The 72089-nt window shown below is 35.1% G+C and overlaps 3 protein-coding genes across 7 annotated transcripts; 1 reads left to right on the top strand and 2 right to left on the bottom strand.

Annotated features, from left to right (window-relative positions):
- Positions 1–20206: 20206 nt before the first annotated feature.
- apip (APAF1 interacting protein) lies at positions 20207–25551 on the bottom strand. Of its 3 annotated transcripts, none has more exon segments than NM_001004679.3 (7): positions 20207–20995; positions 21082–21249; positions 21873–22008; positions 22077–22194; positions 22278–22326; positions 25102–25196; positions 25383–25551. In NM_001004679.3, coding segments are annotated over 7 exon segments (720 nt in total). In that variant the 5' UTR covers positions 25437–25551; the 3' UTR covers positions 20207–20895.
- Positions 25552–34744: 9193 nt separating this feature from the next.
- cd44a (CD44 molecule (IN blood group) a) lies at positions 34745–44802 on the top strand. Its single transcript, XM_087261843.1, has 8 exons — positions 34745–34922; positions 37234–37399; positions 37542–37681; positions 39151–39225; positions 39673–40047; positions 43812–43889; positions 43976–44057; positions 44154–44802. The coding sequence occupies exons 1-8, from the start codon at positions 34853–34855 to the stop codon at positions 44344–44346; spliced, it is 1179 nt and encodes a 392-aa protein (XP_087117969.1). The 5' UTR covers positions 34745–34852; the 3' UTR covers positions 44347–44802.
- A 999-nt stretch (positions 44803–45801) lies between these two features.
- On the bottom strand, positions 45802–65438 carry slc1a2a (solute carrier family 1 member 2a). 3 transcript variants are annotated; one of them, XM_087259624.1, is made up of 12 exons: positions 65360–65438; positions 63298–63437; positions 60576–60728; positions 57664–57914; positions 57397–57532; positions 57188–57314; positions 54577–54810; positions 54263–54457; positions 51408–51542; positions 50262–50475; positions 47815–47868; positions 45802–47652 (listed from the first exon to the last, which is right to left on the bottom strand). In XM_087259624.1, the coding sequence occupies exons 2-11, from the start codon at positions 63425–63427 to the stop codon at positions 47851–47853; spliced, it is 1593 nt and encodes a 530-aa protein (XP_087115750.1). In that variant the 5' UTR covers positions 63428–63437; positions 65360–65438; the 3' UTR covers positions 45802–47652; positions 47815–47850.
- Between the last annotated feature and the right edge of the window lie 6651 nt (positions 65439–72089).

Genomic DNA, 72089 nt, shown 5'->3' with positions numbered 1-72089 from the left:
TGTTTCTAGAAAGCCTACAGTAGTACAGTAAGAGCTTGATAAGCTAGCCCAGGTGTGTGTGATTGGGGTTGGAACTAAACTTTGCAGGACACCGGCCCTCCAGGACTGAGTGTGGACACCCTTGTTAGAGTATGAGCACATTTTGAGCTTACATCACATTGACATACAGTGTGGTTGATACCTTGATGAAAGCAGCAATCACACAGAAATATTCGATATGCACAGAAAGCTATGTATTTCTTCATTTATAAGGGTTTTGGCTTAGGAAAGTCAACTTTAGGTGCCCCAGTGGACTTCTCTCTGAAAAGCAATGACCACTTCTAGCTTAGCATTGAAGTCTGTGTTGTATATAATGTTTCATTAATACACTGTAGCACAAAACCTACACACAGAAAAATTCCCCTAAGGACTTCTGCGTTTTCATACAGAGGGGATCTTCTCATTAATAGTATCAAATTGAATTTCCGTCAAGGCACCTGCGTCCTTGTTAAGAAGCGAATAGCAAAACTAACAGAACATCATGAACAACAAATTGGAAGGCAGGCACAGACTGAGAGACTGCAAGAGTTATTTGTCTGATGTTATGTAACACAGGGTTTATTTCAATCCTGGTTTATTTTTGTGTCTGGAGAAAGTCTCTGCAAAATGAGAGTGGTGTTTCTAAGCACCAGCAACTCGCTAGTGCTGTGAATACAATTCCCTGCAGTTATGTATGATGCAACGACAATTTATTGAATAAAACTAAATATAATGAAGTACTTTCACTGGATTTTTGAAATACAGAGCTGTGCAGTTAAAAAAAGCCCATCAATTTCATAGTTTAAAGACGTTATCTTTTTCATACCAAATTGAAACATCTGAGACTCCTGAATGTTACTCATTGCCTCTTCTCTGATTGACTAACCTTTCCGTGGCCTTTATTAATAGCTTCACAATCAAAAGACTAATATTCATGCTGACATATGCTAAAGACAGCCATGGCCGCCCAATTCCTAGGGACTCTTTCAATAAGTTAATATTAGAGCCGGAGCCTTGGCCTCATTGTTATTCTACAAGTGCTCTGTGTCTCCCCTCAGTTCAAAACCTGTTCTGATAGGAATCTCCCAGCAATAGCCAGCAATTTCAAAGAAATACAAAGGGAGCTGAGAGAGGAGCGGTGGGCAGGCAAAAGATAGGAGGATGGAAAAAAAGAGGGAGTGAGGAGAGAGAAAATGGCCATCATAGCACCTAGTTTACTTGTCAAATCATACAGCAGATTTAGTTTCATGTGGTTTACAGAAGTTCATAAAAAGGTTGAATAATAGCAGACATGCATGTATGACTGCATCGTCTTTTCAGATTTAGCATGTTAAAGGAGCTACAGTGGAGATCAGGAGGAAAGATAATGAGCCATATTTCAAGGTCACTGCTTAGTCTTATTTGAAGCTATCCTGACTACAGTAAATGGGCCCCTTATTGAAGCATATATCAGGAGTTAGGTTGCATATATTGCCAGCAGAAAATAACTAACAAACTAGAGCATAATGAAAATTTTAGAACACTTTCAGATTACTCTCGGTTATTTGCTTAAATCCCACCCACAACCGATTCCCACCGATACTGTTTTTAAAGGCAATCTAGAAGTTGCAGCTGTGTGATATCACCACATTGTAAAAAATCCAACTTAAAAAAAGTTTAAATTGTTAATATTATTATTATTATTATTATTAATCTTTTTTTTTTTGTCGTTTTGGCAAAAATCAGTAAAAGAGTCTGTACAACTACATTCAACACGTTTACTGAACCACAAATCTTTGCAAGTTAATCAAAAAAAAGTTTCTGCCAACTTTTAACTTTGAGTTAATCTAAGACCTCCTCGCTGGTAAATAAAGATTGCAGCATTTCTAACCCTAACAACGACAAAACAATAGTAACATCAATAATAGCATTAATGTCTTTATATTAACAACAACAACAAAATACTACTGCAATAAAGCTAACGCACTTTGAAATTATTATTCATTTGTAATTGATCTTTTTTAGGGGGAAGCAGCTGCAGAAAGACTTTTAATGTGAATTTCATCTTGTATTTACCTAGTTTGCTCTACAAAAAAAATGCTTAGTGCATGAGGACTGCTCATTTTTATTTAACTGTTTTATTTATATGAATCTTTTTTCTTAACAAAATTCTAAGGAAAACTTAAACGCCTAAAAGGATCAAATAATAAATTGAACTTTCAAAAAACTCAAATGATAAATCAAACACTCAAACGATCAAATAATAAATCTATATGCATTCTCAAATGAGAAATCAAACATATTTGATATTTAATTTTCTTGAACAACTCAGTAAAACCCTGTAATAATTAAATGACAAATCAAATGCCTAAACTACCATTCAAATGGAGGATTCAGATTCTGGTTCACACACACAGCTGGAAGCTCATGATGGACTGATTACTAGGACTATAAAGATGCATCATTCACACATTCTTTGCTGAGTCTTGTTTTTCCCTGTGAACCATTACAAAGCATTACCACTGTTTGTCCTGCCATGTTTTGATCCTTGTCTTGTTTACCATTATTGTTGTTTTGCCTCCTGTCCTGTTTCTAATTCTGTGTCTAAGTGCTTTGTTAACATTTATCTCTGTTTTTGCTTAGTTTATTTTTTTCAAATGAACTATGTTTGTTTGTTTTTATAATGTGTTATTTCTTAGTAACAATTTCCAAAAGAGTTTTTTGTTCACTCAACTTCAGACATTTTAGGTCAGTGCAGCGGGTTTTCAAAAGTTGAGTACATGAGATAAAACGAAAAGAAATAAGGTTTTTGTTTGTTTGTTTTTTTTCACCCAACTTCAGGCATACCAGTTCTGCAGAATTTTTTTATAGTTGGCACAACTTAAAAAGTTTTGTTACAGAGTAGTTAATTCAGTTACTAAAAACAAGGGGTTTAAATTCTAGTTCATTTAAAACTGAAAATACATCATGCTTAAACAAAATACATTTTGTAGAGTGTTGATGTCCAGGATGTGTTGTTATTTGGAACAACATGTGAGGAAGTAAATGATTGTAATGAATAGGTAAGTATAGGGCTATAGGACAATAGTTGAAGTGAAAATTATTAGTCCTCTTGTGCAATTTCAATTCTTTTATACATATTTTCCAATAGTTGTTTAATAGGGATTTTTTTTCGCCTACACAATTATAAACATAATAATTTTAATAATTCGAATAACAGATTTATTCTTAGCCATTGAGGCAGTGCATATTATCATTTTAATTATTTTGCAAGATTTTAGTATTCAGCTTAAAGTGCAATTTAAAAACTGAACTTGGCAAGTTGAGTTAATTAGGCAGGTCATTGGACGACGGTGGTTTGTTCTGTAGACAATAAAGCAATTATTTTATTAAGAGGGCTAGTATTATTGAAAAAAAAAAGTTTTTATTTTAGTCAAACTAAAAAAAAAAAAAAAACTTTCCCCAGAATACAATACACTACAGGAAATACAATGAAAAATCCTCACTCTGTTAAATATCACAGGGGAAATATAAAAAAAAAAAAAATTTCACAGGAGGACTGATAATTTTGATGTTAACTGTATATTGTATAAATGACATGAAAAGTCTTACATTTCAAATTTTACTGTACTATTTATTTCCTGGTGTTGTAAAATACATAATTAAGTGTAATGTTGTACTCTTCCATTGTGTGCAGACAGAAACATGAATAACAGAATAAGAAAGTAGCTAGCTTGATAATAAGTTTACATTTAGCATTTTATTTAGCAGTATGTTTCTTAACCAAGCCTAAAATCATTAAGTTTTGAAAAGTGTTTAATTAAGATTGTGGTAAAAAGCGGTATTAATTAAATAAAAGCTCCAAATAAAGAGGAAAAAAAAAAACCTGAATAAGCACATTTTTAAACATACATATAATACAAACATACAAAATATACTTTGTTTGGCATTGACAATGATTAACACGACTGAAACGTTTGCCTTATTTTGTGGTAAGCTGCTTGTTGCTCAGTCTTGCTCTTGTCTTTTTGATGTTTGTGAGTGTGCTGACTTTTTTCAGTCATTTCATTCTTTTGCTTTAACATTTAAAATGTGATCAATATGGTATTATTAATTGAGGGAATAGAAAAGGAACTCCATCATTATAAATATCAATATCGGAATATGAGATGACTTTCATTCATTCATTCATTCATTCATTCATTCATTTATTCATTCCTTTTTCTTCAACTTAGTTGCTTCTTTATCAGGGGTCGCCAAACAACGGACAGGGGTACCACCAACTTATCCAGCATATGTTTTACATAGTGCATGCCCTTCCAGCTGCAACCCAGTACTGGCAAACACCCATACACCATCATACATACACTGCAGACAATTTAATTCATCCAATTCACCTAAAGTGCATGTCATTGGACTTGTGGTGCAACATAGAGGCGAAGCACCTGGAGGAAACTAATGCAAACAAGGGGAGAACGTGCAAACTCCACACATAAATGCCTTCTGGCCCAGCCTGGAGTCGAACCAGCTGCCTTCTTGCTGTGATGCGACAATGCTGACCGAGCTACTGTGCCACCCCAGGAGATGACATATATAATCAAATGAGATTTTCATAAAATCGTTGAAATATGTTCACATATTCCAGCCCATATTATTTTGGAACTATGCATTAAAAACTGAATATCTGAGCCATTTGACTTGATGGAACCGATTCGGATCATCTTGACATAAGGCAAAGCATCAGATGTTGCATGGTTTCATGCAGTGACTCATCAGAAATAGAGGAGATCAAATTTGGATTAAAGAGAGAGAAATAAACCCTCTCAAAGCATTAGCAGCAAAGCTTGAAGTAATATTAAGATGACTCATATGTCTGTTGTGCCTCCTCCTGGCACCATGCAAAATTGTTGTGTTTGTAATAAACACTTCATCAGATGTGCTAAACTGATGGAAAAGACTTGATGTTTTCAGTTACTGCACAGAGCCACAGACCAGATCAAATCTCACACTGGTAAAAAATAAACAAATAAATAAATAAATAAACCCTTAAGTGCGTATTAATGTACATTCTCAGGATCTTCTGTTTGCTCAATGTTTTTTTTTTTTTTTTTTACGCAACACACTCAACGACTGCAGGTTTGCTCACGTAGCGGAAAGGGCAGAGCTATCGGGCGCACATGTTGGATAGCTTTATTTATTTTGGATGGTGAATGCAAAATTCTCCTACGAGTGTGATTATAGAGCCTCCCGATGATGAATGTGGTTATACTCATGGCAGGTATTATTTGATAGTTTGGTCATTTATTTCACTGATTTGGCAACCGTCAAACGTCATCAGGAAAACAGGTTTGAAATTCCGCTTAGTAAAAAAACATTAGTGCTCCATTTTGGACGACGCTACATACATATACTATACTGTTGAGTGTGTAAGTGCATAGTGTGCCATTTGGGACGCAGCTATTGTCATTGTCATGTAACTTACGGAATCAGTTACATCCCTCCACAAACTTTTCATACATTGATTCCTCTCCCATGGCCTGATGCACTCTTCAGATTTATTTGTATTATGAATACTATAACTTAATCATATTGCTCATTATACATAATACTCCACCTATATACATGTACTTTTTTTTTTGTCTTGAATGAAACAAACTTTATGTACAGTTATAAAAAGTCTGGCTGCATGCAGTATGTACATGTACACATAGCTGTAGTGTATAGCTACAAAACAAAGTACTTTGAGCTTCAGACCACTGAAGCATACCAGCCTTAGAAATTACCATACTAACAACAACCAAAAGCAGTGCATAATGGAGCATAGCAGAGCAGCATCAAGAATACCAAATGTTAGGGCTAACAATTTAGCCATATATCTGAGTATTAGGGGCGACTTGTCACCCTTTGCGTTTATGATGGTTACAGCCATGTATTAGGCACTGTTTACTATGTATTTTAGGATTATTAAACTGCAGTATTGTGACGCAGCTCTGTCATTGTTCACCCAGCTGCATATCTCTGTTGATATGGCTGGCTGCCTCTATAAAATAATGTGAGCATTGTTACCTACAATTTGACCGCTCTGAGACACAACTGACTCTTGAAGTCTCTCTAAAATATAGAGGACAGATTTTCCCTCAAGAACTTGCTGTGCTTTTTTTTAAATATCACACAGCTCTAATAGCTGTTTGCTCAAATAAAATAAATAAAAACATGAATCACAAGAAGGCAAATAATTTCATACTGCTAATTCACACATGCCCACTTGTCTCACAGCTTTAATCATCGGTGCTTTAGCGTATGTTTTACTTCAGTGATGGCGAGGGATAAAAGATGTCACTCTTGTAATTGTGAGGACATAGCTGGTTGATTCAAGGCTTAGAATCGATGAGGCCTGAATCAATCTGCAAATGAGCATGTGTGCAAAACAAGCAAAGCCTATGGAAGGGACCTGGGATGATCGATGTCTCCAGAGACGCAGCTCAGCGAGAGCTGAATACCCTGATTTTCCACTGCTAGGCATTGACGAAGCGTAGCTGAAAATGCATTGTGATTACCCCCTTAATGTATCCCGGCGCCTGGCCCATTCCCTTAGATTCCTTTCTTTTAGCCAAGCAGGAGATGACCGCCATCAGACCTTCATTACAAACACACACAAAAAATCCAGCAGTATTTTCATTGCTAACCTTGTGTGACTCATTTCAAAACTTTTCACTGTGGCTCAAATGTAGTTTTACAGAAAGTGCTGATGCAAAATTGGAAAAAAATAATGTTCCTCCAGTACACTGTGACTGAGTCACAGAATTACCTCAAATTTACATTAAAACGACACGGGAAACACTTTAGTTTAAATAACAATTTTACACCGCTAGGTTATTGCATGCATATATTAATAAGATATTAACTATTTATAACTACTTATTAAGTATGATCTTGTTCTACATCTCTAATCAATTACTACCGTAACTATTATTAGTTTTCTACTCCCACCATGCCACACAGCAACCTCAAACCATTATACAATTCTGAATGTGCCTTACACAGGTGAGTGAGCTTAACAAACCACCTGTAGAAAACCCATTTCCGTCAATAGGATGAGATGATAAACTGAGGTCCTGACTCTCTGTGGTCATTAAAAATCTTGTTAAGAGATATCCTGGCCTTGTGTGTGTCTTGGTGCCGGGGGTGTCTGAATAAGACAGCTGAGAACTGGGTAAATACTATGCTCTGGGTTTTGGGTGGCCATTACGATCGGACACTATACCAAAGTCTGGTATAGGGATTTACTGGTGGTGGTGTGGACACACCCCCTCATGATTGTGAAGCGCTTTGGGTATATGGCCATACACGATAAATGCGACATACAAATACACAGTACATTACATTAGCTGTGTCTTAAATGACATACTATACACTATGCACTTATGCACTGTGTACTAATGCACTTACACACTCAACAGCATAGTAAATGAATATAGTATATAGCAATATAGTAATATTTTTTTTACTAAGTGGAAATTCAAACCGTTTCCGTGATTACGTTTGACGGTTGCCAAATTAGTGAAATAAATGACCAAACTACCACATAATACCTCCGTAACCGCATTCACCATCGGGAGGCGCTATAATCACTCTCGTAGCAGAATTTTGCTTTCACAATGTAATATTAATAAAGTAATCCAACATGAGTGTCCGAAAGCTCTTCCCTTTCTGCTACGTGAGCAAAGCAATGGCCGTTGAGTGTGTTAAGTTTCCATCCTTACACACTTCATTTTACCGGCTGAATAAGTGCATCATCCGGGTATTTAAAGCACACTTATTATTTTTAGAGTTTTCAGTGTGAACGAACTACTTACACTATTTATACGACAAAATGGCATAGAATAGTGCATAAATTTGAGATTTGGGACGCACCTACTCTTTCATCTCTCTGACACTTTAACAGACACTTGCACCAGTGTTGCACAAGTGAACCAGACATACTCTTACAATCCCTCCATATCTAAAAAAAAAAAAAAAAACACTGTTCATTCATGAAGTGTGCTTCAAACAGGTGAGTGGGCTTGACAAACCACCTGTAAAAACTCTTCTCTCTCTTAAAAAAAAAAAGAATACATTCCCCCCTCCTAACTCAAGCACTTGATTCTCTGAGCACTAACAGTTCCATTGTATAATTAGCACATTCTGTGTGTCTATTGCCTCTTCCTGCTGAATTGCTGAATGCCTTCTAAAGAGTCTGCTAAATGACTAAATATATTAATTTAATACAAACCAAGGGTAAAAAAATCATACATTGTAGCATTTTTCTGCCGCCCTTTTCACACTACACTGATTTTTTTGGTCAGAATCAGTTGAAAAGAAGCGAAATGTAGTCATGTGACAAAATCCACATCACTCATTGGCCAGATGTTATTAAACGTATTTGCTAAACTGTTTATTGATTGGCAGAATTAACGCGCGAGACGATGCCAATGGAGCTCCCGCAAGTAAACAAACCGGCAGACACAAAATGTTGCTTTTTACTATGGAGGGACGACTACACTGGCTGACTGTATCCCTGGTCATAGTATCCCATGGTCACACAAAGGTGTATCACAAGTCACATCAGGAGGAGGCATGAATTAATTTAGCTAAATTGCGACATGGTCATCTTACGGAAATATTACAATCCGTCAGGTAATGTTTTTCCCTCTCTCTCTCTCTCTCTGTTTAATATTGTTGTTAAAGCAATGTCAACAAATATTTTCTCTCCACACAACATAAGATTGGACAGCGCATCGGACTACGGCAGCTGGATAGGTGCAAAAAGGCGCAGTAGTTGCTGTTGAGTCTATTTTAGTTCGAAACATGTTCTCACCACAAACAAACAGCTCCAGGGTTCATTTAAAAGCGTACTGAAACCACTTCTTCAAGGACGCCTTGGTACGCTTTTTTAATCTGCTTTTGGTGCGCACTTGAGTGTGATTGCTACATTCACACCTCCCCAAAGAACTGCACCAAGAGGGAAAATGAACTCTAGTGCGATTCAACCAAATTAAATCTGGCAGGTGTGAAAAATGTCTGAGCAAACTGTTTCATATTTGAAAATACTGTTGGTTTCTTCAACTCCCAGCATGTATTGTTTTCTTATTTGTTAATGTTAATACTGTTTTGCTGTTTGCTAATGTTTGTTATAGTTTTTCATTTTAACCCTTTGTTATTGTGATGTGTTGATGTTCACAGCTCATCATTTTACTTCATGATTTCGGATTGTCTCAGTGATTGATGGCTATGTGTTCAGCAATGAACTCTATGTGCTTATACAGTATATAAAAACAATTGCATATGATGACTGCTAGATTTTCTTTTCAGATTCGTTATAAAGAATCATATAAAATCATGCAGGACAAAATGGCTATTGTCAAACAATCAGATCGATTGTTAAACGAAGTAAATTATTCAAAGATAATTAAAGTGGTTCTTTATTAACCCTTAGAGCAGTACAGTCCCAGATCTGGGCTTGTTATTCCTTTTATTTATTGTTACGGCACTACATGGAGTGGAATGTACAGAATTTAGCCACACGCTACCCAATTGAAGCTTGATAAGTTGCCATGGAAACTAAAATTGAATACAGTGTACATTTCTAAGGGTCTATTCACACAGAATGTGTGTTTGCCCTGTTAATGTCAAATAAAACAGTCAGTGATGTTGACAACTTGCTATTGCTAACAGATGCTTGCAACGCTTGCCCTGCCTCCAAGTTCTTCCGATTGGTCTACTGATTTGGAACCAACATTGATGATTTGTGCTGCATGTAGAAGTTGAAATTATCTTAACTTGACTCGCTATCTTGAAAATGTGTGAGGTGCTGCAAAAGATGTGAGACGTGCACCCGGAGAAAACCCACCTGAATGCAGGGAGAACATGCAAACTCCTCACAGAAACGCGAACTGAGCCGAGGTTTGAACCAGCGACTCAGTGACCTTCATGTGAGGCGACAGCACTACCTACTGTGTGTGTGTGTGTGTGTGTGTGTGTGTGTGTGTGTGTGTGTTTGTTCAATCCAAAGCAACATACATGACTATAACAGAAGCTGAGTAATATGCAGCCAGTAATGGGTTCTATTTTAAACATTGCTCAGACACATTTAATGATGTTCTGCTCTTTAGTCATTACTATTAACATAAAACACAGCCTTCGCAGAACAGGACAGGACAGGACACGACACAAAGAGTCCGACTACTGTCAGCACCATTGTTACCTCACTCTTCATATGCGCCCACTTCAAATCCTCTAAAATCTGCCAGAGAAGGTTATGTGCTTGAAATCAATAAGAGCAACTTATGCTCCAAAGTACCTGCATACACATTGTCAATTTAGGTGGCTTTGGTTCACTGCGCTTCTGCTCACCACTAACAGATTTCCCTGTTTCATTTCAGCCCACGGCAGACACTTTCAGCCTTTTGATAAACAGGTTTTGTGGTCTCATAACGTCCTCACCAGGATATTCAGGTCATTAGCCACATTCCTCTCTCTTGGATTCATTCAACGGTGCAATTTTCCCTTAGAGAACAAGAGAGAGAGAATTAGTCGTCCATCTTGATAGATGGTGCTCGGCTGGAGCTACGCACAAAGACAGCAAATTACGATTGACCCCTGATTGCCTATAATACGGCCCTGCTGTTTTCAACAAGTGTCCAACATTTTCTCTCATCTGTGCAGTTTGGGGCCCCTATGCAGCCAAAATCAAACTGTTTTTAGCTTAGATCAATACAGAATACAAAGACATATCTGGAGTAAGTTGTCTAAAATGTCTGCTATATATTGGGCCGAGTATTGATACAGAATTCAGCATAATGCTGTAAGAAATGCTTTAGGTATAGAGTAAACCATCTTACTCTGTAGTAGAGCTGCACAATATATCATTTCAGCATCTATATCGCAATGTGCAAATCCATAATAGTCACATCACAGGATCTGCAATGTGATCTGCAATCTGCAAATTAAGATCTTCATCGGTTTGACAGCTGAAAATTCTCACAACGTAAACAAAAAATGCTATTAAAATACATGCGAATAGCATAAAACACAATGAAAATATTGCAAGGAGACCCAAAAATATGACTAACCTGGCTGGGATTTGCTCACTACTTCTCAGTGTAGTTGTAGGTGATCCTTGAAAGGTGAGTTTTCTGTTTATTTTAACATCCTGATTACATGATTCACTTGTCTTTTGTATATTATTAGCCTTTATAACCATAACCTTAATAGCCAGGTATGTAAAATTTTTGCAACACAGGCTCATTGTGGATATGCACCCCTGTCTACATTTCTGGAGAGCACAAATTATGTAGCTAGAGGTACGTATGACTGCATTTCATCTTTAAAATTAAGGATATGCGGCAGTATGATGCAGCCTACGGCTTCTTTTCCTTTTAGCGCTACCAACTGACTGCATACCTCTGTATGGATGGCTTTTCTGATGTTTCCAGTTTGCCCAGTAGCTCACCGAATAAGCCGATGGACTTGAGACATGACGCTGAGTTGATCGCCACAACTGGATTTGAGCCTGGTGAACAACGGTTCCAGAGACCAGGAAGAACTTAAGCAAAAAAATTTAAAATAAATGAAAAATAAACAAACAATAGACTGAAAATGTAGTGAAATCTACTTTTTTCTAGATCCCTAGATTGAAAACATTTTCAGTCGGGTTTAAAAATGGGGGTGGGTGGGTCAGTCGGTCAGTCATTCAGTTGACAACAATCTGACCAGGGGTGGCATGTCCCAAATCCGTCGTTCCTATGCCCTATTCATGTAGAAAATTTCAACATTTAAACTTGGAATGATTAAAGAAAAAAGCATTAAGGTCATCTCTCTTCTGTGAAATTGTAAAAGTAGACTTAAGTAGATATATATATATATTTTTTTTTTTTTTTACCTAAGAATAATAATAATGATGATAAATTAATAATAGTTATTATTATGAAGTAGGATTTTTTTCTTTTCTGAATAAATTGCCTACTGTAAAATATAACCATTAGCCTAACAATTGATATGGTTTATATATGAGATTAAAATATGTGTTAGCTAAGTAGTTTTATGTTTTAGAATAGAATATGGAATATTCTCAATAATATTTGTAAAGAATACATTGGCCCTATATGTGTCATTTACATAGTTCAATTAATATGCGAAACAAGTGCATGCTTTTCTCAAAATATTGGATTTTTTTTAATTGTGTGTGTGTGTGTGTGTGAGAGAGAGAGAGAGAGAGAGAGAGGAACAATATAATTTGCACAAAATGTTATGAGTTTTTTTTTTCTAAAGAAGTAGTCACTCCACCCTGTTTAAAGCATCATTAAGGACGTTTTACGTTATAACTAATGTGGTTAAACAATGAATCTGCAACAAAGCAGCTACGGTTTTGGGAAACACTCGTCACTACATTTTCTTTTCTAAAACGATACATATATATACCCAATGCCTGCTCTGTAGCCCTCACTGGTTGCTTTACTCCTTGCTCCTACCAGGTTTTACCCTTCAAACTGCATTTATGGCATAATTTCAACAAGGTACATTAAAGATTTTGCTCCATATTGACATTACGGCATCATGCAGCTCCAGCAGATTTGACTGCTGCTCATCCATGATGCAAATATCCCATTTCAGCACATCCCAAATGTGCTCTGCTGGATTGAAATCTGGTGACTGTGCAGACAATTTTAGTATGTTGAGTGTACTGTCACATTCAAGAAACCTGTTTGAGATGATTTGAGCCTCTGAGAGTAATCCTACTCGAAGAAGCCATCATAAGATGGGTACCCTGGTCATTAAGGGATGGACATGGGCAACAACAAACTGTGGCTGTGGTATCTAAAGGACGCTCAAATGGTACAAAGGTGTCTAAAATGTGCAAAGAAAAGATAGCCCACACCACAACACTTTTCAGGCTGGATGAATCATGCTTTCATATTGTTCACACCAAATTCTGGCCCTACCATTCGAATGATGCAGCAATTGAGACTCATCAGAGCAGGCAATCTCTTTCCAGTTTTCTCTTTCACAATTTTGAGTGAGCCTCTGAAACAGAAACTGGGCTACAATTTACAAAGCATAGACCTCAGATACTGGCCAACTGGAAAGAGACTGGAAACTTTTAGCTTTCATATATAGTTCATATAGTTCATATATAGTTCCACTTTAGACCAAACCTTGTGCTTTTACAAATTTTACACAATCCAAATGAATTGAATCTGACTGCAGATCTGTTGTACTCTAATCATTGTAATCACGTTCAAATATGTTCTCTACATTCTTTTTGTGTTTACATTTTTATTGATTTTACATGTGAGTGTTAACAGCATCTTTATAATTATCTTGCCAATAAACAAAACAAGATCCACTCCTCAACCCCCCTCATCCCACCCAGAAAAACAACGGAGAGATTTTTTCAACACATTTCTAAACATAATAGTTTTAATAACTCAGTTCTAAAAACTGATTTCTTTTATCTTTGCCATGATGACAGTAAATAATATTTGACTAGATATTTTTCAAGACACTTCTATACAGCTTAAAGTGACATTTAAAGGCTTAACTAGGTTAATTAGGTTAACTAGGCAGGTTAGAGTCATTAGGTAAGTTATTGTATTGACCTTATTCTCTGCAGACGAGTGGGCGCTGCCATTTCAATCTTTTTGGCACAAGACTTCCGGTCTCATTCACTTCCATTCATTTTTAGACATTAAAAACTGCTCATTTCGCTGTTTGATGTTGCAAACTGATATTTCCTTGTTGTATTATTCTACTTGGTCTGTATAGTCATGCAAACATTTGTTTGTAGAGCAAGTAGTTTGACCGTTTTTTGCCGTTTATTATTCCTTGTCATTTCTCCCATAGGCGACTGAAACGGAAGTTCTAAGACAATCGCGAAAACAGCCGCACTTCCGCATTTTAGAATAAGGTCAATAACGATGGTTTGTTCTGTAGATTATCGACAAAATGTAGTTTAAAGGAGCAAATAATTTTGACATTAGAAAGGTCTTAAAAAATAAAAACTACTTTTATTCTAGCCAAAATAAAACAAATAAGACTTTCTCCAGAAAAAAATAATAAAATCAGACATATTGTGAAAATTCTCTTGCTCTGTTAAACATCATTTGAGAAACATTTAAAAAAAAAGAAGAAGAAGAAAATGAAAGGGGGGCTAATAATTGTGACTTCAACTGTACATCCATACAGACATAGTAACACACTAACACAAGAAGAAATCCACATTATTATCAGATTTAAAGATTCTGATAGTTGCACATTAATTTCTATTATCCACCATTCTTTCTGCCATTTTGTCTGCAGCCATTTTCCACACAATAAGAGTTGAGGCTCTAGCTTTACTTATTCTGGCTGTTAAAAGCTCTATCAATCCTATATCATTAAAGTGAAATAGCTACTGCTGGATAAATAAAGAGTGCGGAGCCATCTTTGCGCAATTACGTTCTATACATTCTGATTAAAACTTCTGCTCTTGTGCTCTGCAAGTGTACACAAATATGTTTTCTAAATGCTGTATAAATATAAATACTGCAGAAGTCATACAAATAGGCTATGTGTGCAACAAGGTGAACTGCATCATGATAGGTTTTTTGCATATATAAAAAATATGCGCCGGCTAATGCATGCAAAGCATACACTGCACATGTGCCCCAGAGATTTCCGTGTACCACTGAAGCAGTGAAATTCAAGCGTTTAAGAGTTTAATTTAATTATTATTTAGCTCAATCAGTTCAAACTCTATCAGATCGTGTTTACATGATCATATTTAAAACCGTCTGAACTGTCAATCTGATTACAAACAGATTATTTGAGTGCATGTAAATGTAGCCAAAGTGCCATGAGAGGATGCAGTGGAGAAGGCCTACAAACAAAAGAGCTGAGCCAGCATGCTGAACTGGCAGCCGAGGTTGAACTACATGGGTGGAAAACAAAAAAAATCCCATTGTCCAATGTCTATCAAGGCTTTGTAGATTTGCCATCAATATTTCTAGAAACTCAAGGTTACGCCCAACAGAGAACTCTCAAGACCCTCTCCAGTCGTCTTCTGCTACACTGAAAAAAGTGTTGCATGCAGAACTGTTGCAAACAATCTATTTGTGTTGAATTTAAACAAACAAATTAAGTTTATTAATGTTCAACTTAATTTGTTTGTTTAAATTCGACACAGATAAATTGTTTACAACCACTTTACATAAAAAATTGAGTAAATCCAAGGAGTCATCTCTGAATAATTTTTTTCAGTGTACAGCCCATCCTGTATGCTTCAAGCTTTGACATTTTGAGTGTTCAGATGAGCTTGAACCAATGTGGCTATTCTACTCTGACCTCTGGAATCAACAGGGCATTTCTGCCACACAGAACTGACACTCACAGGAAATTTTCTTTTTTAGAGCATTCTCTGTAAACCCTAGTGATGGATGTGTGTAGAAACCCCAGTAGATCAGCAGTTTCTGAAATATTTAGACCAGCCGGTCTGGCAACAACAACCATGCCAGCTTCAAAGTCATTGCAATCACCTTTCTTCCCTGATCTGATGCTCTGTTTGGACTCCAGTGAATCACATCGACCAAGTTTAAATGTACTGAACTCTCTAAGCATATATAAAATGTTTTTTTAACAGTGGCTTAGTGGTCAGCAATGTAGCCTCACAACAGAAAGGTGGCTGGTTCGTGTCCCAGCTGGGCCAGTTGGCATTTCTGTGTGGAGTTTGCATGTTCTCCCATGTTGGCGTTTTTTTCCTCCAGGGTGCTACAGGTTTCCCCACAGTCCAAATACATGCACTATAAGTAAGTTGAATAAACTAAATTGGCCATAGTGTATGAGTGTGTGTGAATGAGTTTGGGGGTTTTCCCAGTACTTGGTTGCAGCTAGAAGGGCATCTGCTTTGTAAAACATATGCAATCTATCTATCTGTCTGTCTATCTGTCTGTGTGTTGGTGTAAGATTGCAAATACGATCTATACTTCTGAATCAGTGAGACTATTCATTTATTGGTACTTTAGTATAGGAAACCATTCTTACTATTGACTAGATGCTTATTAGCATGAATATTATTAACATATTGTCTGTTTAGTAGTACTTATAAAGTACATTTTCTGCAAGCTATTAATCTACATCCTTAATCTTACCCAAACCACACTCCTACGTCACGTTGCGGTCGGCCTTAAAATGGGAGGGATTTGCATTCTGTTTTTAAAGTCATAATATTTTTGTAAAAGAGACCTATTGTGTTTCTATCACTCCAGTATAACTATGGACACACTATATCAACACACAGTTCTGTCCAAACAGCTTACAAAAGTTTGATTTTCATCATATGCGCCCTTTAATATGGAGTCAGTGGAATTACCAACCTGTGTCACACATGATGGCACACGGGTTCCCGGTTGCAAAAAGAGACTGGTTGCAATAGGTTAAATACGGTGAATTAAACTGCGGACACTGAATGCTTAGAATGAAATGTAAAAATGTACGTTCACATATCCTGCCGTACAGATGCAATTTGCTGTCAGAATGCAGTCGATTTGCTTGTTAATGATTACCCAGGCCTTGTATAGCTTCGTATTCTTTGCTTGTCTTGGGCTAGGCAGATCCTCGGTTTTTTGCACTATAAAGTTTTGAATCTGGTAATCATGGAACATTATTTCTGTTCAATATTATATCCAATATTCATTAAGAGGGTGCAATTGCAAATGGTCCTGTCAGACAAACGCTGCTCACTTAAACGTTAATTTTTGCTGAATATCACTGGGCGACAAGTTGTTATAATACGCTTAAAGCATTATGTACTGTAAATAATATATATAATATGTAATCAAGATAACTTATTTCTAAGACAACAACAAACTCTGTACTGCATCGAATGTCATTCCCTCACTGTAAATGCTAGTGCTCCTGGTTTTTTCTGCAACCTTGCTGCGCGCATCCTGAATGTTTACAAACCGGCAATTCGCCTATAGAGTAAAACAGCAGATGCTAGTGTGTGTGTGCGTGTGTGCAAAAACTCACTTAATATGTTTACTATGTTCTGAGAGCTGCTTATTTTTATTATCTCAAACATATAGGGCCCTATCATGCACCCGGTGCAATGCGGCACAAGGCGCGATGCAATTGTTGTTTGCTAGTTTCAGCTTAGCGCAAGAGTTGTTTTGACGTTTTGCGCCACGCTGTTAAATAGTCTGTTCAATAGACCAGATCAAAGCAGGTCTATTGTCCAGGGCAGAGCGCGTTAGTTGTGTGCCTCGCTTACACATTGCTTAATACACACACTGGGCTCTATTTTGACGATCCATGTGCAAAGTGCAGGGCGCAAATGCATTAGGGCATGCCAGAATCCACTTTTGCTGTTTTAAGGCCAGAAAAATCTGCTTTGCGCCATGGTGCGTGCTCTTACGGGGTTGAGCTGTACAAAAAATATTATTTTCTAGCCTACATAAATATAAAAAAAAAACATACTTTCATCTCAGGGGGCTTCTTCAGTTTTTTCATAACAATTTGCTTTTGTATAATGTTATTATTGTTAGCAGTGTTATCTATTATATGCATATTCATATTTGTTTTATTAAAAACAAGCTTAGATTTGCCCACCTGTCAGGTTTTGGACCATATGGGGCACAGCATGTGATTTGAATATAACGCAGTTTTTTGACCAAACTTCGTTATTATTGTTCATTTATTTGTTTGCTGGAAATTAGATCTAATTTTAAAAAGAGTTTAAAACAAATCTTTGAGCTTAATAAACAAAATTAATTACGTATCGGCTAATTGATATCTGTGCGTACAACACCTTTGCCTATCCACGAGAGTGAAAGTGAAAGCAAATAATGAGGAGGCTCATCTCTCATCCTGGCGCTGTAGATGCTCTGTTTAACTGTTTTATTGCTAGTGAAGCGCTCAGTCCGCCATGTAAATTGCAAATGCACCATGGCGCTATGCAACTGACTCTTAAAGGGAATGGGAGATGAGACTCTGATTGGTTTGTTCTCAAAACACACCTATATTAAGAGAATAAGCTCAACCCTGTTAGACCATGTGCCACGGCGCAAATCGGATTTTTTCATCCTTAAAATAGCAAAAGTGGATTCAGACACTTCGTTAATGTGTTTGCGCCCTGCACATGGATCGTCAAAATAGAGCCCATAGTGTGCAAAGGTCTCTCTCTCTCTCACTACTCCAAAAGCCAGAAACTAGCCATTTTTTGCACTGTACTTGATTATCAACAGTAAAAAAAATACTAATTTTACGTCATCCCAACAGGGAAAAACAACAACAATCAAGGTGTCATGGCTTTGCAACCAAAAATGGCATTATAATGGAAGTCAATGGGACAAAGACAGCCACTAACATTTTTTGATTTTTGATTAATTCCAAAGCATTTTTGGCAAAATATGTGTTAAAATAAGATTTGCCACCTTAAAATCATTCCATCCACTCCACACAGAGAAAGTTATGGCCAAACGAAGACTCAAAATCAGCCCAGAGTGTATGAACACATCCACAACAATACACGGGGGTTAAGGCACTTACTGCATGGCAACTTCAAAGGACATTACAAAATTTGACTGTCATACTGATCATGGAGAATATTCAACATTTTGTTATTTACATTTTTGCCAGTACGTTAATGGTCTACGGCAGTTTTAAAGGACATGCGTCAGAGATTTGATAAAACGTGTACTGCACTGGGTAAGCTCATACAGTAGGAGCCTGCTCAATATTTAGAAGCATTTCCCTCAGAGGTGTTTACTGGAGCAGCAGCATATGGAGGGATGATGAGAGCAGCCACTGAGGAGGTCTGAATCACCCGAGCTCTACTCAGACCAGCCCGTGGCTTCAAGCAGCTTGTGAATTACAGGACCTCCGAGAATAACGGTCATTCAAAGGGACAGACAGGCAGAAGCAGAACAAAATGGATGGGAGCAAAATATAGCTACATGGATTCCCTCAGATAACGGAGAGTTTCTGTAAGTCCCGACTCTGGCGCAGTGCACTTGTTTTCATATTCCACTGACTCCCAAGCTGTTAAATGCAGACTTACTAAAAATGGCAAATGCAAACATGTTTGAAGTTGCAGAGGGCACTTCCGCAAGATATCTTGTCAAGGCCGATGAGACAACACTGCCATCTCATGGTTATGCTGCATGACAACGCATAATGCTAGATTTACAAACATAATGTGAGGCTCAAACATCTGGCTAGTGCAAACAGTTCCATATGATTCTTTTCTTGAGAAGCTAATCAAAATAGGAAGACTAAATTAGCAGCTGCTGAAAAATTGCAGTTTGGCATTAGAGGATAAAATAATTGTTGAATATATTACAAAGGTACTACAATGGTTATTGTAATATTATTTCAAAATTGCATTTTTTAAAAATTATTTTTGTAATCCAAGTGCAGCTTTAGTAATCTATAATTGCAAATATATTACACAAATAATCTTGCTAACCCAACCTCTGAGGTGAAGTGCATATCAATATGAAAAAAAGGCACCAAATGTAAATTAAAACCACTTTCTATTTAAACATATGCTTATTAACAGGATATAAAAACTGAAGTCAATACCTATACTAATTTAACTGTATATTTAAACCAATCATAGCAATTTGTATTAAAATCAAGTAGCTGCAATTAATGCTAATTATGACATTATGATGCCATTGTTCCTAAGCATCAAAACACCCAAACAAAAACATGACATTCATTAGCATCAGAATGATGACCTTTCTAATCTGCGTTCTTACATTTAATTCTGACATAATACTGACATTTAACTTGGCTTGCGAAATTAAAGGAATATTGTTGTTAAGGTAATTAAATTCAAATTTGATGACTTTGAAAGTGTTTTATCTTAAGGACACCTATGATGAAATACTTTTGGGTGCTGTTTGAACAGAACTGTGTAGGTATAGTGTGTCCACAGTCATATAAAGACAATATAAGTCTCTTTTTAAAGTTTCCTGATGTCAAAAAATAGGATCCAAATCCCTCCCATTTTGAGGCCAATCGCAACGTGACGTAAGAGTGCAGTTGCCCACTGAATTGATTGACAGTCCTGTATTAACATGTCTTCGCAGTAACGCGTATAATCATATCAACAAGACAGGACGTGTGCAAAACAACTGGGATTTAAAGATCTGTTCAGCTCCCTGTGATCATCAATCATCATCAAATGTGATCAAGAATAAATTGTACAAGTTTAATACGTTTTTAAAACAGGGCATGTAAATGAATTACAGCAATTTTAACGTCTTTATGTCCACAGCCCCATATTTGTACAGTAACATAACGGATATCCATGCAGCAGTGAATATTAATGTGTATCCTGTCACACTTGCGTGCAAAAGCAGTGCAAAGTTAAACACACAGTGTGTGTCTCCGCTATATGTGTGCACATGTGTAACCTTGTGTGACTCATCGTTGCAACTCCACAACAAATACATCAAATAATCATTGGTAAATTTCTTACAGTAGTATTTCTCACAACTGTTAAATCTGAGATCTGCTTCCTTCATGTCTGTCACTGTGCTGTTTATCTGATGTGGCTGAGGCGGAGTTTGAGGCACACTGAGAGGCGTGTGGGAACGGTGGGCAGAGAGAATTCACATTAAATGCACAGGCAACAAAAACAGCTACATTGTGTTCAGAGCTGAAAATTCCAGTATTTCTAAAGCTATAATCAGTAATATGATGGGTGTTTTGAGCTGAAACTTCTGGAGACACAAAAGATTTATCTTAGATCTTGAAAAAAGGGTAAAATAGGTGCCGTTTAAATGACAAACACAAAATTGTGAGTTGCATATTTGAGCAATCGCTATAAACACACACATGCGCACACACACAGTTACAGTTTTTTATTATGCAGACTCAAACAATGCCTTTTTCTTCAGTTGGAAAAGCAGAAGGATCCAGGCCACTCTGTTTCATCTGCACAGCAATGTCAAACAAGTAGTCATAACATTCACACCTGGAAAACAATAGAGATGTAAAAGATCAATAATGTATGTTTCTACAAAATACAAACAAAGTTGTGCATTGAATTCCCCAGCTCACATTGTCTTTGCTTTCTCCCAAGTCTCTCCCCAGACGTAGACGCCATGTCTGCGGACGAGGACAGCGCAGGAGTCGGGGTACATGTCCATGGCTCGGGCCATCCGCTCCTTCAAGTCTTTCTCCTCTGGGGTGTTTTCAATTATTGGAACAACTAGAGTGTCGTCATACCTGGGTAAAAACACAACACAATAGAAGAAGAGAAGGATATTAGGCGCTGACACATTTTACTTTCAGTTTCTTTTTCCAACCATTTATAAAACACAATTAATGGAATGTTGTCACCTTTTTTATCGTTAAAGAGTTAATATTGCTAATATTTAGATATTTACAGAATTTAAACTATGTTCAAGTCATCCAAATATACATTCAATATACAGCCATATTGCACTGCTATGAGTGTAATTTTGCATTTATACAACAGTTTGATGACATAATCGTGTATATAGAAGTTAAAATCAAACACAGCTAGTCACAAAATCCCTTTTGTACAAGGAAACTACTTTCTTCCACCATTCATTCACATCTGCAGCTGTCAGAAAAATTATGTTGAAAGTCAGTAAATGATTATTATATTAATTAGATTAAAAGAGATTTGGCTTTGGTGCTGAGTAATATAATTTATATACACAATATATATTATTTTAAATCAAGGTAAGTTGTAAAATATTGATATAAAAATGAGATCTTAAAGATTTCAAAGAGGTATCATGTATGTATATGCTTTCATTGGCTTCATTTTACATCTCAAATTTAAAATCGTGTTCATAAAGCATCATAACAGGAACCACAACCTGAAGTTTGTGCCTGAGTTTCCTTTCCGAATCCCCTTAATCATCTCTTGGTGTGTGATACGGAATTCCTTTCCAGGAAACAGGAGAGTTGCCATTACAGCAGACTTTGAGTGCGTGTGAATAACTGCCTGAGCACCTGTGAAAAAGACAAGACGATGTAACACGGTACAGACTAGAAACAGTACATTCTGTGTTGACATGTACCTCTCATAGTGTAGGCGTTCATGAAGAGTGGCGTGCACTGGCTCTTCTTCAGCTTCTTCTGTGGAGGAGGACAACTGATGTCCTTCTCATCAATGTCACACACAAACAAGTCCTCTGGCTACACAGCAGGGGAGTTATAGTTTATTTTAGCATTATTTCATGTTACACACAAACCACAACATGACTAAATAAAAACCTTACTTGTATTCTCTCCTTCTGAACACCTGAGGGAGCTATATAAATGTGCTCACTAAAAGAAGAAACAAATAGTAAGGTCAAGACTTGACAAACAATCAATAATCAGCTCAAAAACTAAACTGTGCATTAGAATTGAATCAAGACATCTAAAACCATGTCAAAAACTGGTATTCATTTAAAATAATGTCTGCATTGTTTTTTACAGTGTACATAAAAATTTGTCAAAATAATGTCATGTTTAAAGACATGTTAAAATTCACTCTAAGACAATATAATACCTAACTAAGTAACTTTGCTACTTAGCTACTATACTCCTTAACTTGACTACTTAGATAAACATTTTAATTAAACAATACAGTCAAATTTGAGATTTTTTTGAACCCTTTTAAGACCAATAAAATGAAATTTTAGACTAATATTGTTTTTAATACTGTTTATTACCAGGAATATCATGAAGAACATATATTTATATTTTGTTTTCTTTTATTATTTAAACGGGGAATTTGCTGTAAAAATGTCTTATAGCTGTTGTGAATTGTATCTCCTTGCAATAAAAAAATGTAAATAAAAACAAATAAAGGTTTTATTGAGATGGATTGTTGGTGATTGGATAAATGCCAGCCTAACTGAGTAGCTTTACCTGGACAAAGCCAAATAAAGACCTGTTTAAAATGATTTACGACCCAAAACAAAATATTTCAATGAATTTAGGTCTTTAAAAAGTCTTAAATTCACTGAAATATTGAGTTGTAGGTCTTAAATCATTTTAAACCGATAATTTGATAATAAGCTCATCTTGTTCATCAAGGCTGCATTTATTTCATCAAAAATACAGCACAAATTGTAAAATTGTGAAACGTTTTTGCAGTATAAAATAACTAATCAAAAGTAGTTTATCATTTAATTTAATAATTTATTCCAGTGATTTTAAAGATTTTTAGGTTCATTACTTCAGTCTTGAGAGTCTCGATCCTTTAGAAATCACTCTAATATTAATTATTATTATTACAATTATTATTATAAATGTAAAAGTAATAAAAACAACAATGACTAGAGTAATAATTTCATTTGAAACTACATTAAATAAGAAAGCAGTTATTAAAAATGTTTAATACATACTTAACTTTTTTTTTTTACATTTAATAAATGCTGCATTGATGAGTTTATTTTATAAAAGCTAACCCCAAACTTTTGGCCCGTAGTGTGTGTGTGTGTGTGTGTGTGGATTGCTGTCTTAAAATTTGATCATCAATCATACAGACAGACTTCAAACATAATACAAAAAAAAAAAACTTATGGCTTTGATAAAAATATGTATAAAAAAAATCTTACAAACACAAGAGTTTGCAATTTCTCACCATAATGCAAACATATAATAAATAAAACAATATTTAATATTTTAGACTTCTGAGATAAAGAACAGTAATCATATCATAATCATATCAGGGATGCAGCATTGCCATAATGCAGAAAAAAAAAACTTTTATTTTTTTCTTCCAATAATGTGATTTAATAAAAAAATAAAATAAAATAAAACAACGTCTATAAAATAATAAATATCGTCAGGTAAACGAAACATATTATATTTAGTAGTCATAGTACTTTAAAAGTAAAGTTAAACGGTAAAGTAAGCTTTTCAGTTGCAGTAAAAGTGGTTTTATATTTGCACATTTTGGCTTTCTTCTAAATAATACAATTTCAAAATATTATTCTGATATCAATTCTAATTAGGGTAATCATATAAACAGTCAATGACTATCAAAGGGTGACACGGTGTCTCAGTGGTTAGCACTGTCGCCTCACAGCAAGAAGGTTGCTGGTTCGAGTCCTGGCTGGGTCAGTTGGCATTTCTGTACGGAGTTTGCATGTTCTCCCTGTGTTGGTGTGGGTTTCCTCCGGGTGCACCGGTTTCTCCCATAGTCCAAAGACATGTGGTATAAGTCAATTGAATCCGCTTGTTAAGTGATGACGTGTTTGTGACGTATGTAATACTGTTTCCAGGTCCAAGCCGCCATTCATTTGAGTGGAGAAATTATTCGTTTATGATCACGTTTTATTCCTATCACACATTAAAGTTAATTTTATATAAAATCATAGTGTACACAATCTCTGGGCTTGCTGCATAACAAATACCCAAAATTTAACAATTTTACAAAAAAATTATTCACTTTCTGGCCATCGGATATTAGGCATGGACATATATATTGCGATCATGTTTTTCGAAAGCCTTAAATCACTTTGTAAACGTTTATTATTACCATTTCATGAGTCGCCCGATTCAATTGAATAGAGCGCTTGGACCCGGAACCCGCTTCGTGTGACGTCACACTTAACAAGCGGATAAACTAAATTGCCCGTGGTGTATGAGTGTGAATGAAAGTGTATGGGTGTTTCCCAGTACTGGGTTGCAGCTGTAAGGGCATCCACTGTTTAAAACAAATGCCGGATAAGTTGGTGGTTCATTCCGCTGCGGCAGCCTCTGGTGAATAAAAGGACTAAGCCGAATATGAATGAATATCAAAGTATAACATTGATTGTTCACCGTCAATAAAAATGTGCTGATGTAGTATTTAACTCTGAAACACTTACATGGGATATCAGAGCGAATATTCGAAGTAGCATATAATATAAAACGTTATCCCTGTTCAAAAATGAATGAACGTGTGAATATAAAACCAACTTAACTCAATAGCTTTCCTTTACCCAACCTGAATTTCCAAACATTTCCTTATCCATTCGTCACACTTTTTACATCACTGACCTACATAAATATTGCAGCAGACAGAGGCACAGTGGATTTTATTATGGTGAAAGATGCTTGACTAACCCATGACGAAGGCTTATTCCTCCGCCGGTTCCCGTCACCCAGCCCAGCTCATAGAAGAGTCTGCAGAGCTGTGGGATCAACACACGAGGATCTTCCTGATCCTTCAACAACAACACAAGACCTGTCACTGCATGAATAACACAGAGACACACGCATTCTCGTCATCTTTGACGTTGTTCTCTTGGCAAGCAGGAAGATTATAGTTTCTGACTATGTATAAACAAATAATTAGGAGACTCGACAAACTAACTTAGAGACAGAGTGATATAGTATAATTTTACCCCTTTCTCTTTTCCGTTGTACTCGGCATATGCAGCGTTCACGACCGACGACATTTTTAAAACGCTGAAAAAATACAGTATTTCGAGAAGACGCTTAAGATGTTATGACTAACATTTCAGAGAGTTTCGTGGAGCAAAACAGCCCAAAACAACACGTGATCAAACTCTTGCACAGCGGCGGAAAGCGGAAGTGATGTGCAAGTCTTTAAAAAATAAAAGCCTTCCCAATAAACACGACAATAACAGTCTGAAAAACTGTAATAGTGTATTGCATTATGCCATGGTTTAATTGATATATCATTTGCACAGCAATACAATATTGCCTGTGAAGTTTGCTAAACAACTATCAATTTGCCTTTGATTCAGTGACAGCAATATTGCAAGTAGCCTACATGTCGAGTTTATTTCCAAAATGAATGTATTTACAAGTAAATACAGAGCCTACAGTTCTTAATTATTTATGAACTGGTATTTTCTTAGATGAATATTGTGGTGCTGTGTTTGATGTAATAGTCTTAATATCTGCAATAAGCAGCATTTATTTGATTAGGCATTATCATGGCCTGTGTAATCTGTGTTGTGTGTTTAGAAAGTTTACAGCGAAATGTGTGTTTTAGTACATGAGCAATTCCAGCGTTATGGACATGACGTTTGCTGTAAAAACTCAAAACATAAATTCACAGAGAAAGTATGCTAACATTGACATCTAATTTCCAAAACAGCTAACCACAAAGTTATGGGATCAGAAAAACATCAATATGTAATATTTTTTTTTATATTTTATGTAAGGAAAATAAACATACATTATAAATGTGTACAAGTAGTTTAAGTTTACTGTGTACAACATACTTTGTAAAAATTCAATGAAGCTGCACAACCCAAGGAAACAATGCTAATCAAAACAATAAAACACTCTCTATAGAACAAACTTAATTTATTTTACAATTTTGCATTTCTGAGGAAAAAGCTTCATTATGGATGTGACCCAGGGGTGTCAGCAGCTATTTTAGGATAAAATCTAGATTGGATATGCGGCCGGCTGGAAGTGCGATATGTATATTATATATATATATATATATATATATATATGTATATTATATATATATATATATATGTATATTATATATATATATATATATATATATATATATATATATATATATATATATTTTTTTTTTTTTACAATACTGCGATGGTTGGGTTTAGGGTTGGGGTGGGGGTGGGAGTTAATAAAATAGAACAAATGGGAAATTTAATGAATAATATAAATAATTCTCGTTAACTTCTGGACGCAACCATATCCGATATAGCAACAACCCTATTTTGCGCTCTATGCACAACATTTTTAAGCAGGCCCTTCTACCCTGCTAAAAATAACAGCATATGCTAGTAAGGTATGTTTTGATGCTGGTCTTGCTGGTTTCAATGCTGGTCAGGACCAGCAAGACCAGCAAAACTAGCATACCAGCATCAAAACATACCCTACCAGTTTTTCCAGCAGGATAGTCATAAGTGAAGACCAGGGGCTTTTCGTCATAGGGCCCCTAAAGTGTCCCCCTTTCCCCCACTATAGCTACACCCCCGGTGAAACCTCTTCGTTTTGGATGTAACAGATCACTCATGTGACTTTAGTAAACCAAATAGAATAGTTTGAAAACATTGACAGAGACAGAAAGTACTTTTGCAGTACTGTAAAATACAAGCATACACACACACACACACACACACACAAACTTTAAAAGGGTTTTGCTATTTTGGTAAAAAATAAAAAAGATTTATGGGAAGATTTGCATATGCATAGAATTGCTCACATGCATGCAGCATGATGACCTGTTCATGTTTAACCTCATCTGACATTGAGCATAACCATTTTGATTATAGGACAGATTTTCCACTTACAATATTACAAAGCATAACAATAAAAACAATATATAAATTCGAATTGACTTAAGGCAGGCTGCACGGGTGCAGTGGGTAGCACGATCACCCCACAGCAAGATTCAAGGTCACAAGGTCGCTGGTTTAAGCCTCGGCTGGGTCAGGGGGCATTTCCTTGTGGAGTTTCTCCCCGAGTTTGAGTTTGTTTCCTCTGGGTGCTTGTTTCTCCCACAAATCAGCTGCGTAAAACATATGCTGGATAAGTTGGTGGTTCATTCCGCTGTGGCGACCCCAGATTAATAAAGGGACTAAGCTGAAAAGAAAATGAATGAATGACTTAAGGCACAGAAACTCATGCTGCTTCTTATTAATTTCATAAGTAATACACTGAGACGTTTGTTAAATTCCATTTAAAAGCCACAAGATCAAACATGAAAGTTCCCGCCTTCCACCTTCAGATCCTTTAGCTCCCTTAAAGCAGGAAGTGAACGTGTATCAGCACCGCACATGTGGGTGAGGTCTCCTTTTCACACACCTGAGCCACACCGTTTGCAGTGACTCATCATAATACACGAGGCCCCCCTCCACGCCACTAATTACCTTCATACTCCCACACTTCACATTTCTCATATTCAGCAGAACACCACAAAGCATAAAACCTTGTACTTAGATGAAAAAAGTGATTTGCTGTGATTGAGCTGGAATGCTTGTGGGTTTTGATGGTATGTTTTAGGTTTAACCTTGTATTGGGTGAAGATCCATGTATGGTAACTTTGACATTTATTTCAATATAGTTTTTTGTAATTACCATCAGTAACACTGATGCACTGATAATCCAGTGATTATATCTCATATTTTAATGAGTGCCCTATAGTTAATATGAGTGCCCTATAGTTATAAGTGTTGAATTGGATCAAATGTAAATATGGGATAAGGGGTAGCAGATGAACCTTATAAATTAGCATTATGTACAGGTATAAACACTAATTATATTCATTTAGAACTAAATGTGTACATGAGTGAATATGTGCTCACACATGAAGTGTACACAGACAAGTAAAGTGAACATATTTCCTTCACAAAGAGCGGAGAATGTAAATTGATTTTTATTCATACAGATCTCTAGAAAACAGCTTTAATATGTATGCCAGGCCAGAGTATATGCACATGTGTATTCTGCTACAGATCAGTTAACATGGCAAAAGCACCACATTTGCCTGGATGGTGCTTTTAATTTTGTTTATCTCAGTATATTAAGCAGAGTATACACAGTCCCGTAGTGTGCTATTTTTTATTTATTTTTTGGTTGTCACAGGTTTATTTGAGGAAGTCACTTATACTCAGTGGTGGAAAAAGTACTAAAAACAAAATACTCAAGTAAAATTACCATTACTAGCTCAAAAATGTAGTGCAAGTAGAGCAAAAGTATCTGTTGTAAATTTTACTCAAAGTATGAGTAAAAAGTAACCAAGAGTAGTGAGTATTACACTGTGAAAAGTTGATGCGTTTACATGCAGTTTGATTAGGGATGTGTAAACGTAAAATTCTGTAGTGCATTATCTTCCTATATTCGTTTGTTCTTTTCAACCTTCCTTCCATAGTTTGTTTGTTCCTTTATTCATTGCTTTGTTCGTTCCTTCCTTCCTTCAATCATCTGTTCCTTTCTTCATTCCTCCCTTTATTCGTCCGCTTATTTATTTGTTCTTTCATTTAGATTTTTGCTTCTTCCTTCATTAGGTCTTTTGTTCATTTATTCACTTGTTTGTTTGTTTGTTCGTTCCTTTCTTCCTTAGTTTGTTCAATCCTTTCTTGAATCCTTCCTTCATTAATTTGGTCCTTCCTGCATTTTTCTTTTTATTCGATTGCTCATTTATTTGTTTGTTCATTTATATTTTGTTCCATACTTCATTAGGTCCTTTGTGCCTTCATTCATTCATTCGTCTTTCGAATGAGACGTTAAACCAAGGTACCGACTTTCTGTGGTCGTTAAAAATCCCAGGATGTCCTTCGAAATGAGTTGGGGTTTAACTCCGGCATCCTGGCCAAATCTGCCCACTGGCCTCTGTCCATCATGGCCTCCTAACCATACCCATATTCAATTGGCTTCATCACTGTCTCCTCTCCACCAATCAGCTGGTGTGTGGTGTGCGGTCTGGCGCAAAATGACTGCCGTTGCGTCATCCAGGTGGATGCTGCACACTGGTGGTGGATGAGGAGATCCCCCCCATTGTGTAAAGCGCTTTGAGTGCCCAGAAAAGCGCTATATAAATTTAAGGAATTATTATTAATTCCTTTCTTCCTTAGCTTGTTCAGTCCTTCCTTGAATCTTTCAGTCATTCATTTCATCCTTCCTTCATTCGATCTGTCCTTCCATTCCTTGTTTGGTCCCTTCTTCATTTGGCCCTTCCAATTCTTCATTCATTCCATTTGGTGATTGTTTAAGGCTGTTTAGTGATTTCATACAGTCCACATCCTTCATTTTTTTTATCCGTGACATGCAGTCTATAAACAGAAAAGATTTTGTTGCATTTTTAAATCACACAAGTTTTGAGGTAGTTCAGTATGATGCGATTTACTTTCTATGTGTGATTTAATTGAACAGGAATCACAAGACTGATTTTTCTATGTACTTTAGCCAATCACCATAGACAAGAAAGAAATAAAGTAGTGACTGCAGGTTGAAGGAGAATAGTGGAGTAAAAGTACAGATACTGCACTACAATGTACTTAAGGGAAAGTAAAAGTACACATATTTAAAACAACTTATTAAATTACAATTGCTGAGAAAAACTACTCAATTACAGTAGTTTAAGTATTTGTAAATTGTTACTTTACACCACTAAAAAAAGATCAAAAAGACATAAACATTAAACAGAGGTGCAGTTGATCTGAATGTTGAGTTGTATGTACAGATTTGTTATAAATATACAGGTTAAAAGGTGCTGTGTTCAAATGCGAATGTAGAAAGTATTGCATTGTAAATTGTTATAAGGTGCTGTGTAAAAGCGCGTATGAGAAAGTATTGCACATAGTTATTGCACAGCTGGGGGATATTTAACTGCTCATGAGGTAAATGGCCTGAGGAAAGAAACTTTTCCTGTGTCTGGCTGTTTTTGTGCTTGGTGCTCTGAAGCGCCGACCAGACGGTAATAGTTCGGACAGGAAGTGTGCTGGGTGCGAGGCGTCCAGAGTGATTTTGTGAGCCCTTTTACTCACTCTGGAAGAGTACAATTCTTGAAGTGTTGGAAGATTAGTGCCAGTGATTCGTTCAGCAGTCTGGACTATTTGTTGTAGTCTACGGAGGTCAGTTTTGGCAGCTGAGCCGAACCAGACGGTGATTGAAGTGATTGGATGACAGCTGAGTAGAACTGCATTAGCAGCTCCTGTGGCAGGTTAAACTTCCTCACCTGACGAAGGAAGTACAGCCTCTGCTGGGTTTTCTTCACAATAAAGTCTATGTGAATGTCCCACTTTAGATCTTCAGAGAGATGGTGGTGCCCAGGAACCTGAATGACTCTATTGCAGCAACAGTGCTGTTCATGATGGTGAGTGGGGGGACTGCAGGGGGGTTTCTCCTAAAGTCCATTATCATCTCCAGTGTTTTGAGCATGTTCAGCTCAAAAAGCAAATAAATAAATGAATAAATCAGGTAGCAGGAGAATGAACTTCTCCTAATTTTGTCAAGCTCATAATTTGGCCACCAAATCTTAAATCTTTTATCTTAAATGATGCAATTGAAATTCTGAAAGACAGAAGAAATAATTTACGTGTCTGATTGTTGTTTACAAATTTTTAAAGAGCCCCTATTAATGGTTTTTGAAAATGACCTTCTTTGCAGTGTGTAACTCTAATTGAATGAAAACATCTAGCTGAGGTTTAAATCTGAAAGTGCACCGTGTTTAAAATAAATAAATAAATAATAAAAGATTTGAATCAGAGTCGTTTAAAAGATGCATCATTTATCCGGATATTTTACTTGTTTGTATCGATGTCGATATGAAACAATACCAAATAAAAAGCCAGACTGGGAAAAATGTGAATGCGCCTCTCCCTTTAATGCTGATGTGTGTGGGACTGATCATGACTGAAGACAAGTGAACATTAAATAAATTTTGTCAGAGCTAGACAGGAACTTTATCAGTACACAGTTCATGGATCAGTTTCTTCCTCCATTTCACAAGTGCAAGTAACTTTAGTGCGAATAAAATGGTTGCCTCCTTGTTTTCTCTACCTTGCAAAATTTGTATTTAATTGTGTTTTCTTACTTGTAACAGCTCCATGTGGCTTGTGCTGTCTCTGGTAACTCTTTATATTCACATATCGTGTCTAAATCCACATTGAACACACCTGCATTCTTTACAGATTTAAATGCATTTGTGAGTTTGCAATCCATTGCCATTTGTTGTTGCTATGGCCACCGTCAGCTGTTCCTATACACGTGTGGCGGTCAAGTTACCAAATAGTTCAGCTTTTGCCACTTATTACTGGATGTTAGAGTTGGGCATCTAAGCTATAATGCCGATCCGATACGCATCTCGATACAAAGAATACGATCCGATATATTAGCGATACATTTGTGACATATTGCGATGCAACACGATACGATTCACACCCATATCACGATACAGTGCTATAATTCAGCACTAGCTAATTAGTTCAGGTTTATGAGATTATATGAAAGAGGATGCTGTGCCATTGAATGAGTTTGATTATTTATTAACCAAGGAAAACCAAGACTTTTTTTACAAACTGGCTTTTCTCTCAGAGCCAGAGCGTCAGTTTACAGTAGAGGGCCATTTTAGAACATATAGCACATATTATTTAAGTATTTTCAAGATAAAAAGAATGTATAAGTGCAATATATATTAAATTATATATATTTGCACTCTTTCAACATAAAGGTTTAGCATTGCACAACAAGAATTGTGATTTAATTTTTCAACTATGAAAACAAGTTTTACAAAGATATATTTTGCCACTGAATATTCAAAACTTAAGGTCGTGAACTAGCAGTGTTTTGCTGCTTTCAAACATCACTGTCACTGTAAACAACAGGCTAATAAAAATATAACAAACCAGCAATCTTCTTGCTGTGAGGTGGTCATACTACCCACTGTGCCACCGTGACACACAATATTTTTATCATTATTATTATTATTATTATTATTATTATTATAATTAAATAAAAATTAACAGGAGGAGGTGTTTAAAACCTTCGTTCTCCGTGACACTAGGCTGAATATCTTTGCAGATGAACAATGCAATAACATCCGTTATTGGCGTAGAGCGCACAAAACTGTTGCGCATGGAAAAAAACTTTCAATGCTTATCTCACCACTTTTGGAGCTGGTAGCTACAGTTGAAGCAGTGCGAAAGCCGGGGATGCAGGAACACTGGAAGATGCTTTCACAACAAAACCGTGGCGCCGCTTCAAGTGAGATTTCAGATTAGTCGTACTGCCCGCGTATTTTACAGATGCGCGGCACATTTTGCAAATTGCATCTGTCCTGTCATGTCGTCCATCCTTAAATCCATAATGTTGCCATACTTTAGATTGAAAACTCAGTGGGGAATAAAATGTTTGTTTTGCTTCTCGCGCTTTCTGAGGGCGCACCACTAGCTTCATCCGCACACCTGATACACTGAGTTGTGGTGTAAGTGTACACATCCGCAAATCCGTTGCTAAGGCATACTTTATGTAGGTCGATTAAATTATGCACCAAAAACAGGTTGACAACACTTGTTAATAAATAAAAAATACATTCTATATTAAAAATAAAGGCTGTATCTTGGAAAAACCGATGCATCTCGCAAAAACCGATGCATCTCGATTTGCTTCCAAAATTTCATTCATCCTCTGCTGCTCTACCGATGCACTCGCATCGTGCACGCACATGACCGCGTATCGATACATATCGATTAATCTTCCCATCCCTACTGGATGTGTATCATGGTTAAGAATAGAGCAATTTGCTGGTGCTTTAGTGCATTGCTTTAATGCACTCCTGCATTGGGCTCACTCATACACTCTGCATTCTGACTACTTCAACAATGTTGACAAGCCATGGTGAGTGTTTCTCTCTGTCTCACAATGAATGCAGTCGACCAATCGCAACAGACTGAGTCACTGGACCAATCAGCATAAAGTAGCATCGCGCTAAAGAGGTGTTTGGGAACAAATGAATTGCTAAACAAATCATATAATAGTCGTTATGATAATTAGCTAAAACTAAATGCATATTTTAAGACAATGAAAGTGTTTTTGATCTTGCAGGCATATCAGACTGTTGTTGGAGACCCTAAAACCAAAATATGACCCCTTTATAATGCATAATAGGGGGTCTTTACACACTTGTACATTTTTTTACTTGTTTTCAACCCCCCAAAACAGAAATGCCATGTCAATTAATTGCTAAAACACATAACACAGTTTTATTTATTTTATTTATTTATTTATTTATTTATTTATTTATTTATTTATTTATTTATTTATTTTTAAATAGTATGAACAGTAAATAGATAAAAAGAATTAACATTGGTAGTACAAAGCTATGCATGTCCTTGGATCAACACTAAACTGGAAATGATATAACAATATAATATTTCTCATTACATCCCCTATTTTAGTCGCTTTGCTTCTCAAGGTAATGCTTCTGAATGTAGGTATCACCAATAGCTTTACTCTGTCATCATTTACACACCCTTTAGTTGTTCAAAATCTATTAGATTTTTTTTTTTTTCTGTTAGACACTTAGATATAAAAAAAAAAAAAAAATGCAGGTAGCAGCCACCCATTGGCTTCCAGTATTTTATTATATATTTCTTGGAAGTCAGGTCCTAGCAACCAAGATGCTTCAAAATATCTACCTTTGTATTCAACAGAGGAACTTATAAAGGTTTAAAACTACATGTGGGCTACAACGATTAGGTAATTGTCATTTCTGGGTGAACTTTACCATCTATAACAACCTGAGTAATTGATTCCAGTAAGAAGCATGCACGTATTAACCAATATATGAAAGTCTAAATAACTACATTGTATCAAATGGTTATTTTTTATGTAAATGCATGGTTTCCAATGACACTAAATATGACATGGGTCCAGTGCATGAGTCCATTTTATAAAATGCTTCATCTATAAGTGACTCATTCCAGTTGAACACATCAATTATTCAATTTAGATCTGTGCAAAAACTTGCTTTTAAAATGACATTCACTTTTTTTCTTGCAACAACACAAAAATTGCAGCATACATAAATTAGCTGATTCACCAGATTGACCAGAATTGTGTACTTCCGTGAGTGACTTAAAGTATGCAAATGTGCCTAACATGTTAACGCTGGCTGCACAGACACACAAAGAGAGAGGAAGTGTGAGAGACAATATGAGGGTGTTTTCTTCATAGCACCACCCATTACTGAATGTGTCATCATGTACTTTAGTCTAAGCCCGCTGTATAAAAGAAGGTGAGGCACAACTCCAGAGGCTTCAGAAAACTTCAAACACTCAAACAGAATCAAACGCATTAGAACAGCCATCCTGGGCCAACAAAAGAGGCACTTCTTCATCTAGCACATGACACAGCTCTGACCATGTGGACTTTGTTATTTGTAGTGTTTGCTACTGGATCACCAGCTGTACTTCAGGCAGCCCCGGTTCAGGGTGAGTGATGGTCAATGTGTTGCTTTGCAGTGACTATTCTGGTGGCGGGTGTTTTCATCTTGGTCATGACGTATTTACAACTGAAAGATGAGGCCAAACTCGTGGTATTGATTAGGCTGCAGTGAGTGTGTGAGTGTGTAAGTCTCCATGCTTTGTCTGTGATCAGTGCATCAGTTCCTAAATGTTTTTTTTATATATTCTTCTTATTTTATTTATTTATACTGCACTGATGATGTTCTTTGCAGATAAATTTTAGATGCTGTGATATGGTTTAGGATGAAGTCCTGGGGCTGTATTGGGGAAACTTCATATCTTAGGAATTAAATTAAGATCTGACAGGTTTAAACTGATGCTGTTATGGGTACAGATTAGATTCCAAAGTAATGATGGTGCTGAAATATGACCTCTGGCTGCTTGTTTATTGTATATATAAAAAAATTCTGTCAATTAGTTTGTTCATGTTGCTCTCATTTATATATATATATATATATATATATATATATATATATATATATATATATATATATATATATATATATATATATATATATATATATATATATAATTAGTTTTTTTTCTAAAAGAACTGCATAGCTAATTTATGCCAACTATGGGGATAATTATTTTAAGTTTTTATTATATTATTATTATTGTTTTGTGGAATTAAAAATTGCAATTATTTTTGGCATAAATCTTCACATATTAAATCTCTTTCTGATTCTGATTCTTTCCACTACACTAGCACATGCCAAAAGTTTTAGTGGCCTATGTGGTGGCCAAACCACATGTAACAATTTTTCACAATAATTTAATTATTTGGCTCCCTGAACCATTTTGTTCATTTTTTTATCCTACACTTTCACACATTCATGTTGTCCCAACACAAGTTACTTAACAAACTTAAATGGATTGAACATAAAACAATTAAGTTGTCTTGAAAAAACTCTCAAGAATTTTGTCTTTTTAGCTCATTTTAAATTAGTAGTTTGAACAAGCAGCCAAATAATAATAATAATAATAATAATAATAATAATAATAATAATAATAATAATAATAATAATAATAATAATAATAATGCAAGTTTGAAATATGGTATGTCTTCTGAAAGCTATGCTGCATTAAGTTTAAAACCTTTTCTTTTTGTCATGTTTATTTAACATTACAGAGTCATATCACTGCAATAATGAGCCAATCTTAATAATAATAATAAATTTGATTTATAGTGAGCTTTCTCAGACCCAAAGAGCTACAAAGCATACAAGGCAAATAGTATGAAAGCAGAATAATAAAAAGAAGTAAAAAAAGAACACCACAGTAAGACAATAAAATATGAACAATAAAATATAATGATTAAATTGACAATAAAAAATTTAAAAATCAATCTAGCTTCCGTTAGGGTTAGGAAGCATTGGTAAAAAAAGTGAGTCTTGAGAAGTTTTTTAAAACAGTCCAGAGAAGTGGCATTGCTGATCCGTAGACCATTTCATAACTTACCAGCCATGGTCTTTGGTTTACAGCTTGGCTGATACAGCATCCAAGTCCAGAACGAAGACTGCGGGTAGGAGTGGCGAGAGTTTCCCTGGTCACAAATGTAGTCAGGTGTTAGCTCGCACTGCTTTATATGATAAAATCAAGGTCATTATAAACTCAGTATTTGCTTATATAAGTCCAAACTGGGGCTTTTCTGTTGGTATAAATTAAAAAATTACATCAATTAAAAAACTAAAATAGTAAGTTTAATGATTTTCTACAAATCTCCTACTGCCTAAACATAAAGGATCCAAAAGGAGGGGTTTTGTTGCAGTGCAGCAGAAAACAAAAACTTATTTGACCATTTCTTTGCAGTGGAAAGCTTTTATAGAAGTTCAAGGTTCTTCATGCACTATTAATGCCAACAAGGAACCTTCATTTTTAACAGTGTAAACAGCAACCTTAACCTATTTGGTAGCATACAAGGTACATCAAAATCCCTCTTCAGCAAAATATAAATACGATTCTCGACTATGTAATTGATGTTTTTAAAATCATATGATTCTCCCAACATAGTATTTAAGACAAAAACGAGAGGTTATTTATAAAACCAGAGGCTTACGGATGGCTTAGATGTGTTACCAATGTGCTCACGTCTGCACATGCACTGAATCATTAGGAGATTTGTGTAATGATACCTGATGGTAAATTGCACATCCATTACACACAGAGCCTGCATCTGGCCTTCATTTACAAACTAATCTTTTGTGTGATTACACATGGAAAAGAGTTAATAAAGAAAGAAAGATCTGAATATTCACATTAGTTTCCCTTTTGACAGGTAACAGTGGGAGATGCAGTTTTGCTGGTGTTTTCCACATCGAGGGAATCAGTCGTTACTCTCTTACCTTTCAGAAGGCTGGTGAACTGTGTCAGAGTTTAGGTTACAGACTTGCAACACAAGAACAGGTCACTGAAGCCTATAAAAAAGGCTTGAGAACTTGCAGGTAAAAAAATAAAACAAAACAGGCTGGGTACAATAGCCCTAGCCCAGAGCTAAATAACATGTTAAGGCATAAATGCACTTCTTTTGATATTGTCTAATGGGAGCACTTTTTTTTTTTTAATGAACTCCACACCTTTGTTTAGATACGGCTGGATTGATGGTCAAAATGTCACGTTCCTCCCACACATTAATGGTCCAAACTGTGACTCCAGCTCTGCTGAGATCACCTTCCATGCTAAAGCAGGAGAATTTCTTTCTGATGTCTACTGTTTTGACCCATCAGGTGAGCGCAAAGACAACAGTGTTAAAGAGATCACTCAAAACTGAATGAAAGCTCTGTCATTATTTTTAAGGAACACTTAACTTCCCTTTTTTTTTTTTTTTTTTTTGGAAATATTAGGCTTAGATGTCCCCTAAAGTTAAACAGTTCAACTTTTTAAATTAATTTAGCTGATCTCTAAGTCTGGCATGAACATTTTTAGCTTAGCTTAGCATAGCTCATTAAATTGCATTAGACCAAACAGGTTTTGATAGTTTTTGATAATTTTCCTATTTAAAGCTTCACTTTTCTGTAGTTCCATTGAGTACGAAGATGAAAGTAAATTAAAATTATTTATTTATAAATTAATATTTTTTTAGGGCAATATGGTTGGGAACTATGAAAGGAACCAGAAAATAGTCCCCAGCTAGGTTACTGGGTAACTTGGTAATATAGCGTTGCATATTATTGTGTAATATCATTGAAATTTTAATGGTCTAATCCGACTCAGTGGTCTATGCTAAGCTAAGCTAAAAGCTAAAAGATTAACCATTTAACTCAAAAATGAGCCTATTTCCAAAAAAAAAAAAAAAAAAAAGTGGAGTGTTTGTAGAGTCTTTTTTGGAACACTTTCAGATTTAAAGGTACAAATGCTGCAGCTGGGTCAGGTACACTTCTTTGTATTTTAATACAAGTAGCTACTACCTTCCAAGTTCCAATGTGGACCCAATATGGAGAGCTGCTGTACCTTAATTCTGAATTTAGCTAGTAATATACATAGCAAAAGTTTGCCCACGCAATCAGCTTTTGTTTGGCCCACATGCCACAGTGAATTACGGAACATGATTAGAGCAAGTCAGGCTTTCATATAAGGGCCAAACATGGACCATATCTGGGCCAAATCCCACCCAATTTAATAACCCATAACTGGGCCTGAACTGGGCAAGATATGTTGGTGTGTCATGACTGCAATGAATTTGATAAACACATGAAGCATTTTGCTTTATGGCCATGCTTTTTCTTGAAACGACCTGATTTGTGTGTGTGTGTGTGTGTGTGTGTATATATATATATATATATATATATATATATATATATATATATATATATATATATATATATATATATTATTATTATTATTATTATTATTATTTAGTTTTTTACTCAGAAATAATTTTAATGTATTTTAAAAGTGGGTCAAGATAGGTCCAACTTAAGTGGCCCACATATCATTTTTTTTAACATCTGGTCCAAATACTTCATTTGATATCTGGCCCAAGTCTGTAAATATGGTGCAACCTCTGCCAAATATGGTTCATGTTTGACCCACATGCTGTATACAAGTGCTGGACGAATACCTGCTGTGTGCCAGCTTTAAGCCAAATCTGTGTGATGACGGAACTTTCATGACACCACCATTTCAACACAATATTATAAACAACATAAAACAATGCTTTATTTAATGACGTTATTTTATTTTTCTCCACTTAAAGATTCATCACCAAACTGTGATGATGTTAAATCTGAGGATGTTATGAATGGAAACGCAGCCAGAGACAGTTCATTCTGTAAGTTACTGAGTTTTTCTCTTCGATCTCTTAAGCTTCCAGTGTATTAGTTTTACTTTTCGAGATAAAGGGTGTGTATTGTGAAGAAGCAGCAGACATACTCCTCATTGTTCATTATCCAACCACACCTAAACAGAACATTAGTCATATCTCTGTGACCTCACATGGTTTTATGCACCTGCAATGCAACAATAAAAGAGGAACAAAACGTTGCAGGTTTTATTTGAATACCCAGGAAGTGATTCGCTGTTCTTTATTGTGTCTTGTTTAATCATTTACTCTGTACCAACACACTGAAGGGACCTGCACAACATTCAAAACTTAACATTCCATGCCTTTATTTTGTTTTGGTGTCAGCACAGCAATGCAAAACAATTACGTAACTGCAAAATTTTTGAGATTTTTGAATATTTACCCTTTTAATTATTATTTTTTTTTCTCTCAAAGATGCAAAACCACATGAAGACTTCATTACAGAATTCAAGACAGAAGGGTTTTTGGTAGATGTGGAAGAAATATTGGAAAGAGTAAAAAGAGAAACATCTCTTCTGAGTGACATGAAACCCTCAACAGTGCCCTCTATGAAAAAAATTGAAGGCATCAAGGACCCTACAAGCAAGCCTCATATTGGAAAGACCCCCAGTGTTTTGCTATTTGATACAGAGGGCAGTGGATCGGGATTGGTTGATCCTGAGCCTAGCCATTTCACAACAAGTCCGGTTACTACAGAGACAGCGAAGAGTGATTTAATTGAAAACGTTATTGAAGAGAATGAAGAGATGGTGGTTCCAGTAGAGACTTCAAATGTGAACCCCATTCAAGGTAAATGTTACTACAAATACACACTACATGTCTTTATATGCTGGATATTGTTAAGCTGGTTTAGGTCAATTGTGTGGCATACTGTAAAATTTATGGGCCTGTCTTTTTTTTTTTTTTTTTTTTACAGTTTTTCATGTTTGCTTTTACCTGGTTAAAGAAACTAGGTTCCACTTCATTTTCATTATCACTATACCAGCAAAGCAGAAGACAGGTCTTGCAAATGTGTCAACCCTTTCTCATTGGGTTGACGCATTTTCCTTACCATTTTTCAAGACAGTTAACACGAATGTCATTCAAGCAGTCCAAACTCCATTGTTTTAGCTATGGTAACCAAACAGAAACCATCTATTCCTAACCATTTGAAACTACCAAGATCAGTACTTTTTTACACAAATTGTCATTTAGCAATCAGTCCGCAAACATTAAAAACGGTGGAAGGTCTGTGTTGTGGTATGTCCTATACTCCCTACAGATTTGACTGTATATTGGTTTACATGTATTTTCTGTAATATTTACAGTACTTTTTTACTTTTGCCTGTTTTTTTTAATTTAATTATTATTATTATTATTATTATTTTAACAGTATTTCAGTTTTTAGCCACAGTTTGAAAAATGTACTAAATTCAATATAAATTGAATCAAAGCATTTCTTATTCTGGATCCAATTCTTTTGCAAAAAGGCAAATTTGACAGCCCAAATAGAAAGACAACAAACGGCTTTGGCAATAGACTACAATGTCAAGCAATGGTGCACTGATTCACATTGAGCTCTGTATTTTGTTTTTTTGTTTTCCATTATTTAATGATTAATTGAAAGAGTTCATATACTTGTTTGCAAGTTGTGTTGTTTGAAGGTGAAACTAGCTTTTGTTGCATATTGTAAATGTTTTGACACGGTATGTGCGTTTTGCAAGCACAATGTGTCATTTTGACCATGAGTGCTGCTGTTTAGGCCTGCGTGTTAACTGTTTTGAAATTGTGGAGTTTCAGTTGACGGCTGCATCAAAGCAATCAAGAAAAAATTTAAATGGAGGCATGTTTATTCAAAAACATAACTTTTACTTTATACCGTACAATGTAACTTTGGTTCTATTGATGTGGCTTTAAATTGTTATTTGATAATGAATAGTGTGGTTATACATCACTTTAGAAAAATGTCTAAAAAAGGCTTCTATTAAGTTGCCATGACATGTTAGCTGTATTTGGTGGGTTGTAGAACATCTGAGAATCGCTGTACTGTATAATCTAGTGACTGAACATGTTGGTCACCATCTGTCAGTGCAGTGTGAATTTACAGTTAGTTTGCCCATCAATAGTCGCATGCTACATTTTAATTGTTATCAGTGTTTTACATCATCTGGAGGTGCATAAAATGGTAAAACATATGCCTTAAATCATTTTTACTTTTAATTTAAAATATTTTCTAACATGAAAATTGCCTGTGTGCGTTTACATTTATATGCATTTTACTTAATCAGTTACCCAAAACATCATCCAGAATAAAGTGCGCTCGGCACTATGGCATTACATAAAGCTTGTCACATAAACTAATTATACTAATATATCGATCAGTTCACACCAATTAGATAATAATTATTGTCGAGACCTGTTTACTTACAATCAGTGTTGAGGAAAGTTAATTTTGAAAGTAATGCATTGCAATATTGAGTTACTCCCCAAACTAGTTGCTCTACTTTGGTACTCTTCATAAGTAATGCATTACGTTACTTTTGAGTTCCTTTTCTATTACTTTTTATTACCAGGCTGAGGCTTGATCTCTTTTAGAACATCTTTTTAATAGAGGATCTCTGCAATTAACAATGAACTGTATAACCTACACCTACATCTACCTTTAAAAAACACATCAATTCAAATTTATTTTAGCATGTAATCTGAGAACTTCTTGATCCCAGAGTCATACATTATGAATATATAGTTTATTGAAAGTTTAAAGCAATGCGTTTGCTACTTTTGTACTTTTTGTTTTAAGTAAAATCGCTGTCCATTGATACTATAATGCCCTTTTTTCCTTTTTTTTTCAATGTGTTTAACATAGTGAACACATTCTCTCATTGACTGTGTGATTCATTATGACTACTTTCCTTTTAATTCAGCAATTATTTTAAAAGTAATTAAACTATAAAGTAACTTGAGTTACAATTAAAAAAAAAGTCACTCAAATATTATTACTTATTTCTGAAAAGTAATGCGTTACTTTACTTGTTACTTAGAAAAGTCATATTATTATGTAACTTGTGTTACTTATGTGTAGTAATGCGGTACTCCACTGGTTTAACACTGGTCAAATATTTTGTTACTTTTGGGTTTCTATACATTTTTTTAAAAAACTGCATTTTGCAGAAAAGTGCTGTTCTGTTTGTGATTATCTACCCTTATTAATGTTATTCAAAGGTAATACACATACTAATATCTGAAAATATGTCATGTGAGCTGACAGATATAATTTTAAATAAATAGGCTTATTATCAGCTTGGATGAAAAAAAAACATAATATAATATAATAACATAATAAAAAACATAATAACAGATAAATAGCTTATTTGGAAAGGGTTGTTGACAATAGCTGAAAAAAAACAAGTAATAAATAAGAAGTTAATCCATCTTTGAACACAAAATCCATCACAAGCCTATACAAACATACAGTTGAAATCAGAATTATTAACCCCCCTTTGATTTTTTTTCTTTTTTAAATATTTCCCAAATTATGTTTAACAGAACAAGGAAATTTTCACAGTATGTCTGATAATATTTTTTCTTCTGGAGAAAGTCTTATTTGTTGTATTTCAGCTAGACTAAAAGCAGTTTTTAATTTTCTAAACACCATTTTATGGTCAAAATTGTTAGCCCTTTTAAGCTAATTTTATTTCGGATAGTCTACAGCACAAACCATCGTTATACAGTAACTTGCCTAATTACCCTAACCTGCCTAGTTAACCTAATTAACCTAGTTAAGCCTTTAAATGTCACTTTAAGCTGTATAGAAGTGTCTTGAAAAATATGTAGTAAAATATTATTTACTGTCATCATGGCAAAGATAAAATAAATCAGAGATTAGAGGTGAATTATTAAAACTATTATGTTTAGAAATGTGTGTTAAACAGAAATTGAGGGGGAAAAAATAAACAGGGGAGCTAATAATTAAGGGGGGCTAATAATTTTGACTTCAACAGTATAATGAAATGACCTTTTGCTGTAGCCAATGCTATATAATGAACACACAATACTGCTAAAGAGCTGCATGTAAATCTTTTTATTATAAATAAATATCTTACTACTTCAGTAAAAAAAAAGAAGCCTAGGGTTGGTTTTACTATATATAATTTTAAAATCCCCCTCAAAAAAGCAGTGATTTGAGTTTTATTATGCCTTTTGCTGCATTTCTGTTTGGCTTTGTTCAAGCAGACTGTTTTGCAAACAGTCCATAATCAATATTTCTGACTCATAAAGTAACAGCTTAATGTTTCTCTCATACCAAAAAGCATGGTTTTTTTTTCTGTTTATGCACAGTGAAAATTATGTATGCACACAAGTGACACAAGTTTTTTTTTTTTTTTTTTTTTTAATATATAAACATTATTTTATATTTTTACTGTAGTAATTCAGACAAAGTCATGATATATTCACTTATTATATAGTCACATAAACATTTTTTTGATGAATGAATAATAAAAATGCATACTGGTTTATATCAATGACAATATCTTATTAATGTTACTATTTTCAATCCTTACATCTTACAACAGTCAAGGAACCAAGACGAGTGAATGTATTTTCAACAACAGAAAGTAATGCGAAGGAGATGGTTTCAGATGGATCGTCTTGTAAGTTCATGCAACAGCACTACAGAAGCCATAATTCTTCGATCTTTAATTAGCATCATGTAAATCTTTCAATCTTCTCCCTTCAGCTACTTGGATGATAATTACTGCATTCTGTGTGTTTATTGGAGTCATAGTATGCATATTTGTGGCTATTGGCACTAGAGACAAGTAAGTTATTAGATCAACATTTCTTTCATTTTGTGAATTCATCACATTCATTGGCCTCTGCAGTTTTCAGTTTACTAAATGTAACTCCTTATTTAGGTGGTACGGACCGAGTAAGAGTGCAGACATCACAACTGAAAAGAACAACAAAGACTACAGTAAAACAGAAACGCTGCCGCTGTCAGAGAAAGAGCAGGAGATTGTGGCACTGATGAATGTTACGAACATGAAAAATGGGCAAACAGTGGACATAACAGCTGCAGATGAACACGAAAAAGAATATTTAATGTAAAAGAGGTGAGCTGATTGAAAATGGTGAACACTGAGAGCCTAAGACTGAGCTCCAACAACAGATCACAATAATGTTTAGCAGTATACCAAATCAAGCGTATGTTTTGTTTTGTTTTTTCAGTTCTGGTTACTCTTGTTTGCACTGATTATGTTTTTGCTTCTGTTATTTGTTAGATTCTTTGTGTCATTTGCTGCCATTTTGTTACTTAACAGTTTTTTTCACTTACAGAAAATGCTTTCTAGCTTATTAACTGATTGTTGAGAATGATATGGCGAGAAAACATTTTAACACTGGTTTTCATCTGTTTGTAAGTACTATGTACTGTTTGTGATAATGCATTTTGGAATGTTGACGTTGCCTTGTCTTTTAGAAATAGAGAAAACCCTATCCAGTTTGTATTTCAGTGAAGCCACTGTATGTCTTTGCCTTCATTAAATTACCCATAAAGATGAATTACATCCGCTCTCGCAGCATATTTCTTGTGGGATGAGTCTTTTAATAAAATGTAATTCAATTTAAGAAAGAAATGCGAGTAAAAATGATGAGTGAGATGTTAAATGATATTATAAAGACATAAATTAATATTGTTTTTACTACAGATAGTAAAGCACATTTACATAGTTTAATGAGAAGTATTTCACATCCTTTGGCTAAAGAAAATTGGGAAAGGCGAAAAAGATGTTTATAGGTTCTTTTTGGTTTAGTCCCTTTATAAACCTGGAGTCGCTACAGCGGAATGAACCGACAACTTATCCAACATATGTTTTACTCAGCAGATGTTCTTCCAGCTGCAACCTATCACTGGGAAACAACCATACACTCTCTTTCACACACATAATTCACCTGTACCACGTCTTTGGAAATGTGGGGGAAACCGGAACTCCCAGAGGAAACCCACGCAAATGCGGGGAGAACATACAAACTCCACAGAGAAATGCCAACTGACCCAGCCGAGGCTTAAACCAGCGATCTTCTTGCTGTAAGGCGACAGAACTACGTACTTTGCCACCCCGTCGCCAACTCAAAATTGACTGAAAGTTAATTCTACTCATTTGAAAACAGTTTTGAACTCAGTGATGAAGTCAATAACTTAACTAAATACCTCATTACTTCAACTTAAATGGAGAAAGTTCACAGTACTCATATAGATTATTTTTTTAACTCAAATAGTTTATGGCAATCAGTTTCCTTAAACGGTTTGAGTTGCCTTAACTTATTGGGTTTTACAGTACTCAATTGGTTTGAGTTCTCCTTATTTATTGGTTTTTACTGTGTCCAATTTGCTTTATTAACTGAAATGGATTAAGTTCACAGTACTCATTAGGATTAGTTTTTGAACTTAAATGGTTTGTTCCAATCGGTTTCCTCCAATGATTTGAGTAAGACATCTTTAATAAAATAATTTCTCACCTGCCACTAGTCATGGCTAAACTAAAGAAAAACAAGACGCCCAGCTGAGACAAGAAGAATTGGCTTTATTTACAATTGGTTAAAGGTGTTTCATAGAAAACAGAGAAAAAAGACAAATTTTATAAAGTGGACAGTTTGGTAGACAAAGTTACTTGATGTCTTTGAAACCAAACAGGGTTGCAGATAATAAAAAGAGAAGGATGGTCACATTTATAGCATACATCATAGTACCGTTTGTCTACAGAAATGTCAGGCCCTGCCTGAACATATGCCAACAGCGCACATATTCATATCATAGATACTGTCTCTAAGTTGTGTACAATTTCCTTTATTTACATTTACATTGAATTTACATAATTTTCTCTGCACTCAATGAGCCTTAGTTATAATAATTAGTTATTTGACTTTTCCCCCTAGTCATAATCCCTACCAAAATGTTTAACACAATATGTGAGACACATTCTCGTCATGAATTGTAACAGTGAAAAAATACTTGCATTCATATACACACATTTGTACTCATCAAACAATATTTCACAGCCACCTGTTCCCAGTGATGTGTACAGTATACAATAATGATAACTACTCAAGACAACCTGTTATACTCTAATCTAGTAAAATAATATACTGAATTGAATACATGAAATGCGATTGTTTTATAAAACAATAGCCGACAGGTGATTAATACTACACATTAGTTTGCATGAAAAATAAATCTAAAATAAAACAGATTATATATTTGTGTGTGTATTTATTTATTTACAGAAAGTGCAAGGAGGCACTTTAATGAGAACATTTTAAGATTCTGGTGCAAAAGAGGAATCTTGATTGTTTTGCTATTAAACAACGTAGATACTATCAAATAAATGGTGCATGCTTAACGATAGATCTCAAATCTGTCATCTTGTTTTTCTGTTCGAATAACATGCTAACAACCTGAGCACCAAATACATGAGGGCCAATAAAGAATCCATTTAACTGGACTTAATATCCGAGCATCCAAGAAGGCTCCTCTGAGAATCACTATCAGTGATCTAGCATCCAAACAAATGGGATTTCATTTAATATTATCGTCTTCTCTCTGCACAGTTTGCAGTTGATGTCTTCAAGGCAAGATTGCAACTTAGCAAATAAACATATAAATAAATCGACAACTTAACAAAGCACACAGATACGTACAAAACCTACACACATGCAAGTCCCTTAAACATATCAAACAGTTCACTTCACAAGCCAACAGTATATCACAACCAACAGTACTGGCAGATAACGTCGATCAACTCGATGTCTGAATGCTCTCTAATTGCTGACGTGGCAATTACGTTGAGCGGCGTCTAAAAATAAGTGGCAGCATTTGGAGGCAAACGGCTATTTCCGAACCTCTAAGTACATTGGTAAGCTCTTATAAGAGGCTGATCTGGAGTGCCGCTACCAAGGGTTAATCCACCTAAGCCAAACTAGTCAAAGGTATGGTCAGCAAACAAGCTGCACTTCTGTCTACCTGCCACTAGTGGTGCTCTAGGGTCAGTCTGGGGTCGATAGCCCTAAGGCAGCAGGTTATAGACCAATCATCAATCCTAAAACTATATATATATATATATATATATATATATATATATATATATATCCCGTATGAACCACAACCAGTGCCAGCTAAATTCAGATGTACTGAGATTGTAATACAAAAAACAAGGTGTTTGTGCATGTGAAAAAATGTGTGGAAACTTCTGACTGTTTATATGCATAAAGTTAGCATTTGGTTTTCAGCAGAAAGGATAAGCTTGTGGGACTCAGGATAAGGCGGTGCTGGATCTGTGTGCTGTGTTACTCGCGAATCCATGGTTCCTCCTCAACAAGTGAGAACTCCGCAGGGGAGCCATTTGAGGCCAAGGTTACCTGAAAGCAATTATCAGGGACAACTAACTGTTGGACCAAGGCACAGTTAAAATGCATTAACCGGTGCTAACTAAACTGTTTAGGGTTTGGAGCAGAGAATTCAGGTAGTTTGATATTTTAACAGCACAGTTTATAATTCCAAATTCACAAAAATGTACCCACCACATGACAGATAATAATTAGCTGCAGCGGGATTCCTTACAGAATGCTGAAAGTCTGAATGCAGATAGAGAAAATCATTTGAATCATTGTAAACTTTATTCTCTTTTATTTCCTAATTTTAAGTGAATCTCTGTCCAAAGCTAGTCTTCTAAAGGGGGTGTGAAAAAGTGCCATGCGTGCTACCACACAAACCTATGCATCTGTGAAACACAGGGTCGAAATGTCTACTCAAGTGCAGTGAAAAGTGGCATGAATTCATAAAAAAAGAGAAAGAAAATATTGGTGTTTTCTTATAATAGTCACTTTTCTGTCAAGCTTAAAAACACTGAGCTTGAAAGAAATGAAATAGCAGCTTTTGTCTTTGCATTTATATGCTGATTTGACTCTCTTTTGATTTTTACTCGACAAAAGGCCGCTTGGCATTGATTGATACTAGATATTTTCTGTACATTCTAAAAAATAAAGGTTCCAAAAAGGTTTTTTTTTTTTTTTACAGTGATGGCATTGAAGAACTATTTGTGGTTTTCCAAAAGTGTTTTCAAAGATCATTTTTAAGTAAGTGTGAAGAAAATTTTAAATTGATGCTTCACCCAAAGAAAATCTCAGTTGAGATTCATTTTTGACATTTATTTATTTTTTATCTTTTCAAAAGAAAACTTTTTTTTTTTCCCGAAGATATTACATTGTGAACTGGTAGCCACTGACTGAGTATTTTGTAATCGCAGCAACAGCTACTGGTTGTACTCATTCATTCATTCATTCATTCATTTTTCTTCAGCTTAGTCTCTATTTCAGAGGTATTCAGAGGCACAACCGAATAAACCACCAACTATTCCAGCAGTGCTAAATTTGAGTTGGACCTTGCCGGATCCTGTTACGGAAAATGTCTGATATTCCTGTTTTATGTTCTGGTATTTATTTTAATTTGTGTACGTTGAACTTGTGCGGTGAATACCTACGTGTTTGTGTGTGTGTGTGAGAAAGAGAGAGGGGAAGAGAACATGAATGCAAACGCTGTGTGGAGTGTGTGCATGCAGTGCACACACATAACAGTAGTCACCATGCGCAAGTTAAAACAAAACTATTGGGCCTCAACAATTTTTTTCAGCCAATCAGCTTTCTCATATTTATGTTTCTCATTGGTTGCTGATTGTTGTTTCGCGTGCAGTGAGTAAATAAAAATAAATAATGGCACAGTGTCCCACCTAAATATTATTTGTATATTAAAAATGGCAAAGATACAGTCATTTTATATTTTGCATTTTTATTTATATTTAAATTTTTTAAAACCAAGAGTAAATCTGATAATGAACCTGATCATAAGAGCTATTGAGAAGATGCAACTGCACGAATTAATCAGGATAGCGGAAGAAACAAAGCGATCTCAAGTCAGCCAAAAATGTGAGAGAAGAGGTAACTGTGGGCTCTTCTTGAAGATTAGGCTGAGTGAGTCATTTAATTATTTGTTTTTCACCTGGCATATAATAGTGAAATGAACCGAATAGTGATTGAAACTGCTCAAATATTATTTATTTTATACGGTTTGTACCTACATGTTTTTATTATCCATGACTGACCTATAACATTATATATAGCACAAAATATTAAAAGACTGTTCAGAAAAGTGACTCTTTTTATGTGCAATCACCGTTTAATGATGTCATGTTCCGGGAAAACTGGACGTCGATCTTGGTAACTTTTATTTCCTGATTTTGTTCCGGGAATAATTCCTTTCCAAATAAAGCACTGTATTCCGGCATATGTTTTACGCAATAGATGCCCTTCCAGCCGCAACCCAGTGCTGGGAAACACCAATACACACTCATTCACATGTACACTCATCGACTACGGGCAATTTAATTTATCCAATTTACCTATAGCGCATGTCTTTAGACTGTGGGGGAAACTGGAGCACTCAGAGGACAACCATGCCAACACTGGGAGAACACGCCATCACTATTGGTTTCACACATTTTTAAAAATAGTTTTTCAATTAAAAAACTAATAAAGGTTTGGAACCACCAGAGGTGAGTAAATGCTGAGAAAATGCTCAATTTGGGTGAAGTATCACTTTAATAATCTAGAATTGTACACAATCAACATTATTTTGTGCGATAGTTAAAGGTTATTCATGGAACCATCAATGCCAATAAACTTCCTTTATTTTTTAAAGTGTACACATACAACTGCCAAATTCATCAGATCTAACCACTGATATGGGCAAAGCCTGCCTAAAACTGCCATTTCACCAAGTACCAGAACAAATAAATAAACAATATTTATTTATTCTTTTATATAATTTCATCTCTTGTGCATTCACATCAGCAATGATCAAAAATACAAAAGAGTAAAAAAATAAAATAAAATCACAATGATACATACAAAGTTAGGGAACGAAAAGAAAGCATCTACATACAGGTTTCTATGTCAGTGAGAGTGAAATGTACCTTGCAGTCATCTATTTGGATCGGCTGACAGGAGTTGTGATATACACCGTGGTTAGAGTTATTCTCGTAATAGGACTGTGTCTTGGCCATCTCAAAGTCATCTGGCCGAATCTGCTGTGCATCGAACATGTCAAGCTCATCTTTAGAGAGGTGGTACACGATTCCTGCCCCGTACGAGTCGCCAATGACATTGACTGATGTTCGGAAGCGATCCCTGTTTAATAAAGCAGAAGGGAACAAAGAGGTGCCACATCTCTCAAGGCTAAACAACATATAAATGCCATTAGGGCTTGTCCTAACATGAAACGCAAATGTGTAAATATGTCATGAGATTTTAGTTAATGCTAAAACTTAAAATGAGCCATACTCTTGATTGACCAACCCAGACTCATTCTGAAAACGTACCACTATATACATTTCTGGAGAGTGCCAAATACGTCCCAGGAGCTACTTTTTTGCAGTTTTCATTTTCGAGAATCCACAAGAGGCTGCTGTGTACGCTATTTTAGATCTCAAATTTCTCTCGCGAGTGCCATTCGTGCCTGCTGTTCTGTAAATCCACCAGAGTGGACTGACCAACTCACTGACTGACCGATCGACTGACCCACCCTCCTCCTTTCCTAAACCCAATTAATAGTGTTTTTAAAAGCACCGACTGACCCACCCACCAACTTCCCTAACCTCAACCTACAGATTTAAAAAGCAAACCAGAAAAATTTTTCGCCTAATTTTTTTCCGCATTTTCAGATTTTACCACATTCTTACCCGGTTATTTACCTGATTATTTGATTTTTAGGCTTGTTTTTTGCCTTCATTTCTGGGAGCGTTCTTTACCAGACTCACACCCCGTTGTCATGGTCAACTCCTCTCTGCATCTCAAGTCTGCCGGCGTACATGGTGAGCTACTGGACAGACTGGAACAGTGGGAAAGCAGTTCATAAGGAGTTGGGTTGGCGTCAGCGCGAAAAGGAACGGCATCATACCACCCCGTAGCATTCGTTTTAGAGACGAAATGCAACTACACATACTTTTGGCTACATTATTTGTAATCTCCAGAAACGTATATAGGGCTACTTTTTTAGAATGAGCCTATATTGTGATGGACAGCAATTGCTTAAAGTAACATCTGAGATTGCTTTAACTTACAGAAGCCAGTCGACTGCTACCAGTAAACTGATGTCTTGAGTCGGCAGTCCAACAGCTGTCAAGATCAGAAGCATTGTCACCAAACCAGCACTGGGAATACTGGCTGCTCCAACACTAGCCAGAGTGGCCGTCAGGCTACAAACAAAAAGGAAAAAGGTTTTAGATAAGACTAGCTGCTCAGTAAAATGAAAAATGCAATTAATTAATGTCATAACAGATCATGGTTATGACGTGTAATTGGTGTAATGCAATGTGTTTACATGGTTTAAGTTATAAAACACACAATTTTCCCACAGACCGTCTATTATTGTTGCTCATCTCTCTTTCTGAAATGTGTTTATCTTTACACAGCTCAACAAACTGAATAGCACACAGTGCTCTGATTAGTCAACTTTTCATTGTATCGTGATTGGCACCTAACGAGCACCCAATGCAATCTCAAGACAGTTTGAAACTTTTTTTTATTTAATGGCTAATTGTTATTTATTTGTATAATCTCATTCATATATGAGGGCTAGGCTTTTGGACTGGCCACAAACAGCATCTCCACAACATGTGAGATTAAAAATTATGCTTTCTTTTCTTAAGTATACATTTGGGCAGTGTTTTGAAAATCTTCACATCAAATGATGTAAGTTTTAATGATAGATTTTAGGAAGGTGTGGATGTTTTCAGTTTCATAAAGAATAGTTTGAGACATAAAGATAATCTTTGACACTTATTGGACAAACAACTTGTAAAAAGACAAAGACAAAACGCTCAGTAAAATGTAAATCACAGAGCTCTCCCAGATAAGTTTGGTGCTGTGACCAAATATCTTTAAATGACAACTAGCAATAAAGGTCTGCACTCACTAATTGGTTAAATAGATTATAGGAGAAAACAAAAAAACAAACTTTTTAGCAGTGTGACTGCATCAGTATAAAAAAAAAAAAAAAAAAAAACATTAAATTGTGCCATTTCACCCTATTTATTAAAATACATTGTACCTACTAAAAAAAATTGTGAACAAATTTGATTGTAGCTAAACTTAACGGAAGGAGTTGAAGTAGATTTCTAGTTTTCAATAATTCTTGCATCAGACCATATTAGGCCAAAATAAATGCTGAAATTAAGTGTTTATTCATATTCATATATCCTCAAAAGGGTGTTGTTTGCAGTATGTATCACGTACACTACACCGCAACGCCACTAAAAGCAGAAGAAATATGCTGCATAGATAGATTTTGACTTGGCAGCTAGTTTAAGCTGGTTTGTTGCTATTTATGCGCAAGTTCTTGCTGGTTCATAGCTGGTCAGGGGTAAAGTCTAGATCAGATGCGTGGCCGGCCGGAAGTGTGTTATGCACATTAATATAGCAGCATTTTATGACACTGTATAACAATAATTAATATTTTACAGTACTGTGATGGTTGGGTTTAGGGTTGGGGTGGGGGTAGACGTTAATAAAATACAATAAATGGAAAATTTTATGAATAATATAAATAATTCTCGTTCATTTCTGGCCGCAACCATATCCGATCTAGCAACAACCCTGGTCAGGACCAGCAAAGGACAAGCTTAATCCAGCTTATCACCAGCAAACACCAGTTTATGCTAGAAATACACTCTGCAATTTTAGTCCAAATTTAAGTTGGATTCTGACTCGTCTCTGAATCGTACTAAATTTCAGCTTTGATGTGCATCATTTATCATGGTTCATGCGGTGTACCAATTGGTAATATTGGATATTTTGGATATTTTGGTCAGGCCTTATAAGGGAAGTGAACTTTTAGGAAGTTTTTGTCCCCTTACTACACCTGTGTGAACACAAAAATAAACACACACACACACACCCGCACACTTCTGAAGTTCACATGGGTGCAATGCTATGAAATTAAAGGATATTTTTTAAAAATGCAAAGAAACAATTACAAATGTTTGATATTGTATTTGTATATTTGTGATTTCAGATTTGATTAGAAAATTGCTACTAAATAATTAAACCATATAGTGTGTGCACTAATCGTAAACTTTTGCTTTACATTGCATGTGATCTTCCTATTCAATTCAATTCTACAGTGTGAATTGGTACTTTGCTAAAATGTAATGGAAATCGCACAGCGTATGACTAGCCTCAAACCAGCAGTCACATGTTAAACCCTTCCTTATCAGCATATGCTGTATTTTTTTTTGCAGGAAATCTGAATCAAACCAAGTGTTATCAAAAACTAATGTGACACAAAACTCCATTTGCATTTTTATTGTTATTATTTTTACAGTGTCTTACCTACCAAGCAAACTATGTCATAAAAGCAGTTCATATAGAGATACGTGAAACAAGTGTATTTGTTTACAAATGAAGCTTATTGTTTATGTTGAGGTCTTCACAAACCAAAAAATTAATTATTAAATAAAATAGAAGGTTTATTTGTCTATAATCTGCTCATGAAATCATTTTTTTGTTGGTGTTTTCATGCCTCCTACACTCTTAGAAATAAAAGTATGCAAGTTGTCGCTGGGGTGGTAACTTATTAATACCTCAAGAGTACATATTCGTACCTAAAAAGTTCCAAAAGAGTTCCAAAAGAGTTCCCCATAAAATTTTAAGGTACTAATGAATATGTTTGAGGTACCTATATGGACCCTTTAAGTACAAATTTGTACCTTTTGAAAAGGTACCACCCCAGTGAAAGCTTCCATACCTTTATTTCTGAGAGTGTAGTATCTAGAAGTTGGACTGAAGCATGTGTTGGCAGTGTTTACAATGAGCATGAGCAATGAATGAGCAACAAAAATAATGTTGTGGTACAAACAATGTATTGTAAATTTATACTAAATTGTTTATTTTTTTTTGTCTAGAAATTTGCTCTTACCTGACTGTCACAATCTGACCAGGATCAAGTTCGATTCCATTCATCTGGGCAATAAAAATGGCAGCTACGGCCTCATAAAGTGCAGTACCGTCCATGTTAATGGTTGCTCCAACAGGTAACACGAATCGCGTCACTCTCTTGTCGATACCCAGATTTTCTTCCAAGCAGCGGAAAGTGACAGGTAATGTGCCAGCACTACAAAAGTTGCATATCAAAAATTGAGACACAACCAAACATAACAAACTAAACTCTTTAGTTCAACGTGTGTCATACAAATATCTAAGGGAAAACATAATTAAAGGAAAGTGACTAACCTGGAAGCTGTTCCTAAGGCGGTGACCCAAGCTTGGAAAAGTCCCATGAAGAATTTGAATGGGTTTTTCCGAACGATTACAAAATATATTAAGGGAAGAAATATGCCTCCATGAATAATGAGTCCGACGATGACCGTGACCATGTACATGCCCAGTTGTTTGGCTACCATTTCCAGATCATTAATGGAGATGATCTTCCCACAGATCAAACACGCAATACCAATGGGGGAATACCTGTGACAGGGCAGAGAAACAAATTAACAGCTAAACTACACCTTCAACAGGAAATATAGTTGGTCAGTTTAATAAAGTTAAAGGAAACAAATACAGTAAACAAAAACACACTACACAAGGAAATGGGAACACCTTAGTTTGAGTATTCACACAATTAACTGCTAGCTTATTAAATGTTTATTATTATGATACTGGCTTTTAATTAGTACTCATAAAGAATGATCTTATTCTACATCTCTAGTCCTACCCAATATCTAAACCTAAAACTATTAATAAGCAGCCAATTAGGAGATTATTGAGATAAAAGTCTTAGTTAAGGGTTTGTTATACCATGCAGCAAAGCGTGATTAAATACATTCATATTTTATTTAGCAAAGGTCCATTAAACTAAAGTCAATTAATCAATCAAATAGTTTTATTCAGCAGTGATGTATTAAACTGAACAGCACTTCTAAAAATGCATATATAACATAACATTTATAATAAAGGTAAAATCACAGTATCATAATTGCCACACACCAATTCAAGTTATACGTATATAGTTAATATTAAGAAATGTGTTCTAACACACCCAAAAGACAAATCAGAATAATGTCTGAAGGATCCTTTGACACTAAAGAGCTGCAAAAAAATTTTTTAAAGTAGAAATAAAAAATATTTAAAGTTATTTTAAACTAATTATGCTTTACAGTCTTACATATTTTTTTTTTATGGTTTGTTTTTATCAGATAAATTCAGGCTTGGTCAGAAGAGATGTGTTAAAAATATATATATATTACCCAAAAGTTTAAATAGTAGTGTAGAATAAACTATACATATAGTTTTAAGTGTACAGTTGGCAAAGGTTTCTCAAAACTGTCCTAAGACAGAAATGGTACGGAGACCCTTAAGGGGTATGATGGTGGGGGAAAACTAGGTGTAAGAAAAGAATGGGTGTAAGAAAAAAAAATGTGTGTAAGAAAGATATTTTAAAAATCAATAGGAAAATATTTATTTTTAAAGTTTTTCCACAAACACTTCCTGTTCACTTCACACATGTTAAACCTTCCATTTTTGCTGGGATTCTCCTGTACTTTAATTTGCAATGTAGATTGTGTCAAAGCAGCTTAATATAGAAGTTCTAGTAAATTGAAACTGTGTCAGTGCAGTTTTCAGAGTTGAAGTTCACTTTAAGTTTTGCGATTCTATCCTGCTATCATCCCATTTAAGTATTTTCCCATATTTCTGTCATATTTTTCATCTTGAAAGCATGTTGAAATGAATATAAAAATTTCTGTATTCGCCTTATATCCTTTAAAGCTGTGTGTTGATCGTAAACCTTCACATGCAACCTCAACAAATAAAGAGCAGCAAATAAATATCTTGTTTTGTTTTTATTTGATAACAGAGGTGTCATTACAAGAACGCACAGATCTATAATGAAAGCATTTTATTACTTCAGTAACTGTGTCTGCTCGTTTAAGACTAAATTAGTTGTGCTTAAAAAAAATGCTGGATGAATGTTTACATATTATTCATATAAGTATTCTGTTTAAACAGACACCCAAATCCAGCACTTTAGCTCCTCTAAATGGCGTGTACAGAAGCTGATTTGGCAGTTCATTCCGCTGTGGCGACCCCAGATTAATAATGGGACTAAGCTGAAAAAAAAATGAATGAATGAGAAGCTGATCTGGGATCAGTTTATCAAACACAGCGCATCCATCAGTCAGTGCTTATACATGCAGTCACTGATTAAGAGGTTTCATAGGAAGGGCTACAATCGACGCACATAAATTCAGACATTTTATATTAATTTCAACATGCTTTCAAGATCAAAAATGTGAGAGAAATATGGTAAAATACCTTATGATAAGATAATAGCGAGATAGAATGGTAAAATACAGGAGAATCACAGCAAAAAAATGGGAAGGTTGATATGTATGAAGTGAACAAAAAGTATTTGTGGAACATTTTTACGAGGGAACGCAAAAACTTAAAGAAAAAAAAAATTTCTATCACTCAGTTTATTTTTTCTCCCATCCATTTTTTCCACCTCATTCATGTCCTTTCCGGGTCTCCGTAGTAATGAGTGTTGTTTAAAAGTTTTAGAACTTGTTGATCCACTTGAAATGTTGACTACTATATGCACTCCAAAAAGTGAAGTAAACTTGCTGCTTAAAAGGCAACAAATTAATTTGACTTACAAAAAGGCATACATTGACTTAACTTTTAATTTGTTTACCTAATAATCATAAGGCGACATATTTAGTTGACATGTTTTTATTTAGTAAAGTCAACTAATTGCTTTTTACAGTGTACTTTTTCTGCACAGTAAATAAATCAGTCAAAAATAGTATGAAATGTGATCAATGGGATTAAAATCATGAATACTGACCACATGATCATGCCGACAAGCCTCATAACGATCTCATTGAGAGTGTTGAAGAAATCAACCATCAGTTTGGCCTTCTCTCCCATCTTTCCCATGCAAATCCCAAATGCCACAAAGAAACCAATGATACCTACAAGAACACATAACACATCATCTTATTGCGATGTACGTTAATGATCTTTTCATGCATATATCATGAAGCCATTTGATACCTAACACATTCATGCCGCTCTTGAACTGAAGAGATTTCTTGATCACATATTTCGCTGCACCCTTGGTAGCATTTCGTCCAAACCGAGTTGGAGGGGGAGGAGGAGCGATTTCCACCTTAGTAGTAACAGTCTGGATCTAAAAGACATTTAATATGAATCTTTCAGACATTGAATATTAACGAGAGACCATTAACTGTTATAAAATTTACAGAATAAGTTTAAAGAATGAGATTAAATCAAAAATCAAAGCACTCTAGGAACACACACCTGCTGGAAACAAGCCTGAACGAGATTTTCTGGAAACAGATTTCGGATGAGATCAAAGAAGGCATCTAAACTGGACACTTCGTCATTCTTTTTGCCCTCGCCCAGGTTTGCCTTGAGTTTGGGGTTTCCAGGGTGGATGAGGAGCACCAGAATCACCCCCAGCACAGCTGCGATGACAGTGGTGGACATGTAGTAAATCATGGCCCTTGTGCCTAGGCGGCCACTCGACTTGGCATCCAAGCCAGCTAAACCTAAAAGAAATAATAATAATATTAACTATTATAATAAACAACAGCAAAGTGTTACGACCTTCAATGCATTTTTACCCCATATACAAATCTGATCTATGCAAATATATGTCAATTTTGTATGTGATATAGTTAAAAGTCCCATGAAGTGCTTGGAAATATGCAGTTTTGTTCGATGTTTGACATAATCTAAACCTAAACACCGAAAGGGTGGGACATATACTGAGTAGCTCCTCCCCCTTTAAAAAAACAATAGCGTTTTGCTCTGCTAGTGAGAGCGGTTGAGCTCAAGTGCATCAAATGAAAAGCAAATGACCTGTGTCTTGAAGGGGGGGCATGTCAGATACTAAAGGGCATTTGATTGGTTATGATTTGATTAGAAGCTGTAGTGTGAGGTGACGTGAATAAAGCTGTTGATGGGACGGACGTGACAAACTACGAGCTTTACATGTTTATATCAGTTTTATATCTTCTAAATGTTAATTTTGTTGTCTAAATGTGATTGTTTTGGGTCAATCTGGCTTATAAATATCCTAAAAACCAATAATACCGATAATAACATCTAAAAAACTTTAAATTTCATGGGACCATTTAATATTTGGATTTTACATACATAAAATATGTCATATATGCAACATACAGTATGTTTTAATATAATGCAAAAATGACAATTTACATATTTAATTTTAAACCTTTGGAGTTACAACTTTGGTTGTACCACTTTCAAATTTAATAGATATAGTCAGTGGCGGATTTAGGCTTGGGCAATATGGGCGATTGGCCAAGACGGAAATTTCATATCCCCCTCTTTTTTGTGAGGGTGACACGATTATCATTTTCCTAGGGCACCAGCTTGGTACTGGATATAGTTATATTTATGTTCATATATGGCCATGTAAACACAAATATAAAAGAATAGCTAATGTTTTATAAATATATAGTTAAAGTCAACATTATTAGTCCTGTGAATTATTTTTTTCTTTTTGAAATATTTCCCAAATAATGTTTACCAGACCAAGGACTTTTTACAGTATGTCTGATAATATTTTACTTTCACTTCTTTTATTTTTGATAGAATAAAAGCATTTTTTATGTTTAAAATGAAACATTTTAAGGTCAATATTATTAGCCCCCTTAGCAATATATATGTTTTAGTTGTCTGCAGAACAAACCACTGCTATACAATTACTTGTCCAATTAAGCTAACTTTGCTTAATTTACCTCTTTATCCTAGTTAAGCCTTTAAATGCTGAATACTAGTATCTTGACCAATATCTAGTCAAATATTATGTACTGTCATCATGGCTAAGATTGAAGAAATCAGTTATTCGAAATGAGTTATTAAAACTATTATGTACAGAAATGTGTTGAAAAAATCTTCTTTCTATTAAATGGAAATTAGGAAAAAAATATAAATAAGGCCTATTAATTCAACAGGACTAATCATTTTGACTGTATGTGTAATTCTAATAGTTGAAAATATATATACTTAAACAGACATTTTTTGCAATTTTTTTTAAATATATATTGCATATATGACATATATTTTAAATACTTAATGTGAACTCTGAATATGTACTATATGTATGACATAATTGTAATTAGCATGTATTGCCATATATTACAATTCTATATGGAGCAAGGCTACCATGCCATCCTTTTTTAACTATATCATTGTACAGTTTTGTAGACAGAGGTTATAACTCAGGTTTGGTTTCATAATTATTGCTGTGATTTGTGAATGAGTAATATATTAGGAATTTACATTCATTTTTTTTATTTTCTCTTTTTGTAACATGTTGAAACGTGTTGCTCTCATAAACCACTGAAACTGATCCACCCTCAAAAAACAGGCATACTATTTATCTTATACTGAATTACAAAGAAAAGGCTAAAATGACAAACAAGGGCAGAATAAATACAAATTATTATTTAAATATTTATTAAAAAGTAATTGCATATTTTATTAAGCTAAAAGTTATAATATTTCTAATCTTTAAAAAAAATCTGAAAGCATTTTTAAATAATACATTATAAAAGTTTTAATCGTTTCATTATTATTATTATTATTATTATTATTATTATTATTATTATTATTATTATTATTATTATTTATTTATTTATTTATTTATTTATTTATTTATTTATTTATTTGTTTATTTTTGTGACATAATTAATTGCTGATGCACTGTTTTTCATGCTGGTCCACCAGAGTACACACACACACACACACACACACACACACACACACACACACAGATACAAGAACATAAGAACAAGGCATTTTTGTTGTGTGTTGTTAGCATGGCTGGATGTGTTTTACATATTTCTCTCTCTCTCTTTTGTGCAACATGTTTAAACTTTCTGCTCATGAACCACTGAAACTGATCCACCCTTAATAAAGTGATATGCTTGAAATGCTGACACTGAATTTAAAGTGTCAACCCTACTAACCAAAGTGTTCATTCAAGGGTAGAATAATTACAATATATTCACATATTATTATTATTATTACAATACACTTTTTTATTTTATAATAAATTAACTGATGGATCTGGTTTTATGTCAGTTTATTAGCATACAAAATAATAATATAGAAAACAAATAAAAAGGATATTGACAGCACAATGTAGTCTGGCTGGAGGTGTGTATGTATAACCATACCTGTGATCAAACTTGAGATGATCAGTGGCAAAATGACCATTTTTAACATCCTCATCAAAATGTCGCCAGGGAAGGCAATGACCATGATGACATCAGCGGGCAGTGGTGATGCGTACCGCAGCAAAATACCAGCTACTGAACCAGTGATCACACCTGAGGGCCACACAGAGGAACATCAGGAACAGCACATTCAATTCATTTAATGCTAATATACATACATAAAGATTTATACAGTAACATAAACTAGGCAACGTGTGGTGCAGTCAGCCTGATCTCACGAGAAAACGTAAGTATTTTACGTTTTGGCAGTTTAGTGGCTAATTCGTACGAATTCGTACGAGTTCAGTCGTATGAAATGGTACGATTTTAAAAAGGAGGCGTGGCACCTAACCCCACCTCTAACCCCAACCGTCATTAGGGGGTAAGCAAATCGTACTAAATTGTACAAATTAGATCGTACGAATTCATACGAATTAGCCACTAAATGAAAAAGTTACGAATTGCCGTGAGATTGTGTTGGGTGCAGTAGGTAGTGCAGTCGCCTCACAGCAAGTAGGTCGCTGGTTCGTGCCTTGACTGGGTCAGTTGGCGTTTCTGTGTGGAGTTTGCATGTTATCCCCGCGTTTGCACGGGTTTCCTCCGGGTGCTCCGGTTTCCCCCACAGTCCAAAGATATGCGATACAGGTGAATTGGGTAGGCTAAATTATCCATAGTGTATGAGTGTGAATGAGTGTGGATGTTTCCCAGAGATGGGTTATGGCTGAAAGGGCATCCGCTACGTAAAACATATGCTGGATAAGTTGGCAGTTAATTCCGCTGTGGCGACCCCAGATTAATAAAGGGACTAAGCCGAAGAGAAAGAAAATGATGATACACTAGTCAGCATTTAAACTATACATACACTCTCAGAAATAAAGGTACGCAAGCTGTCACTGAAGTGGTATCTTTTCAAAAGGTACACATTTGTACCTAAAATGTCCATACTAATACCTCAAGGTTACATATTAGTACCTAAAAAGTACAAAAGTATTCTTCTTAAAAAAATTTTAGGGAGTACTATTTTGAGGTACCAATTTGGACCTTTTTAAGTACAAATTTGTCCCTGTTGAAAAGGTACCATCCCAGTGAAAATTCGCTTAACTTTATTTCTGAGAGTGTAGTATGAGTGAACAGTATAATACATTACAAATCTTTAAAAATATGCCTTTTATTTCATAAATGAAAAGAATGAACGGTTTGGCCACAGCAAGTAAATACGGTGAGTCTTTAAATTAGGGAACACATTTTTGACTACTAATTGCTTAATTATTAGCATGTAAATTACTAAAATATTGGCTATATATAAACAATTATAAAACACTTGTTTTATTCTATACCATATCTTTGGTATCTTTGCCTTATTCTATAGATTCATGTTTCCTTAATCTCATATCTGAACATATCTACAATAACATTTACTTTACTTTTAATCTAGTAAGCAGTATTTAAAACTCTTGGTAAAAAAATGTGTTCAGTAATCTAAAGGTTTATTATGAATACAACCTATGGAGCTTTACAGAATGAGCCCGAAATATACTTTTGTTTTTACTAGTATTTATTTATTTATTTATTTTTTAGGTTGTGTATGAAGCTGCTTGGATCAGGAAGTCAGAATAAATGAACACGTTAAGAAATATAATGTCTTATGCAAACCTGTGCATAGCTTGAATAGCATATAGTCACAATTTATCAACTGATGGCAGTAATCCTTCGTTAACTCTCTGTAGTCTATTTCTTCTAATGCACATGCAACACCACCTAAAAAGGCTTAAAGCCAAATAGGGAGTAATAAACTATGCTTGGCATTCAGTGGCTTGTAAAAGATACAAGTGAAGCAAAGGCCTCAAATCTAAAGATCTTTATTTATTTATGTATTTATTTATGTATTTATTTAGATAGATAGACAGACAGACAGACAGACAGACAGACAGACAGACAGACAGACAGACAGACAGACAGACAGACAGACAGACAGACAGACAGATAGATAGATAGATAGATAGATAGATAGATAGATAGATAGATAGATCTTGCATTGTTTTAATGCAAATTTAAGTTAAATATGTTCAAACTCAATTGGATTAAACATTTTATTTACAAAAATTGATTTTATTCAATATAATGGAGAAAAACATACTCAACATTTGGGTTTCTCCAAACTGTAAAACAAATGAGGTAAAATTTACAGCATTACTGGAAATTGTGGTTGCCGGTAACACTGTACAATTTACAAGTATACTGTAAATTAGCATTTACAATTGTGCTGTACTTTTACAGCAGTTGTAACTGTTAATTGTAAACTTGTCAATTTTGCCAGTAATACTGTAAGTATTGCCAGTAATACTGTAAAATGTATAAATGCACTGTAAAATAATATTAACAAGTGTAATGTAAAACTACAGCACAATTGTAATTGTTATTTTACAGTGAACATATAAACTGTCTAATTTTACTGGCAACCAAAACTGCCTGTAATACTGTACATTTTACAGTATTGTTTTACAATGCATAGATAACCCAAATTTAGTATCATATAACACATAATTTAAAAAATGCATAATTTAGCACAAACAGTAATGAGTTTTTTTGTTTGTTTGTTTGTTTATTTTGCCTGTTAGCAACATTTATTAAGTACAAAACAAACTAATACACACTGATTATACAAACATGAAGAAAGACTTGCCCAGAACAGTGAGAGTTAGAAGCAGGTTCTTCATGAGTTTGTCACAGCAGCTTCCACATATGGACTCTTCAGGCTCTGGAAGAGGATCCAGATGATTCTCATGCATTCTGATCTCCACTTGCTTCTGCATCTTCTTGGCACTGGAGGACAACAGAAGCGAAGCATACAGTAAACTTTGTCAATATAAATGATCTGGCATACACTACCAGCTTTGGTTGTGATTTTACACAAGCTTCTGTAAACCACCAAGTAAAATCCATTCATTGTCATCAATACAAACCGTTGTTTTCCAGTACGTGTAACAAAAACATGTTTGTGTATGATGTGCTGCAGACACAACAATACTGAATGACAGTGCAGTTTTAATCTAACTGATGCAATCAATGTTCGTGAACCAGAATGGAATGAAAATACGCAGTTCCAGATACTAAAAATGTGTTTTCAGAGTTCAAATTTGATATAAAGCAATAGCCACAGTGATAAAAATCCAAAATAAGATCTGATGAAATTAAGAAGAAAGTGAAGATAGTGTATAGATCACATCAGCAAACCCAGGTTTACTGGAAATGTCATGATTTATGACTACCTGTCGTTTTATCACCATCTTTTTTTTTTCGTCCTCCAACTGTATATCAACAGCTGCAGGCGGTCATGTCATGTCACATGACATGAGAGTTGTTCAGCTTTAACGTGGTCTGGATTAAAAGGTTCTTAGAAGTCAGTCCCCTCTCCAGCAGAGATAACCTTGTTTGGTTACATAACCTGTAGGCTTGCAGTAATTAAGCACATGCATGCAACTTTGCAACTGTGCATTTAATCTTGCGCACGTTAAACCAATTTATATGTGTTTTCTTACTATGGTGCAATAGGATTACCATTAATATATGCACCTCAAAGTCTAAATTTGGGAAATGAACTATTGGATAATCATTGTCTGCATGGAAACATGCAAATAGAAACTATCACTGTGCATCCAACAAAAATAATACCAGCAAATGTAATTAAAGGTAACACTTTATTTTGATGGTTCATTTGAGTATTAGTAGACTGTCCTCTTAATATCTGTTGATGCTGCTCCTTCAATAGACATTTAACTGACTATAAGAAACGTTGCAACTACATGTCAACTCACACTAACCCTAAACCCCAACCTATCAGTCTACTTATAGTTTAATGAGAATTAGTTTGCATGCAGATGCAATGTAACTTAAATTCAACAAACGAACTATCAAAATAAAGTGTGACCCAATCTAATAATGTTCTTTACTGTTAGTGTACATTGTGAACTCTATAGCTGGACTCAGGCTCTTCTGAACAAGATTAAAAAGCTGAATGATGCCAAGCAAATCAAAGACTGATACACACAGTTACAGCTCTAACAAGATGAAAGCCCGGCAATCGGTTCATTTTAGCCATTGGTGCACAGCAGTAATTGCGTTGCACATCAGTATGTAGGAAAACTAAGGTGTGTGTGATTGAGTGTTTTGCTTTCACACTTGATTATATAACATCATTTGATGCAAAAAATTTGAATGGGAGTCATTAGTTTTACTATAAGCACACAAATGGATAGCTAAGTCTGTAACATCGTCCCATTCACACATGATAAATTAGACCGGTTAATTTAGCAAATGTGTACACTGCATCTAAATAAACAAATGAACCGCATTAGCTGCCACAGTGCATCAGCTCTTTCTTACTGACAGTCTGAGGTGAAGCCTAAAAACAGAGGGTGTCTGCAGGTTATTTACAGATTAAGTACTGAAGAAGCGTCTGTTTTAGGTAATCAGTTTGCTTAGGGCAGATTAGGTGAAGAAATAACTTTAAATGTGTATATAGTACAGGTATTTCAAAGAGATTTAAATATCCCATTTGGATTAGCTGCAAACACCTACAGTGTCACATCAATCTGAATGCAAAATAATAGCTTTCTCAGACTAAATGCAAACATAAAGCTTAATAAAAACCACCAGGTATTAAAGCTATTCAGAAGCTGCGAAATAAAAGTGAACAACACTGGCAAGAGAAAGATCCTCTGAGGCTTTTACATCATCCGTCTTACCTTTTTTGTAGTGCAGATAATGAAAAGGAAGAGTTTCACAACAGTTTGCTAGACAGCCATGGGCTACACAAATGGCTCTGAGTGAAACAACTGTCAATCTACAGTTTATCCAGCAGGGAATCTGCTAAAGGTCATTAGAAATGCCAATCAAAGGCTCCAGGATGCGGGCTGACGGCAGTGCAATAAGTTGTCACTGTGATGCAATCAGCTTGCTTGCAAGATCAGTCAAACCAATGGACAGGAGGTTCCATGCACAATCCTCGCTCTTTGAATTGATCTTATCCCACCATTAGTATTAGAGAAATGGGCGAAGAGGTGCTGCTAAGGGCTCCGTGGGGCAACAGGAAGGAGGAGTCCAGCGGCCAGATTATGTGTAAGTAGTAGCTAATATGCTTGAGACTCCTCGTCCTCTCTCTCTCATTGTTTCACCCCCTCCAACTCACAGCCCAGGTCTGATCTTCTCTAATGAGCTCTGAAATGAATGGAGGGAATCAAAGAGTGATGCGTGGCTGAAATTCACTCTCAGGCAAGATGTTTGACTACAAATATCCAGATCAAAAATATGTGAATGAGACCACAAGATTAATAATGCAATTTGTTAACTGCAAAAGTTTATTGGCTGTATGTGCAAAAACCTTCACAGAAAAAAAGTGCCATGGGTGACGTGTGTAGATTCAGTCATTTCACTTTTATGGCAAATCAAATGTTTTATTCATTGCCCTTAAAGTGTAATAATTGAATATAAGCATATACAGTAGGATGTTTACTGTAGACTGCAAGCAATATAAGATATCTGGATCTTTCGTTCAACAACTTTAAACCTTAAAACGTTTGAAAAAGTGACTTTTTTCTACATTTTTAATAGTTTAAAGTGAGATATTTTCTGGGTTGGTGTTGAATATTATAATACAAAACCTTGTGATAAACTGTCAGGGCATGTTGTTTTTTAAACATATTTCCTTATATATTATTTCTTATATATTATATTATTTTTAACTACTAAAATGTCAATAAATGTAGCTTTGTCAAACTGTAGAGTTGAATTTTTAACATCAAATGTCGACAGAGCAGAGATTAAGGTCCCATAATGCAATTCACAACTGTAAATAAACAGAAAACACTTAATATGTGAATATTAAAATATCAAAACTGTTAAATAACATACATATTTTTTTTACACTTTACTCTTCAACTATCAACTTAATAAGCAACCTAATATAATCTTTTCAATAATCAGACTTTCAGAAAGACATAAAGGCCTGGAGTTATCATTTAAGGAAAACACAATCCTGGCCTGTGATGACCTTTGAGTTGCGTGCACACTCTGCTATGACAGAAATAGGCAGAGGTTTTTCATGACCTCTGAGCGCAGGCGCTATCAGATCTGTCTAATTAAATCAAACAATTACTAAAGCATGAGAACACAGGGCTTTCTTAGTGATTTTTAAAGCATATGATAACCATAAAGTGTTTTCACATTTCACATAAAACAATAGTTCATCCAAAAATGACAAGTCTCATCATTTATCTCTATTTACTTCTTCCAAAACAGTTTAAGCATCTTTCATCTTTGAATTTCACATAATAAGATAATTAAAAGAATATTGGAATCTGGTAGCCATTGGCTTCTATAGTATTTTGATAACAGTGCAGTTTAAGTACCAGTTTTTACTAGTTAGTGGCTTATTAGCTGCCGATTGTTAAAATATTTGCTGTTTCCTAGTACTTATAAAGTAGAGATTTTGCATGACCTTATTGTACATAGTTAAAACTAACTGTAATTGTTAAGAATCAGCAAATTAGTAGTTTCAAGAGTTCACACTTAGATAGTGTTTGACAACTTGTTAGCAAGTTAGCAGGTTTGGCATGCTGTCCCAGGAACCCTGAGCTCGGAGATAGTTGAGCCCAGGGCTCCCGCCAGGTCCATAGAGCATGTGAGGGGAGTACAAGATCAGGTGTTCTCGAGAGCTCCCCGTGGCAAAAGAGGAAAGGAGGAGAAGGGGTGGATGGGGGGTTTCTTTGAGAAAACGAAGATAAGGGAGTAGTTCTTAGCTAGGTTACTTATAGTGAGTTTGGATTGATCTGATTGGCTAGCTAATGATTGTAGATAAGTGGCCAGCTGCAGTCAATCATATCACGTGTTCCTCTCGAAATTAGTTTGTGAAACTTCATTTATTGAGCTAAAAATCGTAGTTGAGGGTTTGTTAATATGTGTTGTAATTGTGTGGCCATATTTTTTGCTACCATGGATGTCAATGGCTACGGATTTCCAACATTATTTTAAATATTGTGTGCCTTGCATGTAAAGTGTTGCATTTGAGTGGAAAAAAAAAATTCAAGTGATGATGGTAAATGTGGTATTTGGAGTAAAGAAGACAGTTTCATTCTTATCTTAATTGTCCAAAAAGTCCCTTCAGAATGCACTTCATAGTATAGATGGCAGCATATAATATGATATCAGTATGAATAATCAATTCAGTTACACTGTGTTTTAAGTACTAATTCTCACAATAAACTAGTACTATTAAGATATTGGCTGTGTATTAGTTCTCATAAAGTATATCCTACATTATTAATCCTAACCGATAGCTAAAGTACTACCACTGTTAAAAAGCAGCAAATGAGTTGTTTATTGAGCTAAAAGTTTGAGTTAATGGTCTGTCAATAATGGAAATTGTTACTTAAAATAATGCTTGAATATTTATTTTGTTACATTTAGTCTTGTGTTGATAGTAGTCGTGGACCGTTATCGGCGTTGAAGTGCTGCGTTAACGTAAGACTCTTGCCATTAATATATTCTCAAAGTTGGGTTGGGAGCTGGGTCTATTCTACGCAAGCTATGATGACTTTCACCTTGATATTTTAGCGCAAATGCACACCTGACCAGTGAGCCGTCTGATAAAGAAGTGCCCTTCTGAATCAAATCAGCAGGATGCCCTTCTGGATCTTTCACTTGCTTCGAAGACACTACTGACTAGGCTTACATAGACATCTGTAATATAGTTATTTACAGACATTATTATTTTAGACAATAATTGGTGTATCATAGACAATAATATAATTAAGGTGTTTATGTAAAGTGCTTTTATGTAAGAGTTTCCTGTAATTTTGGGTAACTTTAACTGCAGTTCGGCAGTTTCACTTTTACTCATGAACATTTCATTCATGCCCCCATGACAAACTTTAAGTTTTAGATGAAAATAAGGAGTAAGGACTGGTGAGAGTATTGTGGAATTCATTGTAGAAAGAAAGAAAACAACTTCCACATTTTGCGATGTGTCTGTGTGTGCGATCCTTTACTTACAGCTGCGTGTGTGGATCTTGTCGGAAAATATGCAGAAAAGTCCTACATGACGGCAATAGTTTGATTGCGGTGTTTATTAAGTACTTCTTATTTAACTAAATTTATTTTCATCACCAATTTATTTAATTTATTTTATCATAGTAGAACAGAAGCAGAAGCAGTTTGTGATGAATTTTGGAAACAGGAGATGAGCCCCTGGTCTAATGCGACAACTGGCTTGAGAAACCCCATCTCAAAGACTTATTTGGGTAGCACACATATTCTGAATGCCTTCGGCAGAATTCAAATGAGCCATTTTAATCTAGATTCATCTAGATTAATTCCAAGATTACAGTGAGGTTAATCTAGATTTTAAAAAAATATCTATGCCCACCTATAGTGGTTATTTTCGGTATTTTCTTTTTTTCAAAGAACCATAATTTTTTTCAAGCATTAGACTATATGAACTAACAATAATCTCACATCACATTTTTATCTCTGACACCCAGTTACTTGACAGCAATCCTTGTCAAGAAATAAAAGTCCAGTTGTAGTGAACTGCTTGCGATATTGTGCTTGTCTCATGCTTGTATAAAGTAGGATGCCATTTAACAGTGTTGTGCTGCAGTGGTTTCCCATTGCTTAATGAAATATTTTCACAGTTTGTTTCAAAGTTGATTGATTTTTAGCTGAAACCATTGTCCTTAGTTATTCATAAAAAGTCACTTCAAGGCTAAAAACAATATATAAATAGACGCGAAACCAGCTTAATTATTGTAGGTCCTCATGAAACACTGAGATTTTATGAAGCGAAATAATCACTGCATGAAACTGAACATCATTGATTCATTTTTCCTTCGGCATAGTCACTTTTTTATCAGGGGTCACCACAGTGGAATGAACCGCCAACTTATCCAGCATATGTTTTACACAGCAGATGCCCTTCCAGCTGCAACCCAGTACTGGGAAACACTCATACACATTAACAACTGATACTACGGCCAATTTAGTTTATCCAATTCACTTATACTTCATGTCTTTGGACAGGGGGAAACCAGAGCACCTGGAGGAAACACATGCATACAGGGAGAACATGCAAACTCCACACAGTGCTAACCACTGAGCCACCATGCTGCCAAATCTGAACATCAATTACAACATTTTGCATTCATAATATTAAAGAATTGTTTTTTATTTCACCTGTATGTGTCTTTTTTAAATTCCAACATGTCAGTAGCCATTGACTTGCATTTTATGAATCACCAAGGACCATATTTTAGTGAAAAAAAAATTATAATTACAAAAAAAAATTAATTAAATGATCAAAATGTTCTGAAAATAGCCTCTTCATCTTGAAAAGGCTGAGAGTGAATGCATTTACAACAAACATTCATTTTTGGGTGAACTATCCATTTAACTGCATAATTTAATTACGTAAAGCCCCAGTCTTTTTACTCACTTTTTACTTACTTTTACTGCTAATTTTTATAAGGTAAGTGGTTGCAAATAATTTATATGGGATGAATTTAAACAAACAAGTTAAACATTACTAAATTTAGTTTAAATTCAGCTCCAAAAAATCCAGAATGGCTAAATACAAAAGACAAAAAAAACCTTGCCCAACGTAAGTTGCTTTAATCTATTTGCAGTGAATGTGCAGGTTAGGGGCTGTCGCACGCCAGTATGAACCCAGGTTGAGTGTTTAGCGTGGAGAGGCTGGATTCTGGCCACATGCAAGGAATGTGCAGAGGCACATGGTGTCACATCTGCTGTCTGCAGCCGCACACTCCAAGCTCAGCCACCTGACTCCAGTCTCCATGCTTAGCAGACAGGTGGCTATAATTAACTAATCTGTTCCAAAACCCTCTAATCCCTTATACATACATACACACACACACACACACACACACACACACACACACACACACACACACACACACACACACACACACACACACACACACATCTCAGGTGAAAGTACTGCATGTACACAGACTGTCTCTATAAAAACTTCCATGCATGTGCCATGTTATACAGGCGAATTTTATGTCGTGCATACCAGTGCTTTGGAATTTCAAGATAATTTTTTTTATTGATATTAATTACTTTGAGGTTTTGCTGGGAATATGCAATCTGAAATAGTTTTTTAAACATGATTAGAAAATTATCTATTTGCAAAATTGTGATATATTCTTGAATATGATTTCTGATGTGATTAAATGGAAGTGGCTAACAGGAAAAGTTAACCACTATTGCTTCTCCAGTTCTCGAGGGTCACGCACCTGATTAAGTAACACAAGCATGTGGTGCATCGCATGTGTGTTGTCTGCGTGTCGTCCACCTGACGCCAGTGTTTGACCTAGAGGATCCAACAAAACATACACAGCAAACATGCATTTTGATTCATGAGGGATGCAGTAAATATGCACATATTAATTAACCCTTATATACAGTTGAAGTCAGAATTTATTTATTATTTTCTTCTGGAGAAAGTCTTATTTGTTTTATTTCAGATTTTATTTTTTGTAAACTATTTTAAGCTTATTTAAGCTATATTTTATTTATAAAAAAATATATATATATATATATATATATATATATATATATATATATATATATATGAAATAAATTAAATAAATACAGTCGAAGTCAGAATTATTAGACCTCCTTTTAATTTTTTTTTTATATTTTCCAAGTGATGTTTAACAGAGCAAGGACATTTTCACAGTATGTCGGATAATGTTTTTCTCTTCTGGAGAAAGTCTTATTTGTTTTACTTCGGCAGGAATAAAAGCAGTTTTAATTTTTTAAATGTCATTTTAAGGTCAAAGTTATTACCCCCTTTAAGCAATTTTTAATTATTGTCTACAGAACAAACCATCATTATACAATAACCTGCCTAAATACCCTAACCTGCCTAGTTAACCTAATTAAGCCTTTAAATGTCACTTTAAGCTGTCTTGAAAAATATCTAGTCAAATATTATTTACTGTCATCATGGCAAAGATAAAATTTAATCAGTTATTAGAAATGAGTTATTAAAACTATTATGTTGAGAAATGTGTTGAAAAAATCTTCTCAAGCCCATGCCGGTTACAAAACAAATTCTTGACATTCTATCAGAAGAGCAATTTTCTGTAGCTTGTGTTAATTATAGCTAAATGTCTATTTTCTTAGAACCTGTAAACACTTTCACAGTGGCAGTGAATTGTTTTATAGATAAATGTATGTACATTTTGTCAAATATGCATATAACATTTAAATGTAATTGTCTATACAAAGTGAGAAACCCCAAAATACTTAAATTATGATTGCGCTAAAACCGAATGGCTGCTCTGACAGTAATAGAAGAACAATTATTATTATTATTTTATTTTTTATTTTTTTTAGAAAAGATGTTTAAATTAGATGCTTAAGCACATCAGAGCTGATTACTATATTTGTGTA

The sequence above is a fragment of the Danio rerio genome, chromosome 7, assembly GCF_052040795.2.
Source record: "Danio rerio strain M-AB ecotype USA chromosome 7, GRCz13ab, whole genome shotgun sequence".
In the NCBI taxonomy this organism is placed as follows: Eukaryota; Metazoa; Chordata; class Actinopteri; order Cypriniformes; family Danionidae; genus Danio; species Danio rerio.
The sequence above is the reverse complement of the archived record's forward strand: the minus strand, read 5'-3'. Positions and strand labels throughout refer to the sequence as shown.

What these genes read in the sequence shown, in the direction of transcription:
- apip (XM_087259160.1), bottom strand. Translation starts at nt 25,436, where the DNA reads ATGTCGTCGGTCGTGAACGCTGCATATGCCGAGTACAACGGAAAAGAG. An exon ending in GGAATAAGCCTTCGTCATGG is followed by an intron (nt 22,327 to 25,101) that starts GTTAGTCAAGCA and finishes TTCTTCTTTTAG; the next exon opens with TGAGCACATTTATATAGCTC. An exon ending in GAACGCCTACACTATGAGAG is followed by an intron (nt 22,009 to 22,076) that starts GTACATGTCAAC and finishes TCTTTTTCACAG; the next exon opens with GTGCTCAGGCAGTTATTCAC.
- cd44a (XM_087261843.1), top strand. Translation starts at nt 34,853, where the DNA reads ATGTGGACTTTGTTATTTGTAGTGTTTGCTACTGGATCACCAGCTGTA. An exon ending in CTACTGTTTTGACCCATCAG is followed by an intron (nt 37,682 to 39,150) that starts GTGAGCGCAAAG and finishes CTCCACTTAAAG; the next exon opens with ATTCATCACCAAACTGTGAT. An exon ending in AAATGTGAACCCCATTCAAG is followed by an intron (nt 40,048 to 43,811) that starts GTAAATGTTACT and finishes ATCTTACAACAG; the next exon opens with TCAAGGAACCAAGACGAGTG.
- slc1a2a (XM_087259623.1), bottom strand. Translation starts at nt 63,427, where the DNA reads ATGCAGAAGCAAGTGGAGATCAGAATGCATGAGAATCATCTGGATCCT. An exon ending in TTCAGGCTTGTTTCCAGCAG is followed by an intron (nt 57,533 to 57,663) that starts GTGTGTGTTCCT and finishes AATGTCTTTTAG; the next exon opens with ATCCAGACTGTTACTACTAA. An exon ending in GAGCGGCATGAATGTGTTAG is followed by an intron (nt 57,315 to 57,396) that starts GTATCAAATGGC and finishes GTGTTCTTGTAG; the next exon opens with GTATCATTGGTTTCTTTGTG.